The sequence below is a fragment of the Artemia sp. Qi Xiang Cuo genome, chromosome 20, assembly GCF_049724085.1.
Source record: "Artemia sp. Qi Xiang Cuo chromosome 20, ASM4972408v1, whole genome shotgun sequence".
Taxonomy (NCBI): domain Eukaryota; kingdom Metazoa; phylum Arthropoda; class Branchiopoda; order Anostraca; family Artemiidae; genus Artemia; species Artemia sp. Qi Xiang Cuo.
The window spans coordinates 32,431,452-32,487,569 of NC_142813.1; the positions used below are offsets into that span (position 1 = coordinate 32,431,452).

Sequence of the window (56,118 nt, forward strand, 5' to 3'; positions counted from 1 at the left end):
TGAAATTTTCAACTTAATACCCTCGGCTCTTCTAAGGCTATTTTTGATAACCCGAAATTTTTAACAACCCGCATGCAAATAATATGCTCTGGTGTTGATAAAAAGCCTTTTTAAAATTACCTGGAAGCATTCGCAATTGGAAGTGGTCACAGTCGCAAGTAGTTGCAGTCAAATTAATGAATGGTCGCAGCCCTTGCTAAAGGTAGCAGCAGTAGGGGGCCTGAAAGTTTCAAATTAAAACCCTTAGCTATTCCTAAGGTATTACAGATACGCCTTTTTCATAAGCCATTTATCCAAAGTGCCCTTTCATTTAGTTTAAAAACACCCATCCACATTCACTAGCGTTTCGCATTGACACCCTTAGTCTTTTAGAACACATGGGGTTTGAAACATTCCCTCTTTTCTTAGTGATAAATCCTTTGTGTGAACAATCGAAAAATTACATAATTTTAAATTGAAAAATAATTTGCCCCAAAACAACCGTATTCTTTATTGTCAAAATTTTATCAATCATCTTTACGTTTTTTTTTCTCTAAATAATTATTTTTCAAATTAAATTCCTCCTTCCATATAACCAGGATGAACAGAGTGGATTTTATGTAGTTCGAAATGTCCCTAAGCATCCAATGAAGTTTCACATTTAGACCCTTACTATTTTGTGACAAAACCGGGTTATAACATTTTTCCCTTTCCTAATGACAAATCCTGTGTAAACAATCAAAAAATTTGCATAATCTATAATTTGTCAAGTAATTTATCCTGAATAATATGGGTGCCGGCAGGGGGGCCATGCCCCCCTCCCTTGAAATTTGTTACTATAAAGTAATTATAAGGAAACCAAAGGAAAGAGAGCAGAATAGAGAAAAACCATGGAAAACTGTGTGCTGTTCCGTTGCTGGCTGCCTGCCAATAGATTTTGACCCTTAATAAGAAATATACAATTTCTAATTTGTGACTGAGTGACCCATTTCTGGTTTTCCAGAAACATTTTTGCTATATGATTTGGTCCGAGCAACAACAACAATAAAAAAATAATCAAATTCTTCATAGTAACGAATGGTAAGTAAATAATGATCCTTGCCAATAACGAAAGTATAAGAGCCTAACTATTGATAACGTTAAATCAAAGAATCAGCTTCTTATGTTGATCCTAAATATGTATTTGTTAATTAGTAATTAGTGCAGTAATTAGCACACAAAAAAGTTCGTAAGAATATAGTAAACAACTTAATAAGGGGTAATTTTGGTAAAAATGTGCCGTCAACTTTTACTTGCATCGCCAGAGTACCTATGACCTGATATATGAAGCCACCATAATCAGAAATGTTTCCCCTAAGCGGAATGCTGGGAATTTTCCTCCCTTGAACGGATATTTTTTTGTCTTTTCCAGGAGTGATTGTGTTTACCTAGCTGCCACTTTGAAAAAGATTTAATTTTCTACGATTATGAAGTATAAAGGTGTCAAATATATTGGTTTTTGGTATTCAAAATTAAATCGAAAATATTTAATAAAAATTTTTATTTGATTTTCTTAATCTTAGTTATAACGTTTTACTTTGACCAAACTTCTTTGATAATGCGTTACTTTTTATAAACACTGAGCAGTCTAAAGACATTATATATTTTGGTGTTTGATAACCAAATTCAAAACTTTCGATATTGTTAAAAAAATATCCGTCCCACGCCTCGACATTGCTCAACAGAACAGACATCTGGGAGTTTATATCTTAGTTTTTGTAAGTAGGCTATTTTTTCGTCTATTGTTTTGCAATTACTTACTTTTTTCATTTTTATATACTTTTACTTTAATTGATATACTTTTTCCATTGCCTTTAGAAAAATGTTTGTCTCTAAGCATCATTAAACTAAAAAAAACAAGATTTTTCAACTGAAAGTAAGGAGCAACATTAAAATTTAAAACAAACAGAAATTATTATGTATATGAGTGGGGTTACCCCTCTTCAACACCTCGATCTTCACGCTAAAGTTTGTCGACACTTTAAAAAAGATTATGTATTGCTCTAATTAAACGACATTTGTGTTTCAGAAATGGTTTTTAAAGAATTGGGACAAAATTTAAAGAGTGAGGTGTTGAGGAGGGGGCAAATCCCCTCATATACGTTATAATTTCTCTTTACTTACAGTCAGTTATCAGAAACTGTTTGATTAACATCAAAATCCAAACAGAGATCATTGAAGTATTGATATTTTTTCTACGTTACCAGAAGTATTGCATTCATAGTTCTTTACAGTCCCATGAAATATAATTAAACAAATAGAAAAGATTTTTCAACTAAAGTAAGGAGCAAGTTTAAAACTCAAAACAAATTGAAATTACTTTGTAAATAAGGGGGACTGTCCTCTTTTCAACACCCTGCTCATTAAACGAAAGTTTTTTAGTGCTTCGAATTTTTTTTTCCAATTGCAAATTTTCTTTAAAAATTTGAACAAAAGCGAAATTTCACAGTAAATATTAAGGAGTTAAGGATGAGGCAGACTTTTGATCTTTTACATAGCTGAAGCCGTCACAAGCTCTGCAATAGGGTTTTCTTATCGGTAAATACATTGCATTCATTTGTTTAAAGAAATTGAAGTACTTCATATAAATAGAAAAAGAAAAACATTACCATTTGAAATTACTGAATTGTAAGTTCCTAGCAGAATTTGCCACCCTAAAGAAATTTACTGGTGGGACTTATGATGCCCGCCTTGCCCTCCCCCCCTCTGTGCTGTTATATATGAAAATTTAATATTTTAGCTGTAAAGAGAAACATTTTAATTAATTTCCGACTCCTCTCTACCTCTTCTATCATTTATCTGAAGCCTCATGAACAGTAAGCAGTGTGTCCATTAATATGTACTTTTTTAGGAATCTACCCTATTTCCACATAACGAATGACTCCCCCCCCCCCCTCATTGCAGCTGATACGCAATTACAGATCACCAGACGTAGCCTAATTTCATTACAAATAAAGTGAATCAACTTGGTTGAATCCAGTACTGCCACCGTTTGGCATTACTTCTTTTGCAACTGTTCACAACCACTCATACCCCCCTCATTATAGCTGATCCGCAATTACAGATCATCAAACGTAGCATAATTTCATTACAAATAAAGTGAGAAGTGCAACTGGGAAGTATAAAATATAGTTATTGGTACTTTTAAATCAATTAACTTCTCATAACTTTAAACTGATTCCAAATTTGTCCTCTTTGGAGTAAAGTCGTAGTTTGGTGCCATAAAATGGCAGAAAACTAGACTTTCCTCTGACCCAACGTGTATGCTCGTTTAAAAAAGAGCTTTAAATTTACGTTTGAATGACCTCCCTCCCAATTATCTTGGTCATTCGTTTTGATACAATCACCGCTAGGAAAAAGCAAAACAAATAAACATGCATCGACGATGTTTCTTCTGAACAAAAATGTGAAACTCCTCAATTTGAAGATTGGAGCTTGAAAACTCTATCGTAGAGTTCTCTGATATGATTTTCAATAATGTTGCTCACATTTCTGGGGGTGGTCCCCTTTTTTCCAAGAACCAGGCAAATTTTCTCAAATTTTTAGTTGTGGGTGGGTAACAATAAACTGGAATAATTTTATATATTTAGAATCACCATAAAAAGCCAATACTGTCGGTCTAGCAATTGTCAAAATAATTCCATTTTTTAGTTTTGGTGGATATTGGCCCATTTACTTCTAGTTTTTTTTTTATCACAAATCATTTCATAAGATTCTCCTGTGAAAACTTTTGTTTTAACCTGTTCATTTTATTTAGTTGAATAGGCTAATAAAAAGAAAGAGAATCAATATGAAAGCTGGATAGTAAGTTTAAATTTAGTTTTGCTTTCGGTGTTCTGTAAATTTTTTTAATGTCTGAATATGAAAGGGATTTAAGTTCGAGGTGAAGAATTGTCCTGTTATGAAAGAGGTACATTTTACATGGCCGGTATAAAATCAAGACGCGGTATCTATGTAGGCAGGATGATTTTTGAGTATCTCTACTCTTTCTATAAACTATTCTAAGGAGTAGGAAATTGCAAAAAGACAAGTCCACTTCAATTATAATCAATGGAAGCAATAAATCTTTCTGTAAATTTTGTTTGAATCTGATTTTCTTTTAAGATTAAATGCATAATAATTACATATATTATTGATTAAATTAAACGATCCCTTTGCCAGGAAACCTTGTTGTTTAAAATTTACTGTTTTTTGTTTCATTTTGTATGCAATTTAATTACTCTTTCTATTTGAGAATTTGGCAATAAAAGTATTTAAAAATAAACTTATTCCTACAAAAATAAGTATCCTGAAATATATTTCGTGTCCCCCAACCATCACTGCTATTTTGGCATCTGGTCCCCCTGGAAAATTTTCGGCCTGTGCCTTTGCTAAATAAGTTTATTCTTTCCTGTCAATATTTATCAAACGTCCTTACGTTTTTCTATAATTGATCCTTCTTTTTTTTAATTTCTAGTCTTTTCTCAATTTGACTAAAGGCTAATGCTGAGACGGAAACAAAAATCTACATATCTGTCCGCTTTTTACCTTTTTTGCGATTTTGTCTTTTAAAATCAAGTGAGAGCTTCAAACCCTGCTATTCAGATTTTGCAGTCAAGTTAAGGACCGCCTTCTAAACCCGTTTGTATTCATCAAAAGATAACCGCCCCATTTTTGCACAGTAAAATTTCTTCTGCATAGCTAATTTTCGGTTTTCACAACGTCCAGCCTTAAGGTTCATAAATAGCGCTTTATGTCACTTTTAGACCCTTTATATCACTTATAAACGCTTTCAATCGCTATTAGCACTTCGAGTCTTTTATTACGCTTTAGATCACTTCCAAGCCCTTTTTATCACTTATAAAAGCTTTAGATTGCTCATAAGCACTTTAGGATTTTTATAGCGCTTTAGGTCACTTCTAAACCCTTTTTTATCAGAGGCAGCGCTATAAGCATTGCCTGTAGTAAAGGCCATACGGCCCCAATATTTTTTTTATTATTATTATTAATTTTTTCCCAGAGGCACTTCATGTGGAAGGAATCTTCGTAGAAACTTCAAAGGGGGCTCATTCGATCGGAAATGGATAGTTCTAGTGCCCTTTTAAAGGGTCAAAAAAGATTGCAAGGCAACTAACACACCTTCCATGCCTACCAGTTCCCCAAAAACATCCAATCAAAATTTGATGATAGCCATTTTGTTCTGCGTAGTTGATTTCCAGATAGAAATCATGTTTTTGAGGAGGATACTCCCCCCATAGCCCTCAGGACACGGGTGGTAAGTTATGCCCTGGGGGCATATAAGGTTTTTTATAGAAAGCATTGTTGTAGAAAGTTCAAAAAAGACAAAAATTCGATTGGAAATTCAAAGGGCTAGTGGCCTTTTTAATAGTCAAAAGTGATTAGAGGGCAGCTAACCCCCCTCTCACGCCCACCTTTTCCCCAAACACATGCAATCAAAATTTTGAGATAGCCATTTTGTTCAACGTAGCTGAAAATTCTAGAAATTAGGTGTTTGAGGATAACAACCCCCACAGCCCTCAGGGCAAGGGTTGTAAGCTATGCCCTGGGGGCATATAATGTTTTTTTATAGAAAGTGTTGTCGTAGAAACTTCTGTAGAAGCTCATTTGATTGGAAATTTAAATGGCTAGTTCCCTTTTTAAAAGTCGAAAGGGATTGGAAGGCAACTTACACCCCTTCCACGCCCACCATTTTCCCAAACACATCCAATAAAAATTTTGATATAGTCATTGGTAAACGAAGTTGAAAGTTCTGGAAATTATATCTTTGAACAGGACACTCCCCCCAGAGTTTTCAGGGCAAGGGTTGTAATTTATGCCCTGGGGGCATATATGGTTCTTATGGAAGGAATGCTCGTATAAACTTCAGAGAGGGCAAATTTGATTGGAAATTGAAAGTTCTAGTTCACTTGTTAAGTGTCAAAAAATATCGGAGGGTAACCAGCTTCCCCCCCCCCCAAACCTTTTTTTCCCAAATACATTCGGTAAAAATTTTGAGGTAGCTATTTTGTTAAAAATAATTCATAAATCATATAATAAAAATTCCGTTGTCGACAAAGCCCCCCAGGGCCACACTGATTGCACTGATCCAAAAAATCCCCTTTTCAGGCTTGTGTCAGCAGGTGATCAAGTTTTTGTTCATTAGTCCTAAACCTCAGAATAGTTTTCACTGACCTAGGGTTGCTAAATATCCTTTCTAAATATCCTACATATTCATTAAGAGGTAGTCCCTCTTTCTCACGCCCCCTAAATACGGGTTTGTTTATTCTCTTGAAAGACATCCGTAACAAAACTTCGGTCACGACATATTGTAATAAACATAGATTTTATGCCTGAAAATATTAACTGTAAGCCAGGCTCTCTACTCGCTATGGTGTCACCAAGTAGTAATAGGGCCTTAGAAATTGGTGAGGCAGTTATTGCAACAATATTACTTTTACTGGCAAAAGCTGTAGCGACTGAAATAATTTTTATTTATTTTATCGTCAATTCCACAGCATTTGTCGGTTATACGTTTGGGTCTGGTTACGAAAACATTACGCTTTTTATCCACACTTGTCATTTCTAAGCAAATTTCAGAAAAACTACTATCTAAGCTAATTTCACAAAATCAAATAACCATGCCAAATCACTGAATTCGAAAATGGACCGACTTAATGGGGTGGTACTACTGAATCTAATGAATTAGATAATCGAATGGCAAGCAAATAAACATGTTATATTACAACCGAATACGATGGAACTGCCGAATCTACAGACCTTCCAATAAGATCTCAAATGCCATGGAAATCTATATGAATCTTTAAGAAGTTGCACAATTTGATGTCCTTGAAAATTATGCTAGACTACCTGTGATTCAATAACGTGGTTGTTGGTTTTTAAAAAAATTATCAAGATTTCTTTCGACAATATCAAGTTTAATTAAAATCTCATGTGGCTTAGAATGGTCTAAATATTTTATTTTTCAATTTCATGGCAATTTGTACTTTTGCTCGGATATGACGAAGAATTCCTGGGAAGGTCATACTGGTTTCATTCAAACGGTACTTACTCTATGAACACGTCTTTAATAAAGACTACGTTCGTACGCCATCTTGATTGAAGTTTGAATCTAATGGCGCGTTTAAACTTGTTTATGGTCTTGGTTACTGATAATTTTGTATAAAATGGTTGAATTACTTTCGTCAGTTAAGAGCTTGTACCAAGAAGCATTAGAACATGAACAGGAATCTGGAAACGATTCAGGAGACCGGGAATCCATTTATAGTTTCCAAGGATATGACACTGGTAAGCAAGGCAATCCAAATCTGGAGTCATAGCCTAGCCTAATAGCAGAATCAGTCTTGATTGAATAGCCATAGGCTATTTTAGAAAGGGTAGATGTTGAGTTTTTCATTATATAGCTGGGTAGAAGGTGAACACACCGTTTGATGTGTGCTTTTATGCTCTTCCTAAGCAACTTTCCAAAAATGCAGTTTTTTCAAATAAAATTAAAAAAAAAACAATGAATAGCCTAATTAGCCTACCTTAATCACATTAATGCATTTGAGAGCTTTAAGGTCCTACAGACCTATGGAGATATTGAGTTGGTGACTGTCAGTCAAATCTCCACTGCCTCTTCTCCCACTCCTTGTCAAGTTGGTATTTGGAAAACTTGATAAAGTTGATTGCCAACACTGATTGCCAACACTTGATTGCCAACACTGGCAATCAGTGTTGGATCCAGGGAAGGGGCAAGGGGGGCATGCACCCCTACCTAATGTAGGCTAAAGTAGGGTAATTTACTTAATTAATGCAAGTTTCTGTTAATTAAACTTGCTCCCTAGGCAAATGTAAGTATAAGATAACCTATTCTGCCCCCCCCCCTAAAAACAATCCTGGATCTGCTCTTGCTGACAATAGATTCCTTCAGTTGATTCCAGTAGTTTGTCACTCTTCTTGAATAGTACATTTGATGGATTCTCAATCTGGAGCTTAATTCAGCCAGGCACATGCCATAACTGAGATAGGATCTAAAAAGAGTTTTAAAAAGCTATGAATATTGTTAGCTCTTGGCTACATATGGTCCTTTTTAATAGGCCAAGGATAGCATAAGCATGGGAGACAACATGCTGAATGTGGCTGTGGAACCTCAACCTGTTGCCAATGATGACACCAAGGTCTCTTTCTTCTTCTTCAATCTCATGATGCTCTCTTATATTATTGATAGGATTTAAAATTGAGTAGATAGCCATTGGGTCCAAGGTGCAAAATACAGCTTTCCCAAAATGGATAAATCTGCACTTGTTCAGATGAAGGTGCCCCATTTAGAGAAAGACATAATATCAGCTTTTAAGGTAGTGTTGGCATTTACTAGACCAATAATTTTAGAATCATCAGCATAAAGGCTTAGTTTGTTTATGAATAAATGTGGGGCTTCATTAACATAGATATTAAACAATGTTGGAAAAAACACTAGTAACTTGTGGAACTCCACTTATGACTGTTGCAATTTCAGAAAAGAATGATTGGCCTCCATCACCATGAACCTAATACCAATTGTAACTGAATTAATACCAATAGCATGTAGCTTTATTTTCCATCTTCTGTGACACTTGGGAAAGTGTCACAAAAGCCTTGGGAAAGTCAGGAAGCACAACATCTACATCCACACCTTTATCAATAAGTTCAATTACATATTCATAGGCATCTAGAAGGTTTGTATTGGTCAATTTTCTTTGTCTAAAGCCATGCTGATTTGAGGTGAACAGCTCATTAGACAATGTTACAATTATATTAAGTGTTATAATAGATTAGAAACACACTTATATTAAGTAGATTATAAATACATCAACAAAGTTTATAATATAAGCTACTCATTGATAATGATTTCTGGCCATTTTAAGTTTGAATTAATCATATGGTACCTTGCTTGTGTTTGAAAACTTCATTTTTAAAGGATGTTTTTATTGATTTTATTTTGTTTATTATTGGTTAACATTATGGACATATTTCCATATCATAGTCATTTTGAACACCTGAATGCAAACAGTGTCTTTAGATCTAGTTCAGAATTCCCAAGTTCAACTTAATACCCATAGCAATTCCTGAGATACTGCAAATATGCCTTTTTGATGGCCTTATTGCTGATACTGTCTTTTGATTTAGTTCAACACCTGTCTCAACATAAAGTAGCCAAATAACAGAGACCATACAATTTTCCCATCAGGAAGCCTTTTTTTCTTTATTTATCATCTCTGCTCAAGAGTGGTGTTCAAATGCAGGTCTAGCTGAACTTCTGTACATAAGCAAGCACATGGTTAAACAGACATGTTTAGCAGGGACACCAATTCATGAAAATATGGGGGGGGGGCTATTATTTCTTGATTTTTGAATAGAGATGCTAAAAAAGAAAACAACATTGAACAAATATACCTAAAAACAAGGGGTAGTGGTGGCTTTACTGCTTGGATGAATTGTAAACTAATCATTTCATATCCAGTTTCTTTACCTTTTTTTATGGTCATGATCATGACATCACTGATTCTGTCATTTTTCATCACCAATTGCATATGACCCTTCACATGCCCTAATGCTGAGAAGAATTGTTCATTACTGGCAGTGGTCATAGGCAAAGTAGCAACTCAGTTTATCATTTTTATCAATGCACAATAAACAATTGGAAGGTTGGATAAAATTTCAATAGTCTTAGAGAAAATCAATTTTTAAACATGTAACTTTGCAAGAAAAGCTAGGATTAAAATCATTTCACAGCTTTTTGAGTGTCTTGCATATCCCAGAAATCAGTGCAAATGCCTTTCAAATCTACAAACGTTCTGGTTGAACTTGCTCTGATAAACAATCCACAATGGCTAGCACTTTCTATTATTTGGAAAGTTTAGACAAAAGAGGCTCTGTTGATTTTGTCCATTAGTTCTTTTTCTTCACTTCTTGCCTTGCCATCCTAGAAATCTAAAACTAAGGCTAGCTGAACAACAATACAATCAAATCCATGCTTCACTTTGAAAATAGATCAGACTGCATAAAACCACAAATCAGGACAGTTTTCTCAAGCTCCAAAACGTTTTGCCTGCTGATATGCTGGGATTCCACAAATGTTTCATGTGACTTGTTGTTGTATGATATAAATATGTAGTCTTTGCACCACAGAGAAAATCTCCAATAAGTTTACTTATATTTTTTAGGTAGTCAGAAGTTTAATCTCTGAAGGTGACAGTAGGCCTACATAAACTGCATCAGGTACATTCTCCTTATGCTTCGTTTGAATGCTATTAAATTCACCACTCATAACAGATGTACTATCATAACATTGGGAAATACACAGCATCAAATCTACACTAAGAGGTAAAAGAAGGGAATATGCCTCCAAAAATCATAATTCTCCTTTCCTATTAGCTATGGCATTTGTCCCACAAATGGATGGGGCAACTTTCCAGCTAATTACCACCAACTCTGATCCCGTTTAGTCTTGAAACCAACTCTGAAGTCTTTATTTAGTCCTGAAAGCAATAACACCTTTTCTGGATTTTATCAACTTGAAACTTAGTAGAACCTTAAATTAAATCATTGATTGGTGTTAAGTGTGTGACCATACTTTCAAAACATTTTTATATAGATTTAAAATGTTGTAATCTATTGACATAGTTTCTGGACATTTGTTTGTATTTTGTAAAAGTAGATTTGTGTTGGTTTCAATTTAAGCATGCCAAGCAGTTTTAACATCAATTAGGTAACCCTAATTGACAAGCAGAAAAAGGGCAGTTCCCCATCACAAGTGCTGCTGTACCTGCCAGGAGAGTCTCTTACACTGTGTGGATCAGGTGGAACAGGGGCTGATGCTTCCCCTGTTTATTGGGGTACATCCCAGGATGCTGCTAGATGGACTAGTACAGAATGTTGTGTGGAATTTTGCTGTAATGGCAAAATCAAAAGGAAATACAAACACTGATATCATCAAAACTGGTTGCAATTTTTTGCTGAAGACATGGTAAACAAAGCAAAAAAAAAAATATTTGGTCTGTGGCAAGGTATGCTACTTGGCAAACTGATAGGCAAAAAGTCACTGACACTTTTGCAGACATTTTGAAAGTTCTTGACTATTGTGATAAGAATTCAGTGACCCTACCAAAGTTTGTTATATATGAACCAGAGGAAGTCCATATAATTCTTTGGCAAGGCAAAAAGCTATTTCACACAACAGCAACACTTTAAAAAATTTACAAATAAATTTCTTTTGAATTATTTGTCTTGATTTATCAGTAGTTGTACTGAACTAATTGTGCTCAAAATCCTCCTCAAGGCCATACTGTGGTGTTTCTTTTGTGAATGGTGAAGTTTTCCCCACAGTAGAGTGCAGACAGTCTGGTATCATAGCATTATCCTTTCTTGCTTAGCTTAAGGCTTATTCCAATAGGCAATGCAAAGAACTCCCCCTAAAAAAAAGTCCCTCTGGATCCCACCCCAAATACTAATGAAATTGATCCATTTATTCCCCATCTTGGCTGGCCAAGCTCACTATCACAAAGCTCACATGATAGCTCAAATTCTGAGAATAGGACAATGATCAGTGTTTGGGGGATCAGTGTTAATATCACTATAGATGATAATGGGTTTCAAGAGGTCCTTTGTAGGAGCTCCAAAAAAAGGAAAAAGAACGTCCCCAATCAAAAGTATTTCCCCTCCCCCTGTCCAAGATTCTCCTTCCCAAAACTTAGGAATTTACCTCAAAATTTCTCCTAATACTCCCTTTGAAATAACAAAGATTACTACAATAAGGGTTGCAATTTTCAAATTGTTAAAATCAATTTTCTCTCTTAACATTCACCATGATGGATCTTTGCTAATAGCTGTCCAAGATCAGAAATCAAAAGATATAATAATTAATCTAAAATCTCTTCTGAATACCCCAATTAATTCATCTAAATGGAACCCAAAACAATCACCAACAATAATAGTAGTATATAATGTTCCCCCATAAATACCTATTCAGGAGTTAAAAGAAGGGCTCTCAGATAGGGCTGGTAACACAATACCTGTTGAAGATGTCACCCAACTGGGTAAACCAACTCTAATGGCCTAAAAACAAGTAGATCTTTCTTATTTACACTGAAGGAAAAAATTAATATCCCAGAAAAGTTAATCCTATTTGCACAAATCAAACTGCACAAGGAATACAAGCCAAACCCTATCCAGTGTCTGAAACTGGGACATGCAACAAATAAATGCAATGAAATTCTCCTAGCCTGTGGTAATTGTAAAGGCTCCCGTCCTAAAGAGTTGACAACTTGCAACAACACTCAGCCTACATGTATCAACTGTAAAGGCCCACATGAATCTACCAATAAATCACTATGCCCTGCATATAAGAAAAGAGCACTAACGCTCCAAATAGCAACTGAGAAGGGCATTTCATACCCTTTTGCAGCTATGAAAGCAAATGCTGCCCAACCACACCAAATAAAACCCATAATGAAATCAACCAAAACTCCCAAGTCAAACATTCCCAATGCATCAAGTACCCCTTACACAACACCATCCTTTAAGCCCCCTAGCTCACATCCCTGTCAGAAAATATCACCAAGCCAACAAGCCTCCTTGTCTAGCGAGATGAGGTCGGCCTGCCCCCCTCTCAAGAAGAAACACTACCGGGAATTAATCCCTTAACTGACAAACCAGATGCACAACCAAACATGCAAACTCCAAATACAGGATTATTCATTCTAAACTGTAATGCAGTTCAGGCCATGAATATACAACAACAACAGAAAACAAAAATCATTGCTGAATAGGTGAAAATCTACATCCCTAATCATATGCTCATTAAAGCAAAAAAAGATCTTGCTTTACTATTAAAAAAGCTGAACATTGATACACAGTCATATGAAAAACAAATCAACAACACAACACATATCAATACTCCAGTGGAATGTAAGATCACTTTCAGAAAATAAGTTAAATGAACTAATAACTTTTATGGATAATAAATCCATTGATATTGCTTGTCTCCAGGAAACTGATTTAACCCAAAATCAACAAATTAAGTCTCTGGGATATACTATCCTGAGAAAGGATAGATCATCAGAGAGAAAAGGAGGTGGAGTAGCTTTAATAATTAATAATAATATAAAATTATGTGGCATCAACTTTCCAGATTTTGTAAATGATGTTGACACAATTGATATCAGTGTTTGGCTGAATAATACAAAAACCTACATTATAAGCTTTTATAACGCCGAACCAGTGACTCCCCATCATCACTGACCAGCGACTCTACAGGATCTTTCCTTATTTTGCTGGACAATGCGATTTAAGGTAATTTTAAGCTAATAACCCTAATGGCTGAACTACAGATGCCATGGATTTTTTCAGTTATAGGAATAATTCTAATATGTTGAAAAATATCATTATCTGTGGAGACTTTAATGCCCACAGCCTTTTTTGGGGGAATGAACCAGCAAATAAAGCTGGCAAGTTCATTGAGCGTATGACTTCAAATAATATTGAATCAGCTGTTGCTACCCCTCCAAACCTGAATACATATTTCAACCCCAAAAGTGACAGTTTCACTACAATTGACCTACAAATTGTGTCATTAAATATTTTGAATAAAATTTATATAAATAAAATTGATAGTCTATGTACTGACCACTTTGGCATAGTTTGGTCCCTAAATGAACCTGCTGAAACTCTATCATATACCTCCAAGTATAATAACACTGAAGGAAATTGGCCTATGTTCAAAAATAAGCTAAATGATGAAATTATAAGTTTCAACCAAAATTCATGCTATCCCTAGAACAACACTCAGGAAAACCTTCCCTAAACACATTCCCAAAGCATGGTGGACAAATGAGTGCCAAACTAAATGGAAAACAAAAAAGGCAGCTAGGAGAACTTTTGCAAAAAAAAACATCACCTACTACATATTTAAAAAAATTACAAGCAGAATCTAATCTAAAAAGGACTGTAATAAATGCTAAATATAACTACTGGAATAATTTTGCAAGTTCAGTGAAAAGAATCCAAGAGTGGATATTCCAGCAATTATTCATTAAATAATTATTACTAAAGGTTTTTGAAAAAAAACCATGCATTTGACCAATTGCTTGGATTTTTGTGTAATGCTTGATTACCAGCATGCTCCTCCTTTCTTGCACTGATGGTATACCAGTTAGTGCCCGGACTTTAAGACTTGGGGTATGGTTGTGAAAACCGAAGGCTATTTATATTGCCATGCTTTGGAGGGTTTCCATCTTTGCTAAACTTGTTTTGCAACATCCTCTGTATGCTTCAATACCATACTCAATCTTTGATCAGATAAACCTTTTGTAAATATCTAGCAGGACTGTATATATATATATATATATATATATATATATATATATATATATATATATATATATATATATATATATATATATATATATATATATATATATATATATATATATATATATATATATATATATATATATATATATATATATATATATATATATATATATATATATATATATATATATATATATATATATATATATATATATATATATATATATATATATATACATATATGATATATATATATATATATATATATATATATATATATATATGTCCAATTGGATACCAAGAAGTTTGGGAAGTGTCATAATCAATTTCATTGCCATTTAACCATATTTTTGGGAGGGATAAAACCTTTTCTTTTGTAAAATATAGTTGCCCTAGTCTTTCATGCTGATACCAGAAGAGAATAAGCCTTAGAAAAAGCCCATAGCTCTTTCATCATTTGGTTTAATTATGTTGCCATATCATTTGTATTGGACCCAGAGCTCCAAATCAAAAGATCATCAGCAAACTTTGCTTTGCAAGCATTATCAGAGCCAAACTTTAAATCCAACAGAAACAAAGTGAACTATAAAGGGCTAAGTGATGACCCCTGCGGGAGTCCTTTATGCACTGGATAGTCATTAAAAGTATTTTCTATGAACTCTAACTTTATAATGCCTGTTGGATAGGTAGTAATTATCTACAAATTTGATAACCCCCTCTTGGAAGTCCATATTTTTAAGAGTTCTGCAGAGTTGTTTTATCAAAATTGTAAAAGCAGCCTCAAAATCCACCAACACGGCAATTAAAATCTTTCCTTGCTCTGTGGATTGTCTCATAGTTGCTTCTAGGAGAGCTATATTGTCCACATCAGACCTACCCCTACAAACCTCTGACTGAGACCTTGGAAGTAACTGGTTAGATTCAACAAACCATTCCAGTCTTTTATGAATTATTTTCTCTAAGAGTTTACCAAGGACTGGTAAAATTGAGATAGGTTTATAAGACTCTGCTCTTTCGGGAGGTTTTCCTGGCTTAGGCACTGGAACAATAATAGCATGCTTCCATAACTTCGGAAATCTTCTACTCTGCCAAGATTGATTATAAATATGAAGTATCTTGGTTTTAAAAAACGTCTCCAGGCTCAATTATCCATTTATAACTGATTTGATCTTCACTTGCTAAGGATAAAATATTAACTTCCCCCATAGCATCATTCAACTCTGTTATTGTCAGAGGCACCACTAATTCCCCCTTTTGATTTGCCTGTATCATGGAGTTTGCAACTGATGGGTTTCATTGTTGCCTAAACCTTGGTTTTCACAAAGCTTCTGCCTTTTCTTTATCTGTATGTAATAATTTGTCACTAGACCATAATGCCAGGACTGACCTGCTTGTATTTTTGTTACTTCCCATCATTTTATTTATTAAGGTATGTATCTTTGTTGAGGGGATATTTTCAACTAATTCCAAGGAAAAATCATTCCATGCTCCTCTTTTAGCTTTTAGTATTGTCTTTTTGACCAAAGATTCTGCTCTCCTCGTTGAAATCGGTGTTTCTTGGCTAGGATGCCTTTGAAACCTATTTCTTGCCTTTTCCTTGTCCTCAACTGTCTTTCTGCAATCATTGTTCGACCATATCTTAGGCTGTTTCTTGACTGTTAAATAATTAATTTGATCAGAAATAAGCCCCATAGCCTTTTCAGCAGCTCTTTCAAAATAGTGTGGAATGAGTATTGCTTGACATTCTAGGTCTTCTTCCTCTGTCAATGGCGAATAGTCTGCTTCATTTAAATATTGTTTGAAAAGATTCCAATTATCTTTCATTATGCTGAATTTATATCTTGGTGGATTTGGGGTCCTGGATTCATTTGTTATCTGGCAGAGCAGTATGGTTAGTCTGAAGCTCAGGAACTCTTTTAATCTCTATCTTTGGCTGTAGCCATGCAGTTCCAATTTGCAAATCTGTTGTTGAACAAGAATTTCCTCTAACATTGTAATGAGTTGAAAGCCCATTAGGAGTGAAAATAGAAATAGAAACTTCTGCTTTATTTGAAGAAGTACAATTTTCCCATAGAAAACTATGAGCATTAAAGTCCATGGGAATTAAAATGTTGTATAACGATTGCAACACCTCCACCTTTCCTCCCAGTAGATCTGTCCTTCCTATAAATATTAAAACCTGGTATATGAATTCTCCCGAGGCTATGAAGGTTAGTTTCTGGTAAACAAATTACATCATCAGGATTGAAAGCAATCCAATTTATCAGCTCATTAAGTCTTAAGTTATTCAGTGACACAACATTCCATTGAACAATTTTAAAATTACTGATGGTTTGTGCTTCCATCCTCCATCTGGTCAAATGCTGTAGTTGTATCTCTCTTATTATCCTTAAGAGGAGATTGCTTACCTTTACTTTTGGTTCTTTGTGCCAGCTGGAGCTCTTCCCTAAGACTGGGAGAGTTTTTAGGTTTTCTACTAACCTTATCCGGTTGTGTTGCTTCTTCTTTGGAGCTGCTGGGCATAGCAAGATCTTTTCTCATTTTTTGAAGCTCCTTATTGGCAGATTTCTTGTCCGAGTAATGAAGTAATTACTTTTCGTGACCAAATAGCTTTTGTTTGATCTGTGTGTCCATATGTGCTTATAAGATGACTTACCTGTAGAAAAGTCCCTGTCTTTTGGAATTCTTTGCTATTCACTCAATCATTATCACCTACTTTTTGCGCATGACTTAAATGTGCCCAGTTTGAATCTCCTGGGAGAGGCATTATGCCATGAAGTGCTTGAGCATATGAAGGATATGCGTTTGTATTTTTATGGTTGCCTTGTGGAGAGTTTGTATAGTATAACTGAGGTGTATAATTTACTCTTACTGTAGCACGTATAGCTGAACGATTGTCAGTTTGCACTTTAGGCGTTTTTGGAATGGAAGACGCAACTGCTGAAAAAGGTAGATTTTTCTCAGTTGATATTCTCAAAATATCTGCTCTGTGTTTATGTGTAGGACACAATTGTTTTTTAATTGCACTCTGATCCACACATTCGTAGTTTTTACAACAGAGCTGACTTGCTTGGCAGTTGTTTTCATTGTGGGCTTTTGGCCACATTAAGTAAAGGACGGATTTTGCTGTGAACATCTGTTGAACGAATGTTCATGTAAATGACACTTGGAACTTTATTTGGCACTTTTATTCTTGACTAAATTTGGTTCCCCGAATCCCCGAAAATCACGCAATCACGGTGCCACCCCTAGTGATTTATCACCAGTGACTTTCCCTGCCAAATATTACTTTGTATACCATAATTCTTCACTGCTCTCTTGTTCATTAATTTTTGTCTCTTTTGGTACTTTGCATAAAAACCAGACAGATGCAATATGCTATTGCAAATATTGCAATATACACAGTTCTTCATATGTTGACAAAAAAAGAGTATCGTCTTTATGAACTGAGTTTAAATCATTTCGAATGTAGTTACCCAATCGCTATTTCTTACATCATTCGTATTCAAGAATTTTATTTTCAAGTTGAATAGAATTATAGAATGCATTCACTACTATACAGCTTCAGCCTTTTGTTGGATTTTGAAATTGACAACCGACAGATTGTTACTACAGCTGAATTGTAAGTTTGCAGATTTTTTTTGCTGTTTTTAGATAAGATTTTCTTAATGTTTAATACTCAATTATTGAACACCTTATAGAAAATACAATCTTCTTTCTGGAACATTTTTACCCCCCCCCCCCTAAAAAAAACAGCCTTCGGTTCAGACAAAATTTAGCTATAGACTAAGCTACTTACAAGGTTGGGGAATTAAAGATTGAACCGGAAGTTACCCCAAAAATATGATTCATAAATAAATTGTAAATTGTTGCCTATAGGGGAGGGGGATAGGGGGCTATCATTTTTAAATGATAATACCTCATTTTTTTATTGAAAGCAGGGATGCCAAAAAGATAATTATTTTTTTCATTTAAAGTGGAGACAGAAGAAAATGATAACAAATTCCCTGGGAAACCATTGAAATATTTTGATAGACCCAGGGCCCCCCATTAGGACATGTTCATTGTCTTGGGTATTTTGCGATTTCTCATAGGCTACTGGCCTTATTTGGCTTTTGTGTGTGCTCCCTTTTAGTTCGATTCTTTGGATCTTATGGAATGCCATGGCGAATCTATCACTCAGTTTTCCAATAATTTGAGGTATATCTGAATAATTTCGACAATTTTGTTGTTGTCTTTGTACCCCTTTACTCATATCCTCAATTTTTTTTTCAAGGAACACTAAGCTGTTTAACGTTATTTTGCTTGTTTGTTTGAACCATATAGTGACCTTGTTAATTATTCAGTAAATTATTTTTCTAATGAAAGCTGAGACGGTATCCTATCAAGGGGGTATCCAGAGGGGGGTAGGGAGGCATTATATTTAAATGATAATAGCTCGAAATTTTATTTATTGAAAGCTAGGGATCCCAAAAAGTTCATTTTTTTTTAATTTAAAGCAGAGACGGCATCCTATCAAGATGGTATCCAGAGGGGGGGGGGTATTGAGCTATCATATTTAAATGATAATATCTCGTTTTGTTTTTTAAAGCCGGCGTGCCAATAAGTTAATTATTTTTTTTAATTTAAAGAAGAGACGGTATCCTATCAAGATGGTATCCAGAGGGGGGACATACGGAGTTGTTATATTTAAGTGATAATACCTTTATTTTTTTTAATCGAAATCAGGTATGCTAAAAAATTGAAAAGTCGACAAAATTAACAGGATTTTCGTTAGTTATACTTGATACAGCACTTGCATAGTTATACCGTCCAAAAGGAAAGGGACATATATGTCCAATCTGTTTTTTTTTCCTATTGATGAAACGGGTTTACTTTCAAAAAATTCACACATATGTACCAGGTAGATTCACAATAAAACCAATTGGTGTGACGAAAGCGATATCGACATCCCCACCTAACGTTGAGCTCGAGTGACAGTGGCGCCTTTGGTCTAGTGCCCAAGTTGCATTAAAATGCAAGGTCATTATAAAAGCTTCAATTTTGGAGGTTCAAGGAGGAGTCTTATGACCTTTCTTATGACCTCAGGGTATTAGATGTTGCAACGTTCTTACGTATCTACCGGGGTTTAAGACATTCGATCACCCCACAAATGATTACCAAAAATATGCACAATAATAACATTTGGAATATTATAACAATTTTTTAAAGCTTTGAAGAAAAGCAAAAAAGGCTAAATTCCCCTAACTACGCTTGAAAGCTATTTTAAAAAGAAACCCTTTGGAGATTTCCATGGATATGACCATAGCAGAAGCTTTGAGCCTGGGTGGGGATCAAAGAGGAGTCTTAAGTATTTTGACCACAGGTGGCTTATTGTTGCGACTTTCTTAAATTTGGTAATTCTTGTGAGCATTTGGAAATCAAAGCTTAAACTCAATAACTGATGCTAAGTGTCCTCACATTTTGCCTGGATTAAAAGTGACAAACTAGGATGAACATTTCAACATCTTCCTGGAGCTACTTCAGCCTGCATATTATTTCATTTAATTACATTTAAAACGGATGAGCTTTTCATTTTTTACCTAAGAAAATAGCTGGCACTTCATTTTTCTTCATAGCCAATAAACTATTAAGTATTTTTTGTGTCATTGTAATTGAAGTGTTCTCATGTGAAGTGTTCATCATGTATTTTTCAATTTGATAAATTTACTCCTTTTAGATACAGTTTATAATTGGACTGATATTAGGTATTTATTAGTTTATAATTTGGAATAAATCCCCAAAAGAAAAAATGAATGATATCCAAAAGAGCAGCCAAAAGCGATAAAAAAGCAGCAGTTCAGCCTTAGCCTACATGACATATATTCTATAAAGAAGCAAAAAAAAAACTCTAAAATATATTTTTTTTTAAATTGTAATTAAAAACCAGTTTTCAATGAGAGAAGGCTTCTTAGGAAACCAAAACAGCAAAAAAAAAAAAAAAAAAAAAAAAAAAACAATATCAAAGTCGCCCATTTCAAATGTTTTAAATGTGACAAAACAGATACAGGCAAACGGCATTATGAAAAAATTAAGCTTCTAAGTTCAAAGTTATATTCAAAGTTTTTGCCCAGATAACTGACGAATTTTTTGATACGGTATTTGAAGTTTTATATGCAGTAATGCTCAATGAAAAAAACTACTAATTCTGACAATTAGTTATGTTAAGAATATATAGCTAATATATACTTCAACTACTCGTATTATGCAAGGGTTCTGAAACGCCACAGCCATTTCGTTTCTATCAGATTTCTACTTCTCTTAATGAATAACGAAGAAGATCAATTTCCAGCCAGCGACTTGTAAGTTTTTGAACTCATGAATAGGCTCGAATCTGTTGTAAATTGAAGCTGTGATTTGAGAAAGACAGATTAAAAAACTAAAGTTTGCGGTCAACAGTGATCCCATCGGCGGCGGGCCCCCGACATCTTAACGGTGGCGCGCCGCCGGCGTCTTACCGGCAGTGCAGCGCGGCGTGCTGTTTTTTGCCCCGCCGCCGCCGGTCTTCCCTCATCGGCGCGGCGCTGGGGTCTAACTCTAGGTCTATGCAATATGGGAAAAATCACAGACTGTAGGAATAATGTCTTTGTCTCACAAATTGAGGCAATTGTTCAACCTGAATTTTTTCACAGTACACATGGTTTTGTTTGTAGATATCAATGTTTTTTTATTTTTTTTTTTTTGTGTCTTAGTGCTCAGATTGTTGATTGTGGCCCTTCTTCCAACCGGCTTCCGAAAAAGCAATATGTATTTTATGCTAATGATTGGGTCAGGGCTTCTCAATAAAATTTGTTTACCATTTGATTTGTTAATGTGGGATTCAAGAAAGAATATGCATGATTCTCAAATTAGGCTGAACATTTGTTGTAGTGAATTTACTCATGCCCTAGCTCTTGCAGAAAAATCGGCAGTACCTCGGCAGAAAAATCGGAAAAAATACCACTTTGCAAAGCAGCTTTCTCTTAATTGAAGTTCAATTATTTCGTCTTGTTTGGAAGAAGTTTGGTCTTGGCCAAATGAGCTATGGTCCAGTCTTGTAAAGATATGCCAAGTCAAATACCATCTCGTATACCACTTCTCTCATGGGTTGTGCATTATAAAAAAGAATTCCCTGATCCAGATCCGTATCTGCAAAATAATTAAAGCACAACTCCAAGATTTTTTTGAGCATGCTTCTAGTCTGGGACTGATTATTACACAAGAGCCTGATAATTTCTGCAATTGGTAAAATGAGGAAAAAAAGTTTAGAGGATTTAATGGGATTTCTGCACAGCATTTGTCACTGTCTGGTGAACTGTTTATGGAACACTTAGTCCTCCTGTACAAATGATGTTTAATCTGGGATTTGTCCTTGATTCATTTTCAATTGGATATTAGACTCCTATCCCAAAGAAGATTAAACCTCCTTCTGAGTTTTCGTCTTTTCGCCCAATAACAGTTGCAACTTTATTTTGTAAAATTTTTCAAGCATTTATAATGATAAGTTGCGAACTAAATGCACAGACTAGGCCCACCAATTTGATTTTCAGTCTCGCCTTTGGTGTGGTCATACCCTTTCTGCTTTGGTATCTGCTTTAGTTGATGCAGAAAAACACGGTGAAAGTAGTGCTTTAGCTGCACATGATAGAAGAGGAGATTATATAGATTAATCTCTTCTCCACAAGGAGATTATATTTGATTTGGGTTTGGCTGCTGTTGACCCTTGCATCCTAGCCCTGCTGGCTGACATGTATGAAAATCTGAAAGCGGAACTTAGGCTCTTTCTACTAGCTAATGAGTGTGCTAGTCTCTTATATGATTTTGCTGTTTCTCTGCATGGAAATCCCCTTCTCTCATTTCAGGAGCGGTCTTCTTCTACGTATAGCTGTATACTGGCAAACAAGCGGGAGTTCGATCGTCGTCTGTTGGCCCAGGTGTACAATACTATGGTTTTGCCTCACTATCGGTACCTTAGCCCATTTGGTTCATTTTTACGACTACAGATAAACTGAAGTTGAATTCACTGTACTAAAAGTATGCAAAATTTTGCTGTGTTTACCGCCGTGGACAAGCAATATGCATGTTACACGCCAATACAGGGTTACCAACACTGAAGAAGCGATTCTGTTGCAAATTGACCGATATAATTCGTCTGTCAAGACCCACCCGTGGGCCAATGTTTTAAACCAGTAGTCGGCATCTGTTTCTGATCGTTGTGGTTTTGTTTTGTTTATACCAGATGAATTAGTGTCTTGTGCTTTTTTGTTTTGTTTTCTTTTTTTTGCTCCATCTGTTTTTCCATTGATGGGTATTAAATTCATTCATTCATTCATTAGGGTCAGATCTATGTGATCGTATGAATGAAATAATATTGTCTGTTTTGTGAACTAGTATTGGGATTTTTTATTTTATCTTCTAGAATGTGCAAGAACTGATATAGACGGATCTTCAGACAACTTTGAAGGTATTGAATATGAACCTGTTGATGATTTATCACTGGACTCACACTCCTCAGACACTCTGAGTGATTTTGATGTAAGTATAAATTTTGACCTTGAGAATACAGTGTCTTTTCCCCTGGTTATTTTTATAAGCATATTTGGTTTGGAGAGGGGGAGGTGTGTAATAAGTAGAATCAACTATATTAAATAGTCAAATAAAAGTAAAATAACTTAAGAATACTAGTTTTGAAATCTGAGCAAAGAGAACATTTACATCAGATAAAAGTAATGCAGGAAGCAATTGTGGGATAAAATAATGACACAAGAGCCCAGAATTGTGGTTGGAGAATAAAGTAAATAAGCTCCAAAGTATAGTTAGAGGGGCCTTGAGTATTTGCTCTTGGTTAGTTTACTTTTACTAGTACTTTGGGATGGACCTGAATGCTTTGACTGCAAGTGTTAATTATTGATGTTTTTCTGTCAGCAAATCATTAGTTTAGCCGTATTCTTGTTGTACTCTTTAAGCAAATGTATATATAATCAAAAGATAACTGACATTTTCCTTGTTCAAGACTCAGCAGAATCTTAGCCTAATTGCAACTATATAGTTTACCCCTTGCTAGCTTGGATTCTTCAAAATCAGCAACTTACAAGCTCAGGACATTCTCAGTCAAGAGTGTGCAATTAATTAGCACCAGTTTGGCATGCATCTGTCCATGACGCTAGCTTCTGAGAAGATACTTTGCAGTTAAGGTGGGGTCAAAGAGATTGCTCTTAAAAAGACTGTGGGCACAAAAGAATTATAACAGGGGTAGGTTGAACAGGTTCTGTAGACAATTATCTGCATAAAAAAGCCAAAACAGCCAGTTTAAGTTTTTTTTTGCTTTTTATATTAACCAAACACAAATGGTCTGAATGATGCCTGTTTTTTATTCTAACTTTCCTTTGAGCATCTATTCCCTGGTTCTTAAAGAAATAGATACTCTACTAAAGCAGGCAAAGCTGCTGCTGCTGCTCAAAAGCTGCTTTTGATTGAGGCTGATCTTAACTAGGGCAATATCCCTTTTAGGGCCCGACTGATATGAATTTTTGGGGTCCGATACCGATATATCGGTATCGTACCGATAAGATACTGACATAATTTGCCAATAAATTTCCCTCCAAAAAAAATCTTATCTGAAGTGTAATTAATACTCATATGTTTCTCCCTGGTCTATTTCACACCAAAGAATAGCTTTAATGATTCACTGAGGATTCCAAATAATGCAAAAAAGATTTATTTAGAAAAACAATTAAATTAAATAAAGTTGTAGTCTAGACAGTAAGATTATATTAAGCCAGTTATGTTACGTAAACACAAATTAGTGAAAATTTGATTGAAAGAAGTTTAAGATATTTATTGAAATTGATTATTTGAAACTGACATTTCAGTAAAGCGAATTTGTATTTTAATCATTCACATATTAATGTGAAAACTCTACATTCATATGATATGGTCTCTTGCAAAATTAGGAAATCTGGAAAATATCCGTATTTTGTCCTCCCCCCCCCCTCCAGGGGTGAAGTTAGGGTTTTGAGTTTAGGGGAGGGTAATTTAAAGAGTGCGCAAATAAATTCGTCCAGTCTGCCAATAAATGCGGACACACAAGCTGAATTAAGACGCCCAAGGTTCCAAGGCGTCAGCACTGCGTGCCATTTCCTTGGAACTTTTCTTTTTTTCTGGGGGGGGGGGGTTCCGCCCTCCCCCCCCCTCTAAAAAATTCTCAGTTCTACATTTTGTTATCAAATGACGATTTCCTGATTACAATTAAAAAAGGAGGTAAACCCTCTAAAAACGTTAAAGGAACCAACAAACTAGGTTAAACTGGTGGTAATGGGATTTGAAAGCGAAACTGAGTGCCCAGTGGATAAATTTGGAGCTGATGAGACTGACCTTAGAAAGGCTAGATTTAGCAAAATAAGTTGGACCATCATATTTACATGCCTGAAAGTGAAACAATATGCCCAGTGAATAAATTTGAAGCTGGTGAGGTTGACCCTTGAGCGGCTAGAAATAGGAAAGTAAGTGGGACCATCATAATTTATTGACAATTATTGTGAGTTGGAATCCTCTGACTACATTGATTTTGTTGTAGTACGTAATTTTGAAGTGACTGTTCACACTAGAGACAACAACAAAAAACATCTTTAGAAAATGCAAATAAAGCTTAATTTCATCTCCTTTAATTTATTTGATGGTATATAGGAAGGTGTGTATGGGGATTTTTCAGCTCTGGGCCCTCAGAAAATATTCAACTCCTTCCAGTTTTTCCCATACTATCCATTTAAGTAGCCTGGGTTTTGGGGTTGAACACCTCCCCCTCCTTTTTGAAATAAGTTCTATGTATGCAGTCAAAATTATATACAGGCTTTACTGTAAAAATGAATTTTAATGCCTATTTTGAGCAAATACAGAAAAAAGAATTTACGCTGACAAATTTAAGTATTAGGCTATTTAATATATTTTTTAGTTCTAAAAAATTAGAGCGTCCAAACCGTGTAATTAGTGTGAACTATCAAAAACTTATAGTTTCAAGTAATAAATTTGTGTAAAATCTTATCAAGAAATTATCATATTGATGATGCACTTTAAATGATGTAAGGAAAAATAAGTTTCTTTTATTACCAGGAGTTTGCAATTCAATGATATCATAAACAGGGTCGACTTAGATCATTGAAAACAAGCAGTAAAACTACAATATCTTAAGAAAACTTGCCTGCCTTCAAATTCATTTGCCAAAATTCATGGATATAATTTTTTTCAAACTCAAGTAGATTTAAGTTTTTGATTTGTGAGGATCAATGGAGGATTCAGTTGACTCTTAGTGCAAAAGAAAAAGATTGTGCCATGGAAAAGTGGCGTTTTCTGTAAATTCGATACGAAATTTAATTTTTGTAAAACAAAACTCAATAATGCAATTGTCTTGAGAATAGAAAAATTTTTCTAGGTCCCAATTCCGACCCCCTGATAAGTTCTCGATGTTGCCATTTCTGGTTCTGATTAATCTTCTCTTCACTAGGAGTTTCCAGAACTTCTATCTTAGTTGTGTTGTAACAAAGGTTTTCTTCTTTTTTATAGAAAACAAAATTTGACTTTTTTGTTTACAAGTAACACTTGATTTTCCTTCTATTTTTTTGAATGTTATACTGTTTAATTGATATGATTATTAAAATCAAGTAAAAAATCCTTGTTACAGGTGGAAACCCAGTCTATAAGAGATGATATATCTGCTGCGTCAACTGTGTTTGCTGATAGTGAGTCGGACATGGAAAGTATATGCACTGGAATTCGAACTACATTCGACAATCTTGATTCATGCTCAGAGTCAGAAACAGAAAAACGGCATTGGGTGTGTATTAAGTGCAAACGATTCCATTCTGTTCCAATGAGTTTTTGCAGAGAATGTTTCGGGGTAAGTCATATCTTATTGTGTTAGACTGGTTTATTTGAAACGGAAAATTATTCCAGGGTATGTAACTTGCTTATCCAGTCAGTAATAATATGTTCCTTGGCATTCAAACATGAAGCTAATCAGTTTTTCAGAGCCATAAGTTTTACTAATCTGTCTAATATGCCAGCTTCCCTCTGGATGTGATTTACCACAGTTAGCAACAAATGCTCATCCAGCCATAGGAGCGGTAAAGAATAATAATAATACCACATTCGCTCTAAAGCATAGAGCAGAGCATAATACCTGCCAATCAAAATTAGCATTAGGAGAATGGGCTAAGAACCAAGAGTGGTCCAGGGAGGAACAAGGCTGCAAATAAAACTTATTTAGGTCCGCTTTTTCAAATATTCCGTTGTTTAGCCTACTTGAAAGGAAGGAAGGCGTATAATGAATTAGATCCGATGATTGTATTCCAAATGACAACCCTGAAAGGAAGGGATAGAATGAATTAGACCCAGTGACTTATCCCAAATAGCACTCTTGGAAGCATATATACATATATATTCTTCCAGGGATATATATATATATATATATATATATATATATATACTTATTCCTGTAATTGCGTGACTACCATTTATTTATGTAGAACTTTTAAAAAGTGACCTTTTAGCTTATGTTCAAAACTTTTGTGGCACTGGATAGATTTGTTTGAAATAGCCATCGAATAAGCATGTGGAATAACGCTTAAATGTTTAATGCCATAATTAATAAAGAAGTGTCGAAATATACTAACACTATTGAAGAATACAAGTAAAATTGATAATATGCAATGACTCAATAGTCATCAGAACTTTCCGTTCTGGCTAATAGCCTGTTTGATGAACGCTCAAAATTGATCGATACAATGGGAAAATGAATCAGTTTACTGCATACTACTGATCTGTTTTGGGGCTAAGAAATTTTTTTTAGTTTCCCTATGGTACCGGTTGATTTTGTGTGTCTGACAAAAGATGAGCAAGCATTTTTGAAATAGGAATACTTTTCATTTGTTAAGCTCGTGGAAGTTCGAGCTTTGGTGGTTGTTCATCAGTACCACCGGTTTTTTTTTTTACGAAACGAAACATGCTCTATATAAAGCGAATAAAATAAAAGAGGATTTGGCAAGGAAGTACATATTATGTGTGCTTTTCGGAACATTCTTTCGTATTCCATTTGAACACTTTTCCTTTCGTACCAATCGTTGTTTTCTCATTGGCTTCCCTATGCCTCTAAACTTAGCATAAGACTTAATTCTTCCCAAAAAGACCAAACAGAAAGAAGAATTGTTGGCTACAAAGCTCCCAGCATTAATGTGACAACCTAAAATGTCAGATTCGGGTGCCGTCATTAATGTAGAAAGTTGAAAGATGCTAAAACTAAAAAATATATATAAAAAAAAACAACTGACATCACACAATGTCTCAATATTCATCAGAGCCTTTCCTTTAGGGTAAGATTGACTGTTTCCCGAAAAGACCAAAGAGAAAGAAGAAAAGATTGGCTGTGAAAAAACCTCATTCTGAATCCATCTGTGTGACCTTACCTATACCAATGACTTCTATTGACTTACCACTTCCTGTTCCGATGACGTCCTTACCGTCTACTAGTCAATCTGAGGATATGGTTGATGGAGTGTTCGATACAGTTGACGGTTCATATGATGTTGTTGATGGGCCTATGCCAAAGAGACCACGCTTGGATGACCCCTGTACAAGTAAGCTATTTTCTTGGTATCAGTAATGATAGGCAAAATGAGTGTTGGTCCATTTTCATAAAATTTGCAAGAAAGCAATTGAAGAAAATCAATGGATTTCGTATTTGATCTGTTATTATGAAATATTAAAATTAGTAGGTCAAAAGTAATTCAACTATCCTATAAAATTTACAAGCAAGCTAAATCTCTTAAATTGCTTATGTAACTTAAGCAAAAATGTACTCAACAGTAAATATATTCAACGGTCGTTTATGTTTACTTTAGATTGGAAAATTTTGACGGAATTGGGTTAATGGGATCTCTTTATACTACTCTTCAAGCTACATCAAATGGTACAGCCCAAAAATAATTCTAGATGTTCTGAAATAAGACATCGCTAGAGCACACTTTGTACTCTACTCAAATATGGGGAATATGTGGGTTTTTCGTATGGCATTAAGCAGGAACTTATCCAGGAAGTCTGTAGACCCCCCCCCTTTTCCCCAATACTAATTTTTTTCAGGCACTTTTTTAAATGTGTGGTCTCGAAAATATCTAGGGACTTTTTTTTATCTCTAGACTTGGTGAACAAATCTACTGAAAAACCTTAATTTTGAGTGTTCTTTTTTTATGAATCTAGGTGGCGCTGTTCTTTGGGAAGTTTAGTCATAGATAAGTTGAGGAGTTTAGTTAGCGTTGCTCGGTATTTCGGTTCTTCACATTTTTATTGTCGAAATGTAATTGAAAATACTAACTATGAGGATTTAGACTATTATTTATAATGTTGTGTTCAACAATACGATTATCAATGGAAGCGAAACTTAGGCACTTATTGGGTTGAAAGTTGATTTGTGTTAGAGTGATAATTTATCTTTGTATTTATTAGACTAAATTACTTTTTTTTAATTGTAAAACCTTATCCTTTATTTTGTTGCCTAATTGTTTCTGTATATTAATCACTGCTTGCAAAATCATATTATGAAATATTTATTCTTTGTGCAGTAATTTTATCACTTTTTAAGATCCAAACAACACTGTCAGTTTTTTTTTTCACAATCGGTCATTATTGAAAACGGAAATTCTTCAGTAATTCAATTTTGGATATTTTAATACTGATGTCCATGGAAAAGGACTGGAATTTTTAAATAGTTGGCGACTTTATAGGTATGGCTTTGCACTCCAACGAAAAATTGTTGCTAATAAAGTTGATGAACAAACATATTTTACCTACCAGCAAAAATTGACTTTTTAGATTTTGTTTTCGTTCGGCAAAAAATAAAATAAAAAATACATAGAAAGGACGGGAAAATTTCTCCCTTTAATAATTAACCTGCTTTGGAATTTCGTATTTATTTCTTTGCGTTTTGAACCGAGAATATTAGCTTATATTCTAAGGTGACATTCTTGAATTTAAGACAAATTGTTTACTTGTAGCACTAATAAAACTGTTGCCGAAGAATGTGGTTAGCTAGTGGAACCACCAGAACCACAACTAATAACTAACTTTAATAGCCGAATGCTTAATAAAAGAAAGTTTAAATAAAACATATGTTAGCCTTGTTTTCTATTTTCTTTTTAGGCACATCCCAAGATTCTGGGATTGAGAAATCAGAATCCACATCTTCTGGTAAGTTTATGTTTCTATTATTCTTGTAACAGCCACGAGTGTGTATTTTAGTTAAATGCCATTGAAACGCAGTAGTTGTCAACAAATAAGATAGTATTCGGGAGTTTATGATAGTCTGTAATGAGATACGTATCTTTACTCTATGTTAGACGACAAAAAAATGTAACGAGTAAAAAAGTCACAAAGCTATCCTATGTGTTACCCTATCAAAACTAAAAATTAAACAAATATTTATAAAGGTCCTTCAAAATAGCCCTTAAAAGAAATAAGATGGGAATGAATTGAGAAGTAAATAGGCCCATAAAAAATCTATTTATTGTTTTAGAAGGTATAGGGGCGCTAATTGGAGGAGGGCAATTGCCTTCTCATTTATATTTAGGAAAACAATTCATTTTTTGCTTTAAAAATCGAAAAAATACATATGTCCCTCATAGACTATCCCTACAAAAATGAGAAGATCCTTGCCCCTCCCCTAAATTCTTGTGAATTTTTGCCCCTGCTTAGACAGGGATTGGAAATTGGAGTGGCTAGTGCCCTTTTTCATTATAGAAAGTGATTGGAGGGCAACTAGCCCCCCCCCCACGCCCGATCATTCCCCGCAAACACATCTGATCAAAATTTTGAGATAGTCATTTTGTTCAGCGTAGTTGATTTCCGGATATAAAATATGTTTTTGAGGAAGGAAACTCCCCCACAACCCTCGGGGCTAGGGTTTTAAGTTATGCCCTGAGGGCATATAAGAACGATGTTGGCACAATGTATCATTTATTAATTTTTTCCTTCAGAGCAGGGCACTTCGTATCGAAGAAGTTGTCGTAGAAACTTCGAAAAGGGCTCATTCAATTGAAAATTGGAGTGGATTGTGCCCTTTTTAAAAGTCAAAAGTGATTGGAAGGCGACTAATACCCCTTCCGCGCCTCCCATTTCCCGAAACATATCCAATCACAATTTTGAGATAGCCATTTTGTTTAGCATAGTTGATATTTAGATAAAAATTGTGTTTTTGAGGAGGACACTCCCCCAAAGCACTCAGGGCAGGGGTTGTAAGTTGTGCCCTGGGGGCATGTAATGATTTTATGGAAGGCGTTGTCGTTTAAAATTAAAAAAATGTTCATTTGATGGGAAATTCAAAGGGCCAATGCCCTTTTTAATAGTCAACAGGGATTGTAAGGAAACTAGCCCCCCCCCCCCACGCCCATCATTCCCCCAAACACATATAACCAAAATTTTGAGATAGCCAGTTCGTTAAATGTTGCTATGATTAAGGCTGTAAACACGATATTTCGATGGTCACTCTCCCACAACCCTCAGGGCCAGGGTTGTAATATATTTCCTGAGGGTATATAAGAACAATGTTGGCACAATGTATCTTTTTTTTCTTTAGAGCAGGGCATTTCGTATCGAAGAAGTCGTAGAAACTTTGAAAAGGGCTTATTCAATTGGAAATTGGAGTGGCTTTTGCCCTTTTTAATAGTCGAAAGGGATTGTAAGGCAACTAACGCTCCTTCCACGCCCACCATATCCCGAAACACATCCAATCAAAATTTTGAGATGGCCATTTTGTTCAGCGTAGTTAATTTCCAGATAGAAATTATGTTTTTGAGAAGGACACTCCCCCACAGCCTTCAGGGCAAGTTCGATTGAAAATTCAAAGGGCTAGTGCACTTTTTAATAGTCGAAAGGGATTGGAGGGAAACTAGCCCCCCACCCCTCACGCCCATCATTCCCCCAAACACATCCAATGAAAATTTTGATATAGCAATTTTGTTCAGCTTAGTTGATTTACAGATAGAAAATATATTTTTGAGGAGGACATTCCCCCCCACCCCTCGAGGAAAGGGTTTTGAGTTATGTTCTCAGGGTATATAAGAACGATGTTGACACAAAGTATTATTTATTATTTTTTCCCTCTAAAGCAGGGCACTTAGTATCTGAGAAGTTATCGTAGAAACTTCAAAAAGCGCTCATTCAATTGAAAATTGGAGTGGCTTGTGCCCTTTTTAATAGTCCAAAGTGATTGAAAGGCAACTAACACCCCTTCCACGCCCACCATTTCCTGAAACACGTCCAATCAAAATTTTGGAATAGCCATTTTGTTCAGCGTAGTTGATTTCCATACAGAATTTTTTTTTTAGGAGGACACTCCCCCCACAGCCTTCAGGGCAAGGGTTGTAAGTTATGCCCTGGGGGCACATAAGGTGTTTATAGAAGCAAACTTTATAGAAACTTCAAAGATGGCTCATTCGACTGGGAATTCAAAGGGCTAGTGCCTTTTTTAATAGTCGAAAGTGATTGGAGGGCAACTCCCCCCCCCCCCCCACGCCCATCATTCCCTCAAACACATCCATCAAAATTTTGAGATAGCCATTTTGTTCAGCGTAGTTGATTTCCAGATAGAAAATATGTTTTTGAGGAGGACACTCCCCCACAACCCTCGGGGACAGGGTTTTAGGTTCTGCCCTGGGGGCATATAAGAATGATGTTGACACAAAGTATTATTTATTATTTTTTCCTTTAGAGTAGGGTACTTCTTATCAAAGAAGTTGTCGTAAAGACTTCGATAAGGGCTTATTCAATTGGAAATTGGAGTGGCTTGTCCCCTTTTTAATAGTCGAAAGTGATTGTAAGGCAACTAACACCCCTTCCGCGCCTACCATTTCCCGAAACACATCCAATCACAATTTTGAGATAACCATTTTGTTTAGCGTAGTTGATTTCTAGATAGAAATTATGTTTTTAGGGAGGAAACTCCCCTACAGACCTCAGGGCAAGGGTTGTAAGTTATGCCCTGGGGGCATATAAGGTTTTTATAGAATGCGTTGTCGTAGAAACTTCAAAATGGCTCATTCGATTGGAAATTCAAAGAGCTAGTGCCCTTTTTAATAGCCGAAAGTGATCGGAGGGCAACTAGCCGCCCCGCGCCCATCGTTCTCCCACACATATTTACTCCAAATTTTGAGATAGCCATTTTGTTCAGCGTAGTTTCTTTTTAAACAGAAAATATGTGTTTTTGAGGAGGACACTCCCCCACAACCCTCGGGGCAAGGGTTTTAAGTTATGCCATGAGGGCATATAAAAACAATGTTGGCACAATGTATGATTTATTATAATTTTTTTCTTTAAATCAGGGCACTTCGTATCGAAGAAGTTGTCGTAGAAATTTTGTTTTTAAGGAGGACATTCCCCACAGGCTTCAGGGCAAGGGTTGTAAGTTATGCCCTGGGGGGCATATAAGGTTTTTATAGAACGAGTTGTCGTAGAAACTTTAAAAAAGGCTCATTCGATTGGAAATTCAAAGGACTAGTGCCATTTTTAATAGTCGAAAGTTATTGGAGGGCAACTAAACCCCTTTTCACGCCCACCTTTTCCCCAAACACATCCAATCAAAATTTTGATTTAGCCATTTTATTCAACGTAGTTGTAAGTTCTGTAAATTAGGTCTTTGAAGATGACAACCCCCTCAAAGTCCTCAGGGCAAGGGTTATAAGTTATGCCCTGGGGGCATATAAGGTTTTTATAGAACGCGTTGTCGTAGAAACTTCAAAAAGGGCTCATTCGATTAGAAATTGAAATGGCTAGTGCCCTTTTTAATAGTCGACAGTAATTGTAAGGCAACTAACACCCCTTCCGCGCCCACCATTTACCCAAACATATCCGATCAAAAGTTTTAGATAGCCATTTTGTTCAGCGTAGTTGATTTCCAGATAGAAAATATGTTTTTTAGGAGGACTCCCCCACAACCCTCGGAGCAAGGATCTTAAGTTATGTCACGAGGCCATATGAGAACAATGTCGGTACCATATATTATTCATTATTTTTTCCTTTAGAGCAGGGCACCTCGTATCGAAGAAGTTGTCGTAGAAACTTTGAAAAGGGCCCCATTCAATTGGCAATTGGAGTAGCTTGTGCCCTTTTTAATAGTCGAAAGTGATTGGAAGGCAACTAACACCCCTTCCACACCCACCATTTTCCGAAGCACATCCAATCAAAATTTTGAGATAGCTTCAGGGCAAGGGTTGTAAGTTATGCCCTGGGGGCATATAAGGGTTTTATAGAAGGCGTTGTCGTAGAAACTTCTAAAAAGGCTCGTTTAATTGGAAATTGAATGGGCTAGTGCCCTTTTTGATAGTCAAAAGTGATTGGAGGGCAACTAACCCCCCTCTCACGCCCACCTTTTCCCCAAACACATCGAATCAAAATTTTGAGATAGCCATTTTATTAAACATAGTTTTAAGTTCTGTACATTAGGTCTTTGAAGACAACAACCCCCTCAGAGCCCTCAGGGCAAGGGTTGTAAGCTATGCTCTGGGGGCATATAAGGTTTTTATAGAACGTGTTGTCGAAGAAACTCAAAAAGGGATCATTCGATTAGAAATTGAAATTGCTAGTCCCCTTTTTAATAGTCGAAAGTGATTGGTAGGCAAATAACAACCCTTTCACACCCACAATTTCCCCAAACACATTCTATCAAAGTTTTGAGACAGGCATTCTGTTCCTCACAATATAAAGTTGTAGAAATTATACATTTGAGCAGGACACTCCCCCCACAGTTTTCAGGGCAACGGTTATAAGTTATACCCTGGGGACATAATAAGCTTTTATTGAAATGCTTGTCGTAGAAACTTGAAAAATGGTTTATTCGATTGGAAACTCAAAAGTCTAGTGCCCTTTGCAGTAGTCGAAAGTGATTGAGGGCAACTATCCCCCTTTTCACGCCCACCTTTTCCCCAAAAACATCCAATCAGAATTTATAGATAGCCATTTTGTTCAGCGTTGGTGATTTCCTGATAGCAATTATGTTTTTGAGGAGGACACTCCCCCACAGCCCTCAAAGCAAGAGTTGTAAGTTATGCATTGGGGACATTTAAGGTTTTTACAGAACGCGTTGTCGTAGAAACTTCAAAAAGGGGTCATTCGATTGGAAATTGAAATGGCTAGTGAAAAAAAAATTCACTTTATTTTTTCACTTTACTGAAAAAAATACCAATGAATGTGCATTGTCAGTTTAATATACATATACTGATATTTAGTAATCAAAATGTTAATATTATTTGATTTATTAAAGTTATAAAAGTATAAACATTTCTATTTTTTTCAGTTAAGTGTAAATTTTGTTTTGGCCTTGGAACGGCATAGGGGCTTTGAGCCAAACTTATCTTAATTTCTGTTCCTTTTGAGTTACACTCGGTTATTTATTGTAATTTCTGTTTGTTTTTGGCTTCATTTATTTATTGATGCTGATTTGTGATAGTTTAACGCTTGGTAGATTATTTTATTTTATTTTTGCTCGTGATTTGTTTAATAGAGTTCTTTACTTTTCTTTGAAAAATTTATTTTGTGGAAAAAGTTTTTTTTTAAATTAATATACTGAAATGGGAGTGAATTATTTCTTCTAATGGAAAAACACATGTTCACGATCGTAGAAAGATAAATTTATGACAAAATAAAATAAAAAGAATGGTAAAATTCTACTTTAGCTACTTTTGGCTATCTTGGAAAGGGGTTAGGTTAGCAAAATGAAACTTTCAGGGATGGGTCTACAGGCTAAAGCATGTCCTGGGAAGGTATTTTGAAGTACCTACCTCCACTCCTTCTCCCTCTAGGGGATCCTGAAATTAACCTACATGATAGGTCTATACCTATTGAAATTTTGACAAAACAATATTTTACCTTGATTTTCAGTTATCAGTTTCTTTTTCTCTGGCTTTAGTTCTGAAAATGCAATTCCTGTTATTTGAAAAGAATTTTAAGCCATAGCCTATCAATGTTTTTTTTTTCAAAATTTAGGAAATGTATTTACATTTCTTTACAACCATATAAATTGGGATTGAGCAAAGTTGTAAAGCTGAAAACAATTTTGTTGTACTTCATTTAGAAGAAGATCTATTTTGCAAGGTTTTACTTTTATAACACACAGATTTCTAAACGTTATCTAAGGTTAGAACCCTCTAGAGGGAGAAGGAGTGGAGGTAGGTACTTCAAAATACATTCCTATGACATACTTTAGCCTGTAGACCCATCCATGAAAGCTTCATTTTCCTAGCCTAACCCCTTTCCAAGATAGCCAAAAGTACCTAAAGTAAAATTTTACTAACAGGACTTGATGGCTGAAAAGAAGTTAGTTGAGCAAAAAGCGTTAGTGTAGGTAAAAAAAAATGAATACATGATCAACGAAAATTGTCACCATTTGGAATTATCTACAAGGTCTTTCATTGGTTAGTTACGAACTCAAGTTGATAAACTCTTCTGTTGTTCAGATCTTTTGCCTCAGGGTAAAAAGTGAAATGCAGACATTAATACCAAATTTTCGTAAAATATGAAAGAGTACCGTTATGAAACATTTAATGAAAAACAAAAAGTTCTTATCGTTAAAACAATAGTTATTGGTTTTTAAGCGTTGATAAAGAGATTACTTTAAGATATAAATTTTTATTTTCCGAGAAAATAACGGAAGAGTCCCTGAATTGACTTCTTCTATCCAGTGGTATCAATAGTTTTTATTCCGGTTTGATAGCGCAATCAAGTCAAAGAGGAGCATTTCAAGTTATAAAATTTGACGGTTTAAAATTTAATAATTTAAAAGATGGACGGAATAATTATAGGAAAATATTTTTGTGAAGTAGCAGAAGATGTCTTAGAGAGGTAGTTTCCGAGTGATAAATGTTACAAGAATAAAAGGAACATAAGAGAAGTAGAGAAGGCATTAAAGCGTCAAATGGAGTTAAGAGGCTGCCTGAAAAAAACGGGGCTAGTAATGAAAATGCTGCCAGATGGCATGACGGCATGGGCATGTTCAGAAATTAAGAGGAAGTATTCAGTCGCGACTATCCTCAGTGCAAGATAAGGCCGGGATAAGAATGAGTGATAAAAAAAAGTGCCAATGAGAGATTGCCAGAACAGTTTGAGGATATATTAAATCGTTTTAAGCTTATCGGAAATTATATAGGAAATAATGAGCCAGTTTTTGATACTTCAGAGGTGAAGCAATATGTCAAACAGTTCGTGGTAACGAACTGTAAGTAAGGAGCGACCCGGCTCAATGGTAACCGAAACTCTAGAAAACGGGTTTTTGATACCAATAGATATATCAAAAGAATCAGATTTTAATGCTGATTTCAAATATACAACTTTCATTAAGTTTAGTGCTACCCATCAAAAGTTACGCGCCTGAGAAAATTTGGCTGATTTTCAAAAAAAGGGGGAAGACCCCCTAAAAGATATAGAGCCTTAATGAAAATCACGCCATCAGATTTAGCGTATCAGAGAACCCTACTGTAGAGTTTTCAAGCTCATATCTACAAAAATGTGGAATTTTACATTTCTTGCCAGAAGAAAGATCACGGATGCGTGTTTATTTATTTTTTTTTTTTCCTGGGGTTATTGCATTGATCAATGGATACTAAAACATTGGGGGACAGCTCGTTGAAGCTGAAAATAAAATTTTTAGTGCCATTTTTCAGTGACCAAAAAAAATATGGAGGGCAAATCAGCCCCCACTAACGATTATTTTTTTCCCAGAATAACCTATTCAACATTTTGAGATAGCCATTTGGTTCAACATGGTCGAAAATATGATAAATATGTCTTTTAGGGTGACTTAATCTCCCGAAGTTCCCAGAGGGAGGGCTAAAAGTTATGAACTTTACCCAATGTTAACATATAGTATTGGTTATTGGGAAGTATACAGAAGTTTTCAGGAGGTTTTTTTTCTGGTAGTGGGAGGGAAGGGTGGGTCGGTGGTTATGTTGGAGGATCTGTTCATGATGGAAGTTTTCATGGGGGAAGGGAAATTGCCATGAAGGGGGCGCCGGACTTGCCAGCATTATTTATTGGTTATTGGGAAGTATACAACCATTTTCAGGAAGGATTTTTTCTGGGGGGGGGAGGGCTAGAGGAGGGGGTTACTCTTGAGAATATTTCCGTGGAGGATGTTTCTTTGGGGTAAGAGACATTTCTATGAAGGGGGCGCCGGATTTCCAAGCATTAGAAATTAAATCGATCATTAGACGATCAGAAATAAAATAAAAAAAAACAAGTTTTTTCAACTGAAATGTAAGAAGAAATATTAGAACTTAAAACCAACAGAAATTATAACGTATGTGAGGGGGTTATCCCCCAAGTCAAAAACTCCCTCTTAAAGCAAAACTATTTTTTATTTATTTAAAAAGATATATAAAATAAAAATAAAACGCCTGTTTAATTCAGGGGTTTTTGTATAAAAAAATTTTTTAACTTTTAAAGTAAAGAGCGTGGTATTGACTAAGGGGAGAACCCCTTCATATAGGTAATAACATATACGTAATAAAAAAAACAATAAAAAAAACAAGCGATACGGCTCAATAGTAATCGAAACTTTTAAAAACGGAATTTTGATATCAATAAATGTATCAAAAGAATGTGTTTATAATGCTGATCCTAAATATATAAATTTTATTAAGTTTAGTATTACTCATCAAAGGCTACAGGCCTGAGAAATTTTACTCGATTTTTTAAAGAGGGGGGAAACATCCCCTACAAGTGAAAAAATTTTAATGAAAATCACACCGTCAGAATTCAGCGTATCAGAAAACCCTATTACATAGGTTTCAAGCTCATATCTGAAAAAATCTGTAACTTTGTATTTTTTGCCAGAAGAAAAATATATGAATATAGAAGTTAGTTACGTAAGTTAATTTGTAAAGACATCCATTTAGCAAAAGAAAAGTAAAATTTTTATGCAAATAAAAGCTGCATTAACTAAAAAACGATCAGAAATTAAAAAAAAAAAAAAAAAAAAAGTTTTTTAAAACTGAAAGTAAGGAGCGACATTAAAAATTAAAACGAACAGAAATTATTCCGTATATGAAAGGGGCTGTACCCTCCTCCACACCTCGCTCTTTAGGCTAAAGTTTGACTCTGTCTGACAACTTTATTGTTTAAAACAATAAAAAACTTTAGCGTAAATAGCGAGGCGTTGAGGAGGGGACAGTCCCTTTCATATACGGAATATTTTCTGTTCGTTTTAAGTTTTAATGTCGCTCCTTACTTTCAGTTTAAAAAACTTGTTTTTTTTATTTAATATTAATAAAGGAGGACGGAAAGGCGTAACTAAGAAAAAACTAAAAGTAATAAAGCTTCAGAAGCTGATATTATGACAAGTGTTTGCAAGGTGTGTTGATTACGAAGTCAGAGATAAGTATAGATTTGACAAAGGGGAAGTACCTAGTGATTTCAGGATAACCTTAATAAACCCATTTATAAGAAAGGTAATAAAAAGGAGTATAGTAATCATAGAGGTGCTTGCATAATTTGTCTACAAAACAAATTGTGTGGGATGATTGTGATTATTAGAAGTACGAACTTGAGTACCATAGATCAGACTTAAGTTTTATTGGTCAATAATTCAAAATAAAGTAATATCAGTAAATGATGGAACCTGACTAGCTTAAAACTTACGGTTATTACGTTAAATGTATACTCAAATATCTTCTTCATAACTAAATGACTCTATGGTGCATTCTAAACTAAGGTTTTAAGAGAATTATAGTGCGGTTTGGTTGACATTCGCCCCTTTACTGAAACAAGCTGTATTTGTAATTGCGTGTTATTCATCCACAGCAGCATTGTTGTTGATAAGATAAACAAAAAGGAAAGAAAATCATAGTGCTATTGAAGGTTTACAATTAAGAGAAATTAGTGGGGCTCAAACCGTCTAAAAGGCCAAACCATTTGCGCTCTACCGAAAACTATGTATACTTTGATGAAATTCGTAGCAAATGCAATTAAAGAATATAATATCAAACGATTAGCTAAAAAAAAATCTTAGACTTAAACATGCTGATCATCCAAGTACCTTAAATAAAAATATTTCTGAAGGTTTTGAGTTCATTGGGCAAGGGTAAGTGGGGACTTTAGTGTTAAGAAAACTAATTCTCTTAAGTTAGGGATAAATGTAGATTATAGGGTAATTTTTGGTAACGAGAGTAGCAATTTGGGTACTTGCGTGATATACGCACTAACTAATATTCTTCTAATATGTTTCTCTGACGCTCAATCCTAATGAAATATGCCAAAGTAAAACATAAATATAATACTTTAGAAACAAATTTCGGCTATATATTTGCACATTAGGGGGGGGGAATGATAGAATATAGTTGGTCAGCATGTCTAATATATTAGGTACAATTATTCTGCATATTATGTAGTAAGAATTGTTTTCTAACTTCACACTGTTTATATACTTTACCCCACCCCCCTAATTTGCTAATGTATAGCCCAAATTATATTTTTTCCATCTATTCTCTTACTTTGCTTTGTTTTGTCTCACGCTAAGCTGAAAGAACTTACAAAAAAATCGGTTCTATAATGCGTCAATGAATGAACAACTTGAGCGGTAGGGGGTTTATCATACATGTACCGCAATTTGTACCAACAAATATGTTTCCATGGGTTTAAAGGAAACTCTTATTAACTATTGTTTAGGATTCTAAGAGCAGTCTTTGAAGAGTTAGAAATATAAAATTAAAACCTGTGAATTTCTCATTTAATGAAGGAATACAGCTTTATATTTAATTATATTTAATGAAGGCTTTGTATTTAATTCTATGTTTTTTTTAAATAATTCAAATGTTGCCTTAAATCTTCACCTACGCTTGGGTGTTCTATTTTAAAACTTCATTGCAATTCATATATCTCTAAAAATTATTGAGAATGATTTTCTGTTTGTCAACGTTATGTTTTCACGTTCCTACCAAAAAATGGTTGATAATAAATTAGGACGATTGAAACGCGTCTTAAATCGATTGCGGTTTAAAATTGGTTTATTTCAAGTTAAGAAAGCGCAAGCGCATTTATTGAATTTATTTATTCTTAGCTACTAGTGAAAAATGTCAGAAGAAATGAAATCAATGTTTTGTTACAAGCTAAAGTTGGTGTAAACTTTGTTCAGTTTCCATGGCAATCCCAAAAGAGGTAATCATAAAAGAAGATACTGTACAGTAAGAGTCTTTCCCATTAGCCCTCCAGCTATCTGCAAGTGCCATCTACCAGCTCGGTTCTTTTGATATATTAAATAAAAAAAACAAGTTTTTTAAACTGAAAGTAAGGAGCGACATTAAAACTTAAAACGAACAGAAATTATTCCGTATATGAAAGGGGCTGTCCCCTCGCTCTTTACGCTAAAGTTTTTTATTGTTTTAAAAAATAAAGTTGTGAGACAGAGTCAAACTTTAGCGTAAAGAGCAAGGCGTTGAGGAGGGGACAGCCCCTTTCATATATGGAATAATTTTTGTTCGGTTTAAGTTTTAATGTCGCTCATTACTTTCAGATTAAAAAACTTGTTTTTTTTATTTAATTTATTATAGTTTTTTAGTTAATGAAGCTTTTATTTGCATAAAAATTTTACTTTTATTTTGCTAAATGGATGTATTTACAAATTAAATTACTTAACTAAATTCTATATTCTTATATTTTTCTTATTGCAAAAAATACAAAGTTGCAGATTTTTGCAGATATGAGCTTGAAACCTATGTAATAGGGTTTTCTGATACGCTGAATTCTGACGGTGTGATTTTCATTAAAATTCTTTCACTTGTAGGGGATGTTTCCCCACTCTTTAAAAAATCGAGTAAAATTTCTCAGGCCTGTAGACTTTGATGAGTAATACTAAACTTAATAAAATTTATATATTTAGGATCAGCATTATAAACACATTCTTTTGATACATTTATTGACATCAAAATTCCGTTTTTAAAAGTTTCGATTACTATTGAGCCGTATCGTTTGTTTTTTTAATGTTTTTTTTATTACGTATATGTTATTACGTATATGAAGGGGTTCTCCCCTTAGTCAATAACACGCTTTTCAAGTTAAAAGTTAAAAAAAAATTTGATTCACAAACCCCTGAATCAAAAAGGCCGTTTATTTGGAATAGATAGCTTTTTTGAAAGCACTAAAAAAAACTGTAGTGTAAAGAGCGAGGTATTGACTTGGGGGAGAACCCCCTCACATACCTTATAATTTCTGTTCGTTTTAAGTTCTTACATTTCAGTTGAAAAAACTTGTTTTTTTTATTTAATTTCTGATCGTCTAATGATCGATTTAATTTCTAATGCTTGGAAATCCGGCGCCCCCTTCATAGAAATGTCTCCTCCCCCAACGAAACATCCTCCATGGAAATATTCTCCAGAGTAACCCCCTCCTCTAGACCCCCCTCCAAAAAAAAATCCTTCCTGAAAATGGTTGTATACTTCTCAATAACCAATAAATAATGCTGGCAAGTCCGGCGCCCCCTTCAGGGAAATTTTCCTTCCCCCATTAAAACTTCCATCATGAACAGATCCTCCAACATAACCACCGACCCACCCTTCCCTCCCACTACCCGAAAAATAAACTCCTGAAAACTTCTGTATACGTCCCAATAACCAATTCTGGGAACTTCGGGAGATTAAGTCACCCTAAAAGACATATTTATCATATTTTCGACCATGCTGAACAAAATGGCTATCTCAAAATTTTTATCGGGTGACTTTGGGAAAAAAATAAGCGTGGGAGGGGGCCTAGTTGCCCTTCATTTTTTTGGTCACTTAAAAAGGGCACTAGAACTTTTAATTTCCGTTCCAATGAGCCCTCTCACGATATTCTAGGACCACTGGGTCGATACGATCACCCCTGGAAAAAAAAAAAAACACGCATCCGTGATCTTTCTTTTGGCAAAAAATGTAAAATTCCACATTTTTGTAGATAGGAGCTTGAAAACTCTACAGTAGGGTTCTCTGATATGATGGTGTGATTTTCATTAAGGTTCTATAACTTTTAGGGGGTCTTCCCCCCTTTTTTTGAAAATCAGCCAAATTTTCTCAGGCGCGTAACTTTTGATGGGTAGCACTAAACTTAATGAAAGTTATATATTTGAAATCAGCATTAAAATCTGATTCTTTTGATATATCTATTGGTATCAAAAACCCGTTTTCTAGAGTTTCGGTTACCATTGAGCCGGGTCGCTCCTTACTTACAGTTCGTTACCACGAACTGTTTGATTTAATTTTCTCTTCACAGCCTAGTATTTATTTTGGTAGGCTCCATAAGGCACTAACTTCAAACCCTTGTAATTGTGTGTCTGGGAAACAGTTTTCTATTACGTGGGCTAGCCATCCGAACAGCCGATATTCAACGAGTATTATTTAGAACTTAATATGATTGCAAATTTTTCATTGAAAAACATACTGTTATCTTAATTACACTGTTTTTTAAACTGAGTGCTATTTTGCTCAAGGTTATGGTGCCTTTAAACCTTTTTTTTGTCAATTTAGCTTCATAAGAATGGAATATTGACATACTAAAGCTCCCTTACCGAACTTGGTCTGTTCCAAACTTTCCGCCTAAGCTTTCTTGAACAGTAAAGATTTTGTTAAAAACACAATAGCATTCATGTAAAAGTCATGGACTTGAACTCAAAATGCTGTTACAAAGGTGAAGCAAAGTATCCAGTCTAACTCATTTGCAAGATTCAATTAATTTAAAAGAAAGCACAGGTAGTGTTCCTTTTTATGCAAGCCATATAAATCATACCAAAATGAAAATTTTTATAGTTTCTACCAAAACTTAGAGTGTAGAGTTTGTTGAAAAAAAGTTTGGAAGAATATTAAGATCAATCTGTAAAGTTAGATTAGAATATGGAAAGTCATGGTATTGATAGTGGTCAAATATGATTCTGGAACGTGGGGTCTTGAAAGGCTTAGGAAGATTTGTTAAATATTTTCTAGAGAAATTGTCTGAGATGGTTTTAAGTAATTTCACTGACCATATATCATCCACAAAGCTCTACGAAAATCTTTTTCGGTTCCTCTTTCTAAGGCTGTAAATAAAAAACGGTTAAGATGGCTGGGCCACATCTTACGGATGAAGGATGACAGATTGACTAAGATTGTGCTTTTTTGCCATCTATTTGGAAACGAATGAAATTTCTGAATAAGTCAGAAGGAAAAATCTGAACTTGAAGGGGGGGGGGGCGTAAAGAGTCTTGAATAGGTTATTTATGAGTTTTTGAATAGTAAATTTTTAATAGTAGTATTTGGTTGAAGTCTTACCTAGAAAAAGATTGCATATTGTATAAGGTTTCTTCTTCTTTTTTCCTATCCGCTCTCTAGTGATTGGTGGCTTCAGGAGTTTAACTCCAGCTCTATTTGAAGCCTTTTCTATTTATTAGAAGTTTCTGGATTCCTTGTTTCTCATTGTTGAGCTTAAAAATATTTTCAAATAAGTTCAAGGTCTAAGTTCCATCCCCGGAGATTGGATATACAAGTAGTTCCGAAGATTTTTGGTGGAGGATTCTCCTCATGTTTCGCGGTCTGCACTTCACGTGCCAATGCTGTTCTGATATAGAGTGATCTTTCGAGCTACGGTGCCCGCCACGTTATAGAGTGATTCTTCGAGCTTATGTACCTGGTGTTTTAAACGTCCTATATACAGTCAGTTGTGTTTCGTAATAAGATTGCTCGGGCACTTAACACTACTTTGTTGGTAGTGTTTTCCTGTGACGTTTTGCTGTGATCGGTTTAAATTTCTGTTCGTTTCAAGAAAACATATTCTAGGTGAAGTGACAATAGTGAGGTGTCTTTGGACCCGTGCCTTCTGCTTTTCTGAAACGTCAATGCTCTTAGATTGGTCCTAATCTGTCAAAGTTTTTAAAGTCCCCATGCGACTGTTTGATAAGTACTGGTACAACATAGTCTGTAATCGTGAGAAGATCGGGGATTACTGTAGTTGTATTAGTTGGCAAATAGATTCAATATATATTTAACCATGTTTTATTATAATAGAACGATGCATTTAAAATATTTCAATTTTCAAGACTATTGTCTAAAATAGTACAAATGCGGCTGAATAATATTGACCAACTAAGAGCCAATATAGGCCTTTTGTATAAAAAAGCTCATAAATCTTTTTGAAAAGAAAGACTATTCTTAGTTGAGTTTCTACATTTTGGATTGTCTTGCAAGAAACAAATAATCCTTCTAGTTTTAGCTGAGTTTAAAGACAGACCTGGGCAAAATATGAGCCAGTAGAGCAAACTAACAAAAGGATTGTTCCTAAAAGTGGTGGTGCTCAGGGCAAGATTAACCTCGGCACACAAATCCTCCCCGCAAAAAATTTTATGTGAACTGGCAAATGGCTCACTCAACCACCTTTTTGATTCCTTGTCTCAACACCATTTAGCTGCTTTGCAGCTAGGGCAACTTGCCCCTCTTCTTTGAACGGTTCCGATTATTGATTTTACAATTATGCATATAACGATGATTTTAGCGAGTCCAAATAAAGATGCGTAAAACTGGTGCATGTCAAACAAGTGACCTTATAAGTGAGTTGCACGAAAGCTGGTCTTTTTTTCGTATTTACGCCTGGGTTTTAAAAGGAAAATCAGAACAGTATGGGTTCCTGTGAGAAATAAGGACTTAGTATTCTGATGACAAAAATAACAATAATGAGACGAATTGTCTACAGTTGCTAAGATACTTTTTAAGAAAATTAAAAAGTAACTTTATTTCTGCTTTTTAAACTCTAATAACTGAAATTTCCCATTGGGTAAAACAGAAAACACTTGCATTCAAAACAAAATGATCATTTGGTAACTAAAAAGCTTTAATGGCAATCTAATCCTAGCACCCTCAAGTATCCAATGCTATTGGTGTTGCTCTTCCTTTAGTTTAGAAGTGTGAGAATAGAACGGAGAGGTTGTGGTTTCATCCTCCTTCCCGAAACACAACAAAGAGGAAATAATAATTTGCATATGGAAAGGTAGTGTCGTCTAAGAAATTATTTACGTATATCCTACGCGTGGCAAAAGACCAATTCTATTTTATTATTTTTTGATCATGTAGGAAAAATACTTCATTTCTTGTTACAAAATTGTTCCCGCTTTTTATATATTTTTCTTTCTATTTGTAAACCACAAAGAGGACATTTTAAAATAATTAAGAAAAAGAATTCTTGAAGAAATGAAATATTCTACCTGTGAAGCTAAAAATACAGTGAATATTTGTTGGTTTCAACCTACTGAGCTGCTGGTGGCCAATGTTTTAGCTAACTGGGGAAAAATTCATGAACTTTGGGAACTACCCGACTTGGGATGATAAATCACAAGTGGGAGTGACCATGACTTTACTAAATATTCCATCATTTCGGTCAATAGTTATTAGGTTCACTGTATGTTATATTACGTCATGCAAGTGATAAATAGATTAAAACGCGTCAACGATTTTACACTGGAATTAATTGAGAAGAAAGACAAAAATAATAATCAAATCCTCTCAAAGGACGGACTAGAACATTTATAAGGTCAAAAATGTAAATACATTATTGTTAGATCTTCTTCTTCTTTATGTTTGAGTTCTTTAAGTTGGCCAAGGGTGATGGTCATGTCTTTTTCTAGACCATATTTAATAACAGTCTGACTACCGGACATAGTAATTATTTTATACTAGTAGTTTGGCTGAAGGTGGGGTCAAGGCTATGGAATGTCTGTGTATACCCTATATCTCTGTCAATATCTTAGACACTATGCCTGGTTACTGCAAGATTTGGATGGTCAAATTCACATTTTGAGACTCCTTTTTCAGTGATTTGAATTGTTTATATTTTATTTTACAGAGAGTCTTTGTGGAATTTGTTTTGAACGGCCAAGAAATGCCGTCTTTGTTCATGGACGAAGTGGTCATATTTTGTACTGTTACATGTGTGCTAAAAAAATGTCTAAGTGTCCGGCCTGTAACAGGAAGGTGAATCGAGTTATAAAAGTTTTTCATGTTTAAAATGACTGCTTACCTTGTTTTGGATATTACTTGATTGATTTTGTTTATGAGAAACTCAAATATATAATTCGAATTTCCTGTTTTGATCTTTACTAGTTAAGTGCTGGTCTGGCAGTTTTGCCATTGTTGTCACATATATCTCCTTCCCGTTTAAAATTGTGTAAGGTTTAGAATATATTAACAAAAGATGGGTGTGACTAATGCCCCCTGTTCTACTCTCAGTTGACTATACCCTTTATTTATTTATTCATCTTATAATAATGGCTGTCCTCATAGCTACAGGATTAAGGATCATGTTCATGATTGCTGTTTAAGCCAGTAGCATGTCTTAAGTTTGCTCTCTTTTTCGCATAGAAAATAACCTAATTGTTTTACTGAATATAATAAGTCTATAGTTAAAAACTAAAGGCAGTTTTTTATTTAAGGAAGCCCATGAAAAGTTATAATGCAAAATGTTTGTTCTTTGTTTCTATAAATTTGAAAAATGTATTCCAAAAAAGAATTTTAGGGAAAAGTGAAGAGCCATTTTGTTTGAGCTTATGAATTGGGTGCTAAACCTGGCCTGACACTCTATGCAGGCGGGTGAGCCCTGTTAGACTTCGGACTGGACACTGATTGGCCTGCATTTCAAGGAGACTTAACGGTCATGTGTCAATTCTAAAATTTGGTCAACCTGCCCCCCTCCCTTTGCATACAAGTCCATTTGACATTGTCTGTCATGAATCAAACCAAAAATCTTGATCATCCCTTAGTTCTATGGCTGGCTATCTATCTTAGCGTACCCTAGGATTGTTAGACAAAATCTAACAACAAGTGAAAATGACATTTTTTATACAATCCTGAAAAAGGCTTATGCCAGCTTTGCCTCTCACTGAGACTTCCTGTCTTGGTTTTGTCTCGAATTGGCCAATGGCTTGATGGCAACTTGATTTTAATTAAAAAGATTGAATTAATATAATACTATCAATAAAGATGAAACCTAAAACGAAAAGAAATAAAAAAAATATTGTTACATCGAATATAAAGAAGACAGGTGCTACTATAGGTGACTATGTAAATTCTGAAACGAATAGGAATTAAAATGACTAATCAAGTAGAACTTAAAATGAGCAGTAATTGCCACAATCAAGAGTTGGACTAATGCTCTTTGTATCTTTTAAAGGCAAGAGAGTCAAATGACGCATCAGCATAATGGCTGTTCTACCCGGAACTTAGAGTTACAGAATGCAACTAAGATTAGACTTTCCTGTTGACCACATTTCATGTCTGTATTATTTTTAGTGCTTACTAAATGATGCTACCAAAGGCTGGGTTTTTTGTTACCTATAGCTTGATAAGATAACTCGTGGGTGAAAATAAAATAGAATTAAGTTTAACAACTCTAATTGTAACTATTTTGTAACCCCCTCCCCCTGCTGGCTCGATAGAATTACTCCTGAAAACAAAAACAATACAATTAATAAGAAGAGTTACAGAGCACAATCGGTACGCATTTTGTATATAGGAGATTGACATTTTTACTATAGGAAGCCTGATACCTTGAATTTGGTGGTGCGAGTTGATTCTAATATGATTACTTCCTTGGTGATCTTCCTCCTTTCATGGGCACATTCAATGCAAGCTATGAGCATTAAAGGTATAATGTCTGCATCCCTCCCTTTTCCTTTCAGCAGTGATTTTATAAATCGGCCTACTGTTCGGCAAATTGCTCTGTACATGATCAATTGCTGGATTGCATGAGATGAAAACAGGAAGGTTTTAGGCATTACGAGACTTCTTATAAAGGCTGCAAATACCTGAGTAAGCTTTTAATACTAGCCCAACTACCCACTCAAAATCCCCTTTTTATTTTCACATAGTTATTTATCAAAAGGCATGTCAAACAATTCAGATTCGGTCTTTGAGAGAAAGTGATGGTGACTAGTCAGAGAATACGTAAGTACATTTCCAAGTACCTAAGTAATTGTTTTTCAGAAGTACTTCAAGGGATATTAAAAAAAAAATCGAATGCTTCTTAGAGTTTAACTACCAAGTGCTTCTGCTTACAGCTGAACTACCAGCAGTATGCATTCTGACACCTATAACTATGACTACGGCATCGTTTATCTATGATATTTTTTCCTTTTTTAAGGGCTGGGCACACGTAGCTTTTTTGGCACCGACATGCATAGAAAACGGCAGCGATTCGAGCTTGAAAATGTTCTAGTTTTCGGTGCCAACTTACAAAAACGGCACCAAATTTCATTGTGATCATAAAAAAATCTTCATGGGCGATTCAGTCCTCAATCGTTTCCTTCTCTCAGCAGGAAAATCAAAAGAACTAAGTTGAGATCAATCATGCAACTATTTAAAGTTTAAAGTAACATCGAATAATCTTTAAAGTCGGGACTTATTTTGTCCGATTTATTTTAAAAAGGCCGGAAGTAGGATTGGGGATTGACTATATTATCCATCCGAGTTATTGCGATGAGTTTTTTTTTCAAAAGTCAGACTTTTGGTACATTCTTACTTCACATGATTTTAGAATCAATTCACCATGCCCTAATATTCAATATTCTAAATTATTCTTTCACCGTTAGCAGTTTACTAAAATCGGTATCGTCAGTTCACAATCTAGATTGGGAATTCTACAACCTTGCCTAAAAGTAAGATTATATCGCTGTTTTACTAAGAAAGACTCGTTGCACTTAATTCGTCATCTACATTTTATTAGGGAATGATGTTAACTTTGATTGACTAAAAAGAAATAGGCAACTTTTTTTATGAAGGAATGGTTTCTTCCCTGTCTAACCAAATCTAGGAATGGTAAGAAATCGCCACTTTCAAGTTTTTTTTTTTTTGTATTTTTTTAAGGGCCAGAAACACGTAAATTTCTTCCTCACCGATTTCAGGCGCTCAGTGAGCAAAAGATAGCGTCACAAAAAACTGCCCTTTTCACAAGATTTTCAAAACAAAACAACATGGACACCAATAGTCAACTGCAGTTTATCCGGCTATTTCCTCCCAAGCAGCATCTTTCTTCTTTGTCGTTTGATAATCTAGATCACCAGGCGGGTATAGCATTGGATGCGATTGTGCCTCCTTGAGTAAGATAGTTGAAAACTTAAACCAAAATATACTGAGTCAGCTCAGTAGCAGGGTCTGTTATCACAGGCATCTCTGGCTGATTTTGTTTTACGTTCGATATTTTTCGCTTTGCTTTCTTCTGTTTTTCTTTTCTTTTTTTTTGAAGATCACGATGAAGCCGTTTTTGTAAATTGGTACCGAAAGCAGCAACATAGGCCTAAAACAGCAACCTTATAAGAAAATTAAAATATATTTTCTTGTGTATATTATCTCTTCTAATCAGCAGTCATACCAAACCAATCCTGCTCAACTCATCCTCAGGGCTATACTGTGGTGTTTATCCTCCCCATAGTATAGTGCAGACGGTTTGATATCATTCTATTTTCCCCTTCTTTTTTAGTTTTATTTTTGTGTTTAAAGCTTTTTCCAATAGGCAATGTCTAGAAGTCCTCCAAAAAAAAGTCCCCCCAGATCCCAAATCAAATTCTAGTGAAAGTGTCATAGTGAAAGATACCCATCCTGGCTGGTCAAGCACATTATCTGAAGGTTCTAATGATAGCTCCAATTTGGAGAATAGGACAATGATAAGTGTAGGGGCTAATGTAACCATAAATGATGATAATGATGGGTTTCAAGAGGTCCTCTCTAGAAGCTCTAAAAAAAGGAAAAAAATCTCCTCAATTAAAAGCATTTCCCCTCTCCCTGCCCAAGATCCTCCCTCCAAAAACTTGGGAATTTATATTAAAATTACTCCTGCTACCCCCTTTGAAATAAAACTTATCACTGCATTAAGAGTTTCAGTGTTTAAATTGATAAAAATAATTTTCTCTTTTAATATTAACCATGATGAATCTCTAATACGAGCTGTAGAAGATCAGAAATCCGCAGATTCATTAATTAATCTCAAATACCTTCTGAATATCGTTATTACTGACTCGAATTGGAACCCAAAACAATCACCAACCAGAGTAGTTGTTTATAATGTCCCCCCAGAAATATCTACTCAGGGGTTAAAAGAAGGGCTCTCAGATAGGGCTGGAAACACAATCCCAGTTGAGGATGTTACCCAACTTGGAAAACCTAACTCTAATGGCCTAAAAACTAGTAGATCCTTCGTATTGACACTGAAGGATAAAATTGATATCCCAGAAAAATTATTCCTATTTGGGCAAATCAAACCACACAAGGAATACAAACCTAAGCCTATCCAGTGTCAGAAGTGTTTCAAACTGGGACACACAACAAACAAATGTAATGAAATTCTCCGAGAGCGTAGTAAATGTAAAATTTTCCATCCTAAAGAGCTGACAACTTGCAACAACACTCAGCCTACATGCATCAATTGCAAAGGCCCACATGAATCTACAAATAAATCATTATACCCTGCATACAAGAAAAGAGCTCTAACACTCCAAATATCAACAGAAAAGGCCATCCCATACCCCTTTGCAGCAACAGAAGCAAATGCTGCCCAACGATACCAAATAAAGGCGGTAATGAAACCAACCAAAACCCCCAAGTCTAATGCCCCCCATGCTGCGAGCCCCCCATATAAAACACCATCTTCTAAGCCCCTAGCTCAAATCCCTATCAGAAGGAATCACCAAGCCAACAAGCCTCCTTGTCCGGTGAGATGAGGCCAGCCTGGCCCTCCCTCCCAAGAAGAAACAAACCAGAAACCCTACCAGGAATCAATCCCTTAACCAACAAACAGGATGCACAACCAAAAATGCAATCCCCAAATATATGCTTATTCATTCTAAACTGTAATGCAGTTCAGGCCATGAACATACATCAACTACAGAAAACAAAAATTATTGCAGAATTGGTAAAAATCTACATCCCAGATGATATGCTGATTCAAGCAAAAAAGGATCTTGCTTTACTTTTAACAAAGCTGAACATTGATACACAGTCATATGAAGAATAAATCAACAACACAACATTTATCAATACTCCAATGGAATGTAAGATCACTCACAGAAAATAAGCTAAATGAACTAATATCATTTATGAATAATAATTTTATTAATATTGCTTGCCTCCAGGAAACTCATTTAACCCAAAATCAACAAATTAAGTCTCTGGGATATACTATCCTGAGAAAGGATAGATCATCAGAGAGACAAGGAGGTGGGGTAGCTTTATTAGTCAATAATAATATAAAATTTTGTGGCATCAATTTTCCAGATTTTGAAAATGATGTTGATGTAATTGGTATCAGTGTTTGGCTGAATAATTTAAAAACCTACACAATAAGCTTTTATAACCCTAATGGTCAAACCACAGATGCCAAGGATTTCTTTAATTATATAACTAATTCTAATATGTTAAATAATATCATTATTTGTGGTGATTTCAATGCCCACAGCATTTTGCGGGGGAATAAACCAGCAAATAAAGCTGGTAAATTGATTGAGCATATAACTTCAAATAATAATGAATTAGCTGTTGCTACCCCTCCAAACCTGAATTCATATTTCAACCCCAAAAGTGGCAAATTTTCCACATTTGACCTACAAATTGTGTCATTAAATTTTTTGAACAAAATTTACATTAATAAAATTGATAGTCTATGTGCAGACCACTTACTATAGTTTGCTCTCTAAATGAACCTGCTGAAACTTCATCTCATACCTCCAATTATATCAACACTAAAGCAAATTGGTCTATGTTCCAAAATAAGCTAAATGATGAAATTACAAGTTTCATCCAAAGTTCATGCATTTCTAACACAACAGTTGACACACATGCTGAAGCCTTGACATCTTTACTAATAAATACAGTTAATCATGTTATCCCCAGGACAACACCTAAGAAAACATTCCCTAAACAAATTCCTAAAGCATGGTGGACAAATGAGTGCCTAAATAAATGGAGGATAAAAAAGGCAGCTAGGACAGAATTCATCAAAAAAACCATCACCTACTACATATTTAAAACAATTACAAGCAGAATCTAATCTAAAAAGGACTATAATAGATGCTAAATATAAATACTGGAATAATTTTGCAAATAAGCTCTCCAGAGAAACGCATGAGCCAATTATACATAAAGTCATAAGCCACATGTGTGGGAAAAAGACTTCCCCCAACCCACTCCTGTATGAGCTTATACATAATAATACCCATTATGACAATGATAATGAAAAGGTTAACCTATTTGCAACTCTTTGTTAATAAGCTAACATCAAATAATCAAAGCAAACTATCCACAATTCCTATGAACCCAAGTTACCAACCTCGCCCAGGATCCGAGTACATAACTAACCCATTTTCAATCCAGGAATTGAATAATGCAATACATCATATTAGGACCAAAACTAGCAGCAGCTATGACAATATTCACCCTACATGGATAAAGAATCTCACACCTTCATAAAAAAAAGAATTGATAAATTGTTATAATCATGCTTGGGCATCTTCTAGGTTCCCCAATATATGGAAATGTTCGTCCCTCCTACCAATCCTAAACAAAAATAAACCAAAAGATAACCCTGAGTCTTATAGGCCCATAATGATTACACCTGTGATTGGGAAAATAATGGAGAAAATGATTTATCACAGACTCCTCTGGTTTGTTAAAAAAAATAATATGATCCCACACACTCAAACTGGATTCAGGAAATACCACTCCTCAACAGATGCTTTCATTTTGCTAACAAATGCAATAAATGAATCTGTCTCAAAAAATAAAATCCTAATGGCAGCTTTCCTAGATTTTGAAGGGACATATGACAATGTGAACCACCAAATCCTTTTAAATAAACTTGCAAACCTTGGAGTACCCCCTAAGCTAGTATCTTTTATTAAATCCTTCATAGAAGTGCGAAGTTTCATTATTTGCGTTGGTTCAGCCTCTTCACCCCAAAAGACAATATCCAAAGGCCTACCTCATGGAGCAGTCCTCAGTTGCCTCCTATTTGCCCTATATCTCTGGGACATGAACCTACCCCACACGAATCTACAATATGCTGATGATCTGGTGCTATGATTATCTGGCAACACCTTTCAGATAGCACAGTCAAATCTGCAAAAGTCACTTTTCCAGTTTCAAAAATTCTCTCAACATTCAGATTTGCCCATTGCACCCACCAAGTCAAAAATAATCCAATTTCACCGGAAGCGAAACCATGTTAATGCAAAACTAACTCTAAATAAAACAACTATTCAAGAAGATAATCATATTAATTACCTAGGTCTCATGCTTGACCAAAAACTTAATTTCCACCTCCACTTTTCAAACACAATAAAAAAATGGTACAGAAAAGCAAATATACTAAAAAGACTTCTTTCCACACCCTGGGGTTGTAAGGAGAAAACCTTACTCCAGTTTTATAAATCACATATAAGACCCCATATTGACTATGGGCTCATCGTCTATGGTGCATGTGCAAAGACCCAGATGTAAAAAATTGAAACAACACAAAATGATATAATATGTCTCATATTTGGTCTTAGGAAACCCACAAGCACCAAGTTTCTGCTTATGGAGAGTGGATTAACAACAATAAGGGAGAGACCTAGCTTTCTCTTGACAAAACATTTTACAAAAATTGAATCAAATAGCTCACACACATTACATAATTGGTTAAGAAATCCAGCCATGTATAGAGGTATTGCAGATGAGTATGCCAACATTCAAAAGAAGTTCCCTGTACCAGCAAAGTCTATTGCACCTACTTTCCCCCAATCCCCTCCATGGAATTGGTCATTTCCCATAATAAATACTGAATTTTCAAAATGAAATAAAGATTTAACCCCCATTGCTTTTGTCCAGAAAAAATTTGCAGAACTTGATACAATTACCTATAAAAGTCACTTCCAAATATTTGTTGATGGGTCAAAAATGAATGAGAAGGTTGCAAGTGGTGTTTTCCTTCCTCACCTGAAAATTACAATGGGCGAGAGATTATATAATAATTATCTATAATGCCTGCTGAGTTAAATGCCATAATCATGCCATTAGAACACTGTAAGCAAAACCAACCTTTGATTGCAAATTTAAGTAATAGTATCATCTATTCAGACTCTCTATCATGCCTTGAATTGCTTGCCTCAGCTCCTCAATATAAGTTGGACATTGACACTTATCATTGTCTCAGTATTATTGATAATCTTGCTTCAAGTGGCATAAAAATTTATTTTCAGTACATTCCTAGCCAGTCTGGCATAAGTGGTAATCATCAGGTTGATGAAATAGCAAAATATGCTATAAATATTGACCAGCCAAGTGGGAGGCCAATCCCAACTAGAGATATTTACCGATGGAGGCTATCAGATATTAATTTTAATAAGATTACTCCTACCCTTTCCCCCTTTCCCAGTAAGTATCTTTCTAAAATTTATCATAGAATTCGTTCTGGAACAAATGGACTAAATTTCCTTGCATTCTCATATAAGCTTTCTAATTCAAGTGGTTCAATTCACATGTACCCTCTTTGCAGGCATTGTAATATGAATAATGAAACAATTGACCATTGCCTAATTTAATTTAATATGATGACTTATTCACTACATAACTTGCTTGTAAAGTGTTAAAATAAATCAAACACCACAAAATCTCACTATCAGCCAAGAGCCTAGCCAACTATACCTGCACACAGAGCACAGAAATTGATATCTATCACCTTATATTTGAACTCCTTGAGTCAAAAGATCTACTGAACGATATCTGAGAATATCTAATAAATAAGAGACAACCAAGACAGTAGCTCTGTAGCCCACAGAGTGAAGCAAAAAGAAGAGGGCCAAATAGTACCAACTGAATAGCCCGCCTGCTGTGAATTAGAAGAAGAAGAAGACCGAAAACTAGAAAAATTTTCAAGCTCGAATAGTTGCCGTTTTCTTTACAATGCGGTGCCAAAAAAAGTTACACGTGTGTCCAGCCCTTTAATTAAGTTAACATCATTCCATAATAAAACATAGAAAGTAAGGAATGAATTGGAATGAAGCTTTCTTAATAAAAAAAAAGCCTTATGTATTTTACCGGATGACGGGTTTTGGATCATGGGCAATTACGGCCTTATAACTTTATGGTGTGCGTGTGAAACAGGGTTGCCAACTAGACATATTTTATGTCCAATGGATATATTCTTGTATGCCGGGACGCAATGACATAATAGGGCCAAAAAGGGATATGTTCTAGAAACTTGGGACATAAAAGGGACATATTTTACAAATTTGTGACATAAAATAGAATATTTCCCTATTGGATAGATATTTCTGAAAAAAATATCATTTTTCTTCAAATCAGTATTAGAACTACTTGTCTAGCACTAAATTTACTTAACTACTTATTTTCTACTAATTTTTACAAATGTTATTTTTTTTCAAATGTTATTATTTTTCAGAGTTGCTTGCTCTTTCCCGCAGACAATTATCTGCAAATACTCTTGAAATTCTTTACAAGTTTGTATTCTTTCATCTATAAACGATTTTATTTCTCCTGGCTTTTACACTAGAGTCAAGATAATAGGCAAGCAGGCACCTTCTTCGATAACAATGGCTTCCGGCTTCCAGTAGTCAGGCAAAACATCTATCTATTTATCAAGTATTAGGCCTACTAACTGAAAAAGAAAAGTTAGCAAAAGAAAAAAAAAATTAGATTCTTGATGATCTGGAACCAATTTTGATATCAATAGACGTACCAGAAATTAGTTTATTGT

At 35.0% G+C, this 56,118-nt stretch overlaps 1 protein-coding gene across 2 annotated transcripts; it reads left to right on the forward strand.

The window, feature by feature from the left end:
- The first annotated feature begins 7,126 nt into the window (after positions 1 to 7,126).
- LOC148940108 (E3 ubiquitin-protein ligase Mdm2-like) lies at positions 7,127 to 47,760 on the forward strand. Of its 2 annotated transcripts, none has more exons than XM_089106193.1 (6): positions 7,127 to 7,302; positions 22,784 to 22,899; positions 26,042 to 26,257; positions 27,728 to 27,992; positions 29,551 to 29,598; positions 47,548 to 47,760. In XM_089106193.1, the coding sequence occupies exons 1-6, from the start codon at positions 7,182 to 7,184 to the stop codon at positions 47,562 to 47,564; spliced, it is 783 nt and encodes a 260-aa protein (XP_088962319.1). In that variant the 5' UTR covers positions 7,127 to 7,181; the 3' UTR covers positions 47,565 to 47,760. The 2 variants fall into 2 exon arrangements, with proteins under 2 accessions (XP_088962319.1, XP_088962318.1); XM_089106192.1 differs by lacking the exon at positions 47,548 to 47,760 and adding an exon at positions 46,225 to 46,465.
- Positions 47,761 to 56,118: the final 8,358 nt, after the last annotated feature.

Excerpts from the sequence above, each read along its gene's own strand:
- LOC148940108 (XM_089106192.1), top strand. The coding sequence starts at position 7,182 with ATGGTTGAATTACTTTCGTCAGTTAAGAGCTTGTACCAAGAAGCATTA. Across the intron at positions 22,900-26,041 it reads ACACTCTGAGTGATTTTGAT|GTGGAAACCCAGTCTATAAG; the intron begins GTAAGTATAAAT and ends TCCTTGTTACAG. Across the intron at positions 26,258-27,727 it reads TTTGCAGAGAATGTTTCGGG|GGTAAGATTGACTGTTTCCC; the intron begins GTAAGTCATATC and ends CCTTTCCTTTAG.